Source organism: Gadus chalcogrammus, chromosome 16, assembly GCF_026213295.1.
Source record: "Gadus chalcogrammus isolate NIFS_2021 chromosome 16, NIFS_Gcha_1.0, whole genome shotgun sequence".
NCBI lineage: Eukaryota > Metazoa > Chordata > Actinopteri > Gadiformes > Gadidae > Gadus > Gadus chalcogrammus.
The window spans coordinates 18752966-18823182 of NC_079427.1; the positions used below are offsets into that span (position 1 = coordinate 18752966).

General features: G+C 43.6%; 5 protein-coding genes across 34 annotated transcripts in view; 2 read left to right on the forward strand and 3 right to left on the reverse strand.

Moving 5' to 3' along the window:
• Positions 1-9229: 9229 nt before the first annotated feature.
• Positions 9230-22239, reverse strand: igsf5b (immunoglobulin superfamily, member 5b). 2 transcript variants are annotated; one of them, XM_056611799.1, is made up of 10 exons: positions 22146-22233; positions 21480-21593; positions 19811-20125; positions 14686-14813; positions 14246-14411; positions 13670-13810; positions 11874-11898; positions 11199-11284; positions 10821-10873; positions 9230-9768 (listed from the first exon to the last, which is right to left on the reverse strand). In XM_056611799.1, exons 2-10 carry the CDS (start codon positions 21532-21534, stop codon positions 9514-9516), a joined length of 1224 nt encoding a protein of 407 aa, XP_056467774.1. In that variant the 5' UTR covers positions 21535-21593; positions 22146-22233; the 3' UTR covers positions 9230-9513. The 2 variants fall into 2 exon arrangements, with proteins under 2 accessions (XP_056467774.1, XP_056467775.1); XM_056611800.1 differs by having other exon boundaries at positions 9235-9761; positions 22146-22239.
• Positions 22240-22904: 665 nt separating this feature from the next.
• Positions 22905-34368, reverse strand: sh3bgr (SH3 domain binding glutamate-rich protein). Of its 29 annotated transcripts, XM_056610987.1 has the most exons (14): positions 34210-34365; positions 33427-33612; positions 33009-33089; positions 32492-32581; positions 31746-31916; positions 30983-31012; positions 30876-30896; positions 30093-30119; positions 29240-29263; positions 28705-28731; positions 27542-27568; positions 26406-26438; positions 25912-25967; positions 22905-23737 (listed from the first exon to the last, which is right to left on the reverse strand). In XM_056610987.1, the coding sequence occupies exons 1-13, from the start codon at positions 34252-34254 to the stop codon at positions 25956-25958; spliced, it is 774 nt and encodes a 257-aa protein (XP_056466962.1). In that variant the 5' UTR covers positions 34255-34365; the 3' UTR covers positions 22905-23737; positions 25912-25955. The 29 variants fall into 29 exon arrangements, with proteins under 29 accessions (XP_056466962.1, XP_056466963.1, XP_056466964.1 ...); XM_056610988.1 differs by lacking the exon at positions 29240-29263 and having other exon boundaries at positions 34210-34364; XM_056610989.1 differs by lacking the exon at positions 26406-26438 and having other exon boundaries at positions 34210-34364.
• Positions 34369-41772: 7404 nt separating this feature from the next.
• get1 (guided entry of tail-anchored proteins factor 1) lies at positions 41773-43748 on the reverse strand. The gene is made up of 3 exons (XM_056611015.1): positions 43632-43748; positions 43115-43280; positions 41773-41822 (listed from the first exon to the last, which is right to left on the reverse strand). Exons 1-3 carry the CDS (start codon positions 43719-43721, stop codon positions 41782-41784), a joined length of 297 nt encoding a protein of 98 aa, XP_056466990.1. The 5' UTR covers positions 43722-43748; the 3' UTR covers positions 41773-41781.
• A 334-nt stretch (positions 43749-44082) lies between these two features.
• hmgn1a (high mobility group nucleosome binding domain 1a) lies at positions 44083-46703 on the forward strand. Its single transcript, XM_056611016.1, has 6 exons — positions 44083-44349; positions 45585-45611; positions 45736-45762; positions 45875-45901; positions 45984-46151; positions 46236-46703. Exons 1-6 carry the CDS (start codon positions 44332-44334, stop codon positions 46311-46313), a joined length of 345 nt encoding a protein of 114 aa, XP_056466991.1. The 5' UTR covers positions 44083-44331; the 3' UTR covers positions 46314-46703.
• Positions 46704-50218: 3515 nt separating this feature from the next.
• brwd1 (bromodomain and WD repeat domain containing 1) overlaps positions 50219-70217 on the forward strand; it is a 23421-nt gene continuing 3422 nt past the window's right edge. Inside the window, 41 exon segments of the mRNA XM_056610819.1 lie at positions 50219-50496; positions 50701-50922; positions 51280-51305; positions 51307-51396; positions 51504-51556; positions 52436-52536; positions 52638-52678; positions 52797-52898; positions 53214-53367; positions 53852-53986; positions 54485-54613; positions 54994-55091; positions 55093-55137; positions 55496-55569; positions 55788-56045; positions 57613-57796; positions 58153-58188; positions 58190-58241; positions 58390-58542; positions 58706-58776; positions 60504-60735; positions 60917-61033; positions 61171-61278; positions 61502-61598; positions 61601-61625; positions 61819-61904; positions 62086-62156; positions 62158-62198; positions 62412-62473; positions 62961-63146; positions 63241-63341; positions 63343-63362; positions 65836-65961; positions 66274-66340; positions 66591-66641; positions 66905-67030; positions 67221-67373; positions 68651-68817; positions 69127-69275; positions 69493-69597; positions 70021-70212. Coding sequence (XP_056466794.1) covers positions 50275-50496; positions 50701-50922; positions 51280-51305; positions 51307-51396; positions 51504-51556; positions 52436-52536; positions 52638-52678; positions 52797-52898; positions 53214-53367; positions 53852-53986; positions 54485-54613; positions 54994-55091; positions 55093-55137; positions 55496-55569; positions 55788-56045; positions 57613-57796; positions 58153-58188; positions 58190-58241; positions 58390-58542; positions 58706-58776; positions 60504-60735; positions 60917-61033; positions 61171-61278; positions 61502-61598; positions 61601-61625; positions 61819-61904; positions 62086-62156; positions 62158-62198; positions 62412-62473; positions 62961-63146; positions 63241-63341; positions 63343-63362; positions 65836-65961; positions 66274-66340; positions 66591-66641; positions 66905-67030; positions 67221-67373; positions 68651-68817; positions 69127-69275; positions 69493-69597; positions 70021-70212 — 4528 coding nt within the window. The 5' untranslated portion in view covers positions 50219-50274.

Genomic DNA, 70217 nt, shown 5'->3' on the forward strand with positions numbered 1-70217 from the left:
AGGTACTGGTAGCTGCCAAACACTCACAGTTGAGCAGTTTAAACATTATAAATAAAGAATGTAGACAGACAGGAAAGGGAACAGAATACTGTTGTTTCTCAAGTTCCAAACACAAAGTTGAAATTCCAGTATATTCTTCTGTGAATGTCTGTGTGGTTTCCTTTAAATTTAGAGTATGTGACCTTGTTCTCTACATTTAATTATTGAATAGTGCCAAGAAGACGACTATAGAAAGTTGGTGGTCCATGGGGGGGGATTCTGCAAGGACAACCAGCCTAGTGGCAATTCATATTCGTTATATCAACAGATGAGTAATCTAGGGTAATAGGCACATCTGGCTACATAAAGTTAAGTCAATATTAATTATTTAACACCTTATCACAGTCCCAGTCCCATTGGGGCAAATTGAAATGAGTTTGATGGTATCCCCAACCATATGCAATCAAACTGTCAAGGAAAAAATCACACCAAAAGTCAAAATCCTCCAGCCCAAGGTCTCCCCTGCATACATGCATTTTGATGTTCCTCTTTATATTCTGAAAGGCGCTGCCGTTTTCTTTCTTATTCAAACGCCAGGCTCATGAATGGTTTCAATTATGTGTGGGGGTAAATGGCTTGTGTGTGTATGCCTCTGTTTCCCTCCCTACAGGGATAAGGTCAATATTGAGCATTGTTGCATTCATTTTCTACATTCTCTGTTTATCTTCTCATTGACAGGAGACAGAGTGACTTGTCCCAGTGAGGGTCTCCATCGAGAAGAAGCAAACTTACTTTTGAATGTAGATCAAGCGACAACGATTGCATTGTCCTCTGACTGACAACTCACACTGCATAAAGAGACGCTCAACTAATACAAGTACCCCGGGGGAGATTTGGGATGGGAGACATTCCATGGCCATCCCCAAACGCGACTCGTAAGACGGCAACCACATGCACACTTGAAGGAAGAAAAGAGGAGAACGCAAGGAGTTTCCCCATGTTATTTGTCACCAGATGGCCGTCACATATTTACTAAATCCCATCTTGCCTCAAGCCATGGTCAGAACGTGTCCTCTGTTCACTCCCTCTCTCTCCCCTGCTATGTGTTCATCATTGCTGCCGTCTGTTTTCATGCACCGAGCGTCTGGCGCCGAAGTGGCAGGCTATTAAATAAATTAAGCGCTCTCCAGCGGGCCTGACAACGACACGCGCGATATGAGAGAGCCCATTACGTGAGCCTCGCCGAGCGTTTTTGTTTTTTTCTAAGTCCAACCCTAACCCTCCCTGGGGCTTACTTAGGGTTCCCTGTAGGTTTCGGTTACACTGCACAAGTAGTCGGTATCACCGCGAGCTCGTACTGACGCCGGTACATCCCGCCAAGAGGCAGGCCGTGCCTTACTAACCCCTTTTTGTCGTCTTTTAGGGACGTCCACTCTCGTTGAAGTCACACGCCGGGGTGAATAGTGTAGTGGCTTGGGCATTTTGAATCCCAGCCAAAAAGGTACTGAGTCCTTATTTCTCAGTGCACCTGTAGGCGTCCTTGAGTAAGACGCCTGAGTCCTAGCCGCTATCTTGTGAATGACCGTAAGATGCAAGAAGGAAACCTCAAAGATTGAATTCTAAAGGCTTAATTATGGTTCCACGTTGACGCAACGTTAGGGGGTATACGGACCCAATACGTCCTTGCGGACCCTCCTTGCATCCACCGCAAGGGCCTGACATGCGCCTCCCAAAAATGGTAACCTCCTTTCGAGGCGACACAGCAGCAAGGGCTGTGATTGGTCTACTCACTTAATCCCGACGCAGAACCAAAACAGGTTCACAACTGCGTCGAAGCGTCTGCAAGGTCATTGCGTTGTGTCGACGTGGAACCTTAACTCAGCCTTAAGGCTCCGTCTTTGGTGGTCTTAAGAGCACTGTGCTACGGGGTAAGGTTAACACGTACACGTGCGACCGCCTGTTCTCCCCCGGTGCAACAGCCATGACTCACGGCCCCTGAGTACTTGAAGTAAACAAACAAAGCTCTTTACTTTCCAGGGGATCCCCCGAGGTGATGGCAGGTATCTCCCTTCCGCCCTGCATGGAACATTGTGCAGCGCACTTAATGAAACAGCGGTGACGCTCGCGGTCTGACAGGGGATTCGGCCCGGCTTCACCACCATGCAGTTTCTCTTGAGGGCTCGGAGGGATGTGGTGGACTCCTTTGGTTTAATATAGGACCGGAGAAATAAATAAAACACACTAATGGTTCCCTGGAGTTCAGGGGTACGTCTCCAGTGGCTTGTTAGTTCTCAGCACTTCCTTTTCTTCTTGGTTTCATTAGCAGCCTGGCATAGTGTAGCTTAGTGATAGGGCAGGAGAGAGCATGGTGCATCGACTTCAAAACAACACCGCCGATAATATCTCAGCAACCGCCTAGCTTCTGGGGAGCCTTGTTTACATCCGCCAGGCGGCCACAGTGTTTTTTAAACAAGGGTCTAATGAATTTACCTCCATTTTGCATCGTTGCCATAATGCAAAGGAGGTTTGTCTCGTTCGGCTGGCACTTTAGATCGAGAGGAGAGTTTTTCAAGTGAGTAAGCACAAAGGTGGCAACGCAATTATCTTTGATCATTGACCTCTGGATACAGGACTGAAATCTCTTCCATTACTCAACTTAATAATATGCTAATTGAATACAAACGCTGAGACCACTTCATCATAATATCTATAAATATTTATCCAAGCGCAACAGACACATTTGACACTTTAAAGCTTTTCCTCTTCAGACTACCGTATTTTCCGGACTATACGTCGCTCCCGAGTATTAGTCGCATCAGTCAAAAAATGCTCCATGACGAGGAAAAAAACATATATACGTCGCATCGGTGTATAAGTCGCATTTATTTTTAAACATTTAAACAAGAACGTTTAGTCTGGAGAGACTGAATAAAATTGCAATAGCAATAGGTGTGTCGGTCCCACTCGTAGTTCTGAGAGTATACCGAATTCAGTGACACCGGGATTCCACCGGACGCGTATGCGCCGCGGTCCTAAACCTGAGCGCACGATCGGGAGGTGGAAGTTGCACTTTAGATGCCTTCACAAGTCCAGCGGAGGGCTCCAGTTTTCGCCGGCCAAGTCATGCGCTGTGATATGTGTGACAGCTATGTTGCACAACATTGCAGCTAAGGCTGGGGTAGCTTTGGTTGAACCGGAGGACATTGAGGACGATGACGACGACGAGAATATAATTTATTCGGTGGTGCAGTAGGCTTGCAGCGTTCAGTTGTAGGCCTAATGAATGACGGTGCCATCTTGCGGCCGAAGATTATTCACGCACAATTTCGGCATATAAGTCGCTTCGAAATATAAGTCGCAGGGCAAGCCAAACTACAAAAAAACCGCGACTTATAGTCCGGAAAATACGGTACTAGCCCATGGATCTGATCGACTTCTATGTAATGGTAATGTAGGTAATTGTAATGTTAAGGCCAAATTGAACACGTTATGCTGCTTTTGGGCTCACAGGGGCTGGCGAAGGGGCCGCTGATGAATAACTTAGCATGTCCTCTCATTAAAGGAAGCCAATGTTCTTGAGAGCGTCCCAGCACTGGGCACCTACCAAATTGAAAGCCTGTCTGCAACTGTATTAGGTGTCGAGGGCCATTAGTGGCAATTTAAGCTACAATCCTCTACATAAACCCTGTTAACATAATGAAGGCACTCTTAGTTAGCTTATTAATTCAATTTAAAAAGCATTGCGGTAGGAGGACTATCACCAGAGAATAAATCTTCATATCTCTCATTGTGAGGATAGGAGACAAAGTCAGGCAGTCAGACAAACACTGTAAATAGAGAGAGAGAGAGAGAGAGAGAGAGAGAGAGAGAGAGAGAGAGAGAGAGAGAGAGAGAGAGAGAGAGAGAGAGAGAGAGAGAGAGAGAGAGAGAGAGAGAGAGAGAGAGGGCGGGGGGGGGGGGGGGGAGAGATAGTCTATAGATGGATGGATGGATGGATGGATGGATGGATGGATGGATGGATGGATGGATGGATGGATGGATGGATGGATGGATGGATGGATGGATGGATGGATGGATGGATGGATGGATGGATGGATGGATGGATGGATGGATGGATGGATGGATGGATGGATGGATGGATGGATGGATGGATGGATGGATGGATGGATGGATGGATGGATGGATGGATGGATGGATGGATGGATGGATGGATGGATGGATGGATGGATGGATGGATGGATGGATGGATGGATGGATGGATGGATGGATGGATGGATGGATGGATGGATGGATGGATGGATGGATGGATGGATGGATGGATGGATGGATGGATGGATGGATGGATGGATGGATGGATGGATGGATGGATGGATGGATGGATGGATGGATGGATGGATGGATGGATGGATAGATAGATAGATAGATAGATAGATAGATAGATAGATAGATAGATAGATAGATAGATAGTAAATATATAATGTTTGCTTATTGTGTGAATTGTGTGTTTGGCAGTGTCTATTTTTCCATCCAGGGGTTCATGAAGTTGATCCTATTGAGGGAAGCCTGATCAAATTTCTTGCCCTGTTTGCAGATTCTTTTGGGACCGCTCCTCTCTTTATCTCCTCTGGTCCAGCCCATCCTGCCCATCTGTCACTAGCGGGTCCAGCGCGGCGGGTCGTGCGCGTGCCAGTGCGAGTTCAAGCGGTTCAGCCCGTCAGTGCTTCTGCCGCCGCTGTCCCCTGATAGCACTTGTCCCGATAACTGATCTCCAGCTGTCACAGTAAAGGCAGCTCAAAAAGACAAACAGTACCTGCTTGCAACTCCCTGGCAATTGAAACCTCTGCTCGTAAAGAAAATAACTACAAAAAATCATGGCATTGACTGGTCGGGCAATACGGTCAAACTGCTGTGGCAAGGCAACACAAAAAAACAACACAAAACCAATTGTTAACAAATCTAATGATTTGATGGCACATAAAAATAAGGTTAGATTAATTGCGACACTGGTTTCAATTGAATGATGAAATAATGTTTATGTGTCTACCTATGCATGCATCTTTAAAAATGACCTGTACTTCTGAGGGTCTGTGTGTCTTCCCATTTCTGCGCTCCTCTTGTTCTTCAACCTATGTTTTTCAGAGGAGGGTACTGGTAGGGTTCTGGGGTGAGATGGGGTAAAGATGAAGGAAGGCTTTCAAGTGGAATCCGAGCGTGTGAAATAAGCTCACCTCTGTCCCTCTGGATGGCAGCTCGCCCACTCACCATCTGCCTGGAGTCCTGGAGACAACCTTTGCACACAATACCAAGAAAATCAATGCTGAGCAATGTTCACATGCAGGGAGGAAGGAAATGGAGAATTTTGAGAAATATTCTGTGTAGCCCTCCTTCAGAACTGCTATACTGCAATGTCAGGTTTAAACAATATAAAAAAAGATGAAAGGTTTAGTAAACGACGACAACAGAACAAAATAGCATTTGATTGACTCAACCAAGGTCAAGTAAGGACAGGGCACATCACTTCACATTTTAATCACAAGGCTCAATTGTTGGTCTGCATTCGAGGATGCTTAAGGCCAGTCCCTAGATATGCACATGCTTCACTGCTTTTCTTTCAGTTTAAACCAGTTTTACAAATGCTTTTGGGAGACATCGGGTCTTTCAAGACAAATATATCAAGAGAATTTGATAAGATTGGGGGTGTAAGGCAATTATGTGGTAGTGTCAATCAAAACTATTTTGTATGAGAAGAAAATGACCATATACATGATTATTTAAAAAAATAATTTCATTGGTGATGGCTGAGGGGAGTATTCCTGTTTTGATTGCATCTCCCTCCCCAATGAGTTGTTACAAGTGCAATAAGTTTTGAGGCGACATGATGACAGATTAGCAACATAAGGTGTACAAAAAGCTGTAGTTTTCATAGGGATTTTTGCCACACTTTCTTTTCACCTCCAAAACTGCTGAGTCAGTACTTACATTTCTTTTTTTTTAAATCAAAGCAAGCAAAGAGAAAGTCTTTGGTCCAAGAAATAGGCTGTTCACTTTATCACGACATGTTTGTACAGCTTAATTTGTTTTTCTGTCATTTTTTTTATCAAATGACACAGCTTTCACTCTGAAATCATCTGCCTGCTCTCCCAGGACATGTCTGCAGCGCTCACTGCAGCCTCAGTCAGCCCACAGATCAGGAGGCTCTGCGTTCACACTAAGAAGATGAGTGAGCTCTCACACTTTGAGGGAAGGGCCTTTTCCCTCTTCTGCACACAAGAATTCTGCCATTCACGCTATGCCATACATTGCCTTGATTTTAAGTCATGGTTCAATTTCTATTGACAAGAGTACATTGATCACGTGGCTGAACCCATTTCATTTCCACCACTAGCAGATTCATTTTCCGTCTGAAGACGAATTTCATGCTCACACCAAGGGCATGTGAATGATTGGCTGTTCATGGTTAAGATCTCATGAATAACGGTGCAGGGAAGCAGCGGCAAAGAGCATGAACACACTTCAACCCAATACAGCTTCAATGTATGGAGATATAGTGGAGCATATTTTCTATCAAAGTGCATTTGCTAATCGTGTATTTTGCAATTTCTAAAGCTGGGTATATTGACTGGTATGAGCTTTGGGCCATTAGAAAGCAGTAGAGCAGTGCCTCCTATTTAACTGAAACATACAAATCAATGACAGGAACATGACACATTTTTTCAGTGACTGCTGGCTGCGGGGTATTGCTATGGCAATATCCCATAGCCATATAATGTTTTCTTTTGTTTTTAGTCAGCAATTATTTTTGTTTGAATAATGTTTGACGCATTGAGTTCAAACGTTGGTGCCAAATTTTGTAGTGACATTTATGAACTAAATTCATTATGGCGACACATAATTCATTATGGCGACACTTTAATATTGTACAATATATACCTTCCCCTACATGAGCATGGCACAATGGAAGTCTACTGGTTTGTGGGGTCAGTTTGCTCTCTTTTCTTATTGCTACAATTACCACAATTCCCTTCTACCAATCAGAACAAACGTTTGTTATTCAAAAATTATTCATTATAATTTTGTCATTCATTATATATTTTGAGCTCATTCCAATTTCCAATTAGAAGGATCTTAAGCAGTGAAGTCCAGAATAATTTTTACACCCCAGCTGAATGACATTCCCCTATCATTGCCCAAAGAGACGGTAAGACAATGAGCAGGCAGGCAGTAATAGGACTTGTCAACCTTCTCCTCAGTAAGGAGATATGGGACAAATCATAGGGTCTGGAACCTCCCGTTATGAAAGAGTTAATTTGGTTTTTCATGTGTGTCTTTGAAATTAGGTCCAAATGAATCAAGCTTTCTTTGATTTGCCCAACTACAGTAAGATTAGCTACAGTAGGTAGATAGTCCCCACTAAGCTTGTTACAAAATGTACAGCACCCAAAAGGTAGTATGGGTAATCAATGTTACGTGAAGGGATTTTAGCTGAGTGCAGATCATGTCATGAAAATGACAATTCAGACAATAATTGTAGCACACAAGTATAGCAGGGGCGAACACAGCTGTATCTAATGACATCAATTATGGGCACTAGGATACTTACAGACCAATGATTATATTTGCCCTTACCGCACCGAGGGACAAAAGCCAAAATACATGAATAATATAAAAAATCAATCCCATGTTTAATTGTGGTGTGTCCTTTTATAATTGACCACTAACTCACCACCCACAGTTCCCAACCTGCAAGAGGAAAAGCTTAAAATTATTTAAAATAAAGTGAGTGAGTCATGGTTTAAAAGTGGTCAACACTGAACACAAAGTGTTGTCCCTGTTCCCCATGGCGGGTCCCAGCTCTGGGGTGAAGCTCTGACCCCAGGGCGGGTAAACTCAACTTCTTCCTGGTAAATAACACCCACCAGACTCTGGGTTGAAACGAAAGCCAGAAGGATAATCCCGCAGAAGCCTAGAGGGCAGGGAGGCAGCTCTGAGTTACCCCAGGTCCGTCCGCATCAGGTGAGTGTCATTTCATCGACCCCGCCCGACCAGGCCTGCAACAGAAACGCCACAGAAACACCAGCCACACAAGCCAGGGACGGGCTCCTCACAAGCAGCCACATCAACAGAGTTTGCATTCATCGAGGATGGCATCATTGCACAACGTGGAAAGTAACTCAGCATGGGCCCGAGTGAAAAAAATGCCTTCCGGAAAATACGTTTTGATTCGTGAGACAGCTAGATTTATATTGGAATTGTACGAGTATTATGTGTATGCTTCATCAATCCCCCCTCCCTGCAAGGTCTCCTACAGGCAAACACATACACACACACACACACACACACACACACACACACACACACACACACACACACACACACACACACACACACACACACACACACACACACACACACACACACACACACACACACCTAAACCCTCTTGCTATTTACGGCAATAAGATGCAAATGGTGCTGAGTTACAAATCCATTAAGTCGCTCACTGTGAGCCTAGCCACGTCTCATTTCCACTGCAATGTAAAGTCTTAGATTTACAAGATTGACATTGTGGCCTTTACTGCGAAGCCACAGAACCTTGTTAATTTCCTCTTTTATTATCGGGGAGTTCACGGAGTTTGAATCGCTGCTTCACAGCAATCCTAGGCGAGAGAGACAGTGGCCCAGCTGATTGGATTAGGGCGTACCTGCTAGAAGATTAGGTCTGAATGATGGAATTCGGTACTTTGGGTTGATGAGCTGGCGACAGTAATCTTTGGTCTGATTTTGTCTTTACAGAATAAACTGTCCCCCTTGGATTAAGTCATCATGACCCCATTCGCTCCTTATTTAATCTGTGAGGCAGACTCTGAAAGAAATGGCACGGTTTCCACGAGTCATGAGGCACATTTTCTCCATGATGTAACACATTTAGATCAGAAAAATGAGGCCTGGGGGTGTCACCCCTCTGATACATTCAGTATTTCCACTGTGACCGTGGGGCTCGCTGATAACTGGGTTCTGGTGGGAGCTCCTCTAACGCTGACGGTCAGAGAAGCTCTATGTGTCATGGTAATGCCCCCTTCTTACACAAAGGAAAGTGGATTCTATCTTCCAGTCGATTATGTTATGTGTTGCGCTTGCATGTCCTTCACCTGGTGACACAGTTCGACATGTACAACGCCAATGTCACGGGAGGTAAATGCATGCATTTGTGTGTGTGTGTGTGTGTGTGTGTGTGTTTGTTTGTTTGTTTGTGTGTGTGTGGATGTGTGTGTGTGTGCCTCCAGGAAGAGCACACACACACGTAACATGAGGGTACACACACAGTATAATATTCATATGAATCAATATTGTTACATATTAGAAAAACACTTTTAAGTACGTTTATTGATGGGCATTGATATAGTTGACTGTAAAGGTACAGAATCACAAATGAAATGAAGCAAATACCTTTGTATCATCTGGACCAACATTCCAAACATATACAGATATCGAATGTGATTCAGAACTTGATTGTGCCCTAACGTTACACAAACACTAACATAAAAAAAAAGATAAGTGCAGCCCAGCTCTGAGACGATCCCTCAAGCGAGCGATAAAAAATGGCGGAATAGAATATATAGTGATATAACCCCGACATGGAGCACAGGAGTCAGAAACCTCTTCCAGAGAGACTATACTGTGGTCGCCACGCGGACGTTCTTGGGGCCCACCTCGCTCAGGTCCACCTGGGCTCCACCTTCCTGGGGCAGAGACCGGCCTCTGGAGGACACCACATCCGGGACCTGGAGCCTCACACATAGTTCACATTCATTCCTATTGTCCAACTGTTCTTATAACACAGAATCCATAGATAGATCTGTAATCTACACACATGCCAAAATACTATGGTGGATAAATTTAGCTTCCTTTGTCCTAGGCCCACTTGTTTTAATATCCTCTAGTATTTGCTAACAAAAGGCCTCAAGTGTGGAGCTTGAAGAACATTCTGGAACATTCTGTCTGCTAGACTGTCAATAAAAAGGCTGCCGCAGGAGGGAGGTGCAGCTGCTCTAAATAGCAACATTAAAAACAAAACAAGGTATTGTATTGTTGTTGCCTTTGGGTTTGTCTTGAAGCCTCTCCTGAGCTGAACTCTAAAGAAGAAGCCACGTTCTTGTTTATTTTCTACTTTATGGCTTGCTCAATAGCTGAACTCTTGACCTTAACAGAAAGCCATTCACAAGGTCATTGGAAAAAGCATAACCTAATTCAGGACACTGTAGCTGTCCAACCTCCCTCCCATTTGATGTTTGTCACAAGGACACAGCCGGCGGTATTGACATGATTGCACTGGTCTATACGGCAATCATGTGATCAAATGTGGGCTAGAATTGATAGATGGACACATTTCACTGAATCCCTGGTGCTTTAGTCGTTAAAATAAATGGAACACAATGGAGGAAGGTCCTGTCGAGAATCGGACCTAGTCTGACCTACTGTATGTCCCAACATTATTATTAATGATAGATTCATTACAACCAATCAATCAAACCAATCTATTCATCAATTAAAAAAACGTGGGTCCCTTCTAGTCACATTTATTCAGAACTAAATCTTAAATATTATTCCGAAACATCACAAAACAACATAATCTTTGTAGCCTTCGCTCAGAACAATCCGTCAATGATAACACTGGGGGGATTTGTCAAAGTACGGGCAGCAAAAGGGAAGAGGGTTTCAGGAACTCAAGCCTCACAGAGAGAGACTGCCTGACAGACGGACTGCATAATTTAGTTACAGCTCCGCCTCCCCCCCCCCCCTCGCTTTCACTTCTCTTCTTTCCTTCTTTTGGTCTTTCTTACCATGCCGATGGTGACAGAGTCTGTCTGACCGTGGATTCCCTTTGTAGGGTCATCTGCAAAGTGAGAAAAAACAGTTGAGCCTGACCCTAACTGACCTCGAAGGGCCCCCAGTTCCTCCCTCTATGAGGGCCAACAGGAACATGTTTGATATACATTGGCGAATACCACAATAAATAGATGTTCTTTTAAAAGTTTTTATCAAATATATCTACCCCCATTTCAAAGCGTTAAAGCAAAGCTTTAGCTCAACACACGCCGACTGCTACTTAACGTCCCCTCGGGTGCGAGCGCATGATGTCACATTATATGTACATTGTTCACCGTGACAGCTGAAGCCAGTGCTTTGTCTTGATTAGGGAGTTAGTGTGTTCATCTCACCTGGGAGGCCCTCGGCAGCATATCCCGGGTTGACCTTCCCTGCTGCCTCAGCAACCGAGCTCAGGCCGCTCCCTGATTGGTTAAACCTGTGGAACCCATTGGCAATAGACCAATGGAAAGCATGAATCTCTGATATTGCACAGGGACATCTTCAGTGGATATGCAGCTGCGAATAGATCATTTTTTCCGCCCCACCTACATGATATTGTTTGGTATATGCTTTCACACTTAAGCTATTTTTATCACTATTGCTAGCAACTAAAACAACATCATTATTCATAGCATTTCATTAGACCCAACAAACCAATATAATTTAGCGCTTCTAATTTGGAATCATTTAAATTAAAAAGCTGGCAAATACGATGTAGCTTGCATCCACTCCCTAGTCTCAGCAGCCACAATTAAAATCTTAATAAAGTTCAATTCAAATACTAAAATGTCAGTTATTCTGAAAGCCTGCACTAAATCAAATTTTATAACGGGATACGGCAAAGCCTAGTCCTTCTCATAAATACATCATATGTATTAATTGACATTCACACATTAGGAATGGAATATTGCCTGATACTTTTAGGAAGTACTAATTAATGCTATGCTACACCAGCAAAATAAGTATCAAGCATTCATCATTCTGCACTGTCCGCAGTTCTAATTACAAAAGTGAAAATAGTTTACCTTATGGTCCCCTTCGTGTTTGACTCTGAAAGATTAGCATTGGCATAAATCACTCACAGTCCAAAACTAAAGAGAGCTGTAGCCTGTAAATACATTCACTCTTACTTAAGCTACGCCTCAATGCTTTTTCACTGCATCTATAGAAACTGTAAACATTTTGGTTCTGCATTAATAACACAGCCTTGAGCCTTTTCTTATAATAGAAAGATACAGATTTAAGGACTTTCAACATTTTTGTGTAATGGCTGCTGAGGCCCAAAGCCTTCCACCAAAATGCAGACTACATTTGCCCTCGGTAGGGTACAAACCATATCTATCTCACAGGGAATAGTCTCTGCCTTCCCATCCTTTAACCCCCACCAACTACTGTCCAAAGTCATTTAGGTGACTAACATTAAATCCCCCATTATGTCACCAATAATTGCAAAGCATGCAGGCATGCCCCTTGTGAAGTTTGATAATCCGTAGAAGAGCTGCAGAGATTTGAAAGTAAGCCTCTTTCTCTAAAACGTGGAACCCGCTGAGAAGATATTGATTTAACTTTCTTCCCAGACGTTACAGTATGGCCCTGTGACTGACTCACAATGTAGTCAAGGGCACTGCTAGGGGATGTATATCACACTCTGTTACAGGTAGGGAATCTCGGCATAATCCCTCATCTTCAAACCACCACCACGATTTGCTACGGGTCCGGAATCAGTTACAGGGATTACAGGGAAATTGTTAATGGAGTGACTCGGGGGCCGTTTTGTGTTATCACTCGCACACAGGCCTCTGCGGTTTTTTCAATGTTGGCCCGGAAGGATCTCCTTGGAGATGCTGCTCCATAGACTGCTCGAAAAATAATAAAATAGAAAACAGTAAAAAAACTTTAAAACGCAGCACCGTCTTACACGACAATCACTGGAACACGATGCGTACACACAGCACAGCCTACAATCCCGAGGGTCTAAGGAGCGTTACTGCTCATACCTTGGTGAAAAACCTTGGTAATGGTTGCTAACTCTGAACGGATTCCAATTAAGCTTAGCCCTTTTAAGGGCTTTGCTAAATCTATTCATGATTTAGCGAGTTGCCAGAGTTCAGTCTGGTCCAAGTAGGATGATATTTGGTGTTGGCACTGATTTATTCATGTTTACAGTTTTAGTGACAGTGTTTTTTGAGTACTGGTCCAGGTCCATGTGTGAAAAAAAATGCTAATTATTTGCGGTGTTGTTGTGCCATGGGAGGGAAAGAGAAAGGGGGGATTGGTCGAGCTACCTTTTTTAAAGACAGGCAGAGGGTAAAAGTATCTGAGCAACATGCAATACCACTGCACCTACCCAAAAGGACCCACTGACCCCAGGAGCCCCCTCTTAACCTCTCATGTTCAGACTTTTTAGGACACAGGACTCAAACTGTCAGCCTTGCAGCCACCAAACCCTCTAGCGCACTCTCTACTAGCAGTCTCCACTGAGCCACTCCAAATAAGCCGCTCAAAACTCAAACCCTTTTCTGCTGACAGCCAATGTTCTGTCTTACGCAGACGTAAAAAATAAAGCAAAACCAACGACCCCCCCCCCCCCCCCGCGTGCCCTTGCTCAAGGACAGTGGCGGAGCAGTGCCGAGTCAGTGTGCACCCATCGATGAGCTCCTTCATTATACTTTAATCATTGTTCCCGTGCGGGCCTGCCGTCAGAGGGGGCGGGGGTATATGAGGCACGGGGGGTTGGGGAGTTGGGAGGTAGGGGGTGTAATATTTTGTCACTTTGTCATAAAAACCAGAGAGAGAGCCAGAGGAAAGAAAAGGTGCCTACTTGTGCGTCTCCTTCGCCGGCAGCAGAGGACAATGCAGACGATGCAGACTGAGAGCAGCAGGAACAGGAGAAGCGAGGAGAGCACAGCCGTGGCCGTCAGCAGGACTGTGCAGTCGTCCTGCCCCTGAAGCACCTCGGCCACTGAGCACACACCACACACCACACAACGGGTCACTCGCTGTCGCGGATGAAGTCACTGCAACTTTATTCACAGGTTTGAATCGTCTATCGATTTGAATCGTGCATTCAGCTAGATCCCTTACACACGTCTTGCTGTTAAGTTGATTTACGTCCGAATAGGAATGTAATATGATATAGAAAATAGATTTGGGTTATTTTCAGGATCCAACGGCTGAAGAATGGCTGGCAAATTACTGTAGAAACTTGGATCAACCAAAAGAGGGGAAAACCTGTATGCATTAGATACCCATCCATACTTGGAGCAAGAGTGCAGCGTTTTGCTTGCTGGATTTGCACATGTCCTGCATTGCTTGCCCACACTCAGACTAGACTGTGACCATTTAGTTATTTCTGTGATTGCTGTGTGTGTGCGTGTGTGTGTGCGCAGCTCCTCACCCACGGTTATATGGACGTGGCTGCTCAGCGGTCGGGCGAGGGCCGTCACGGAGGCCAGGCATTCCACCAGGGAGCTCTCAGTGGCCCTCAGGCCCAGGTCGCTTGTCATAGTGACGAGGCCCCCAGAGGGCCCCACGCGGCTGACGTTGTAATCGCCCGGGGACACCTCCATGGGATCCATCCCGATACCATGCAGTTAAGGATTTTGTTATTCTGGGTTTGCAACTTTATGTTGATAACAGCATTTGCAATTTCAACGGATCCTGGCGCACAGTGAATATAAACCCTAGAGGTCATAAACCTCCAAAGTTATATACTATCGACATTGAAAACATTGTCCATGAGGCAATCCCACGCCTGGATGTGTAATGTTCTTTTCATGTATCACATGTATTTGCAGTGTATTGTTGATGAGTGAAAGTATTGGCTGCCGTTCTTACCTCCACGCCGTTCACCCGCCATCCAACCCAGGGTTCAGGGAACCAGTTTGCAGCGGCGCACTCCAACCTGACACTGTGACCCTGCAGAACGGTCCTGTTGCCCCCGGAGATGCCAACGCTACCTTTTTCTGAAATAAAAAGGAAAGCCGTGTCACGGATTGAAACCCCCGCCCCCCTCCCTCTCTTTCTTTTCGACTTGATACCCGCTCCGAGCGCTGAAGTGCGCCGTCATCAGACAACATTACCCTTCTTTGAAATGCAATGTATTTCCCCGCGGCGAGGTGTAAAAAAGAAAGGGCCCCAATCTTCCCTTCGGAGTCCTCTTCCCCCCTCGCAGAAGACAGACTTCATTCCCCCTGACTGATTGATGGTGTGTCTGACTGGTCTCCTGGGGGATGGTGGGGAGATGCTTCTCTTTCACACCCCTTCATCTCCCCTTACCTGCCAGCCAAATCCGCCACTCAGGGAGACTCGGCAGCCATGGCTCGTACCGGGCCTAAGAAGTCTCTTTGTCAGGCAGAAGAGAAAAAATCTCTTGACGCGCTGCAGACAATCACTATAGACAGAGAGATGATTACAGGGGCGGCGGGCCCCGTTTGTTTGAGCAAACGACGTGTCTGTGTTGATTTCGATCCGAAGCCGCGGAGGTTTGCGCGACTGTGCGTGCATCATGGGCTGTCGCCATCCCCCCGCGGTGATTTCATCAGACGGGCTGATTGGCCAAGGAGGTGTCGTATACAGTGGGGTGGGTTGGGCAGGGGGGGAATGGCTGCGGGACAAAGGATTGAACCTGAACCAGCGCTCTCCTGGACACCAGAAAGATGAATGCTATTAACGATTTGAGTCGGGGGGGGGGGGGGGGGGGGGGGGGGGTAAGATCCCGTCGAACCATCCTGGGAAAGTAAAGGATTGTTCAACACAGGTCAGATGCAGTAGAAAAGAAGAAGCCGTGATGGCTGGTTGGTGGGTGGCGGGTGGGCCTGAGGGTGGGGGGACGGCTGGTGCTGGGGCTAAGTGCCCGCACTAGCTGCTCTAATCCTGATCTTTCTGAGCAGGGGCCCTGGCAGGGGACACAGTGGTCGCTTTGAGGCCAGCGCTTAATCTTGAAGAAGTATGGCAGTTCTCTGCTAGGATGAGCCGGCATGTGTGGGCGCGGGCCTGTGTGAGGGCGTGCCTGTGTGCGTGTGTGTGTGCGTGTGTGTGTGTGTTTGTGTCATGTCTTGTACTGCGTGCAGCCTGGTCTGAGCAAGCGTGGGTGTATTTTCCTATTGCTTGTGTGTCTGTGCATGTGTATGGAATATGTGTGTGTGGGTGTAGGCATATGTGTGGGCATATGTGTGTGTGTGTGTGTGTGTGTGTGTGTGTGTGTGTGTGTGTGTGTGTGTGTGTGTGTGTAGGGGGGCATGTGGTTGTGTAGGCATGTGTGCGTGTGTGCATGTTTGTGGGTGAGTGCGTGTACATGTTTGTGTGTGCGTGTGTGCATGTTTGTGTGTGTGCGTGTGTGTGTGTGTGCACATGTGTGTGCATGTGTGTGTTCAGCCAGGCAGTTTCTCTTCTCAGCCCAGTCACCAAAGGCATGTTCCCTCCTCTCTGATTTATATAAAAGTGGCCCATTTCCCTCCCACTCTACCCCCATCCCAGAACCTTTACATACTCAACCGTCCATGCAAGAGAGAGTTAGGGACAGGAAGAGATAAGGAGAAAAAGAGAGCAAGAGAGAGAGAGAGACTGAGGAAAAGAGAGCAAGAGAGAGTTAGAGAGAGAGAGAGAGAGAGAGAGAGAGAGAGAGAGAGAGAGCGAGAGAGAGGGAGAGGGAGAGAGAGAGAGAGAGAGAGAGAGAGAGAGAGAGAGAGAGAGAGAGAGAGAGAGAGAGAGAAAGAGTGAGAGAGAGCGAGAGAGAGAGAGAAAGAGAGAGGGAGACCTAAATGAGCAAAAGAAAAAAAGAAAAAAAGAATGAGCATTCTCGCCTCATATTTATGCGGCTGCACAATAAACATGTCAGGGTGCGGGGCGGAAGGTGGGGTGTGAAAGAGGTGGTGGGCGTTATTCGGACAGCGTGTCCAACAGATTTGCGGCTCCCCTCCAACAGTATATTTGGGGCTGCAGTGCACAAATCACAGGCAGAGTTGCTGACTGTTGACTGGACATGCCAAGACACAGGATTCATTCAAGGGCCTGTGTCAGGTCATAGCGATCCTCTGCATCCAGACCTGAGGTGTGTGTGCGTGTGTGTGTGTGTGTGTGTGTGTGTGTGTGTGTGTGTGTGTGTGTGTGTGTGTGTGTGTGTGTGTGTGTGTGTGTGTGTGTGTGTGTGTGTGTGTGTGTGTGTGTGTGTGTGTGTGTGTGTGTTTGTGTGTGCGGGGCTAACCCTACACTTCTGTTAATGGCTGCATACGTCAATGCAGATTTGTGGCTCTGGCAGCTATAGGAGCCCTGCTCTTTATTTTATTGGAGGGACTGGGTCATTGCCTTTTGTTTCCTGTTGGTTCCTTTTTTTTGTATTATTATTCTGCAGTGAAGACTGTTTTTTCATTCAGATTTTTAGCTGAGCTCTCAGTTTGAGGGCGTGCAGAGAGGGAAATTGGCTGAATAATAAGGTCAGAATAGGCTCCAGGTCCAGGGATCTCGAGCTGAAACACAAACCATTAGGCATCCATTCATATGTCAATGGGGTCTGACCGGCCTGCCGATATGATGGCCCAACACCGCCGGGACTTTCTCAAAGTGTAGATAGTTTCATGGTTCCCCCGGCCATGCTAACAAATGTGTCATTTGTTTCTCATCAACTTTTAAAGTGATGGAGTCCTGGTTTGATTCAGAAGGCCTATGTATTCATATTAAGTCCTACTTTCAGTTTCATTGAACTGGTTAACACCGGTTCTTCTTTGTAATCTTCCCTGATCGAGGACTTGTCAAGTGACTTTCCAGTGAACACTGATGAGCTCTTTTTCAGTTTGCTAATTCAGTTGTTGTTTTTTTATCCTCTCTTCAGAATCACTTGGAGGACACTTCCAGTCACGCCACATTAAGGGCGGTGCTTCGACACTGCAGTGCTACAGGCAGGCGGTGGAGATGGGCCGTAACTCTGCCAGTGCTGCAATGGACCCGACCACGTGTTTGTCATGGCCTGACTTTTAAACTCTCCGGCAGAACAGTTCATCTCCTCTCTGCGTCTCCCCCTCCCTCTATGCGCAACATCTGCATAAAAATCCATCAATAGCGTCAACACACTAAAAGTTCAGTGAAGAGGCAACGCACTCTCTTCCATTCAGATGCTCAGGGAGGGAGCAGCAGGCATGCCAGACGCCCGTAAATCCTGCCCCGCCTGTTGTGCTGACTGGTATTAAGTCTGCCCAACACACAACCACACACAACCACACACACACACACACACACACACACACACACACACACACACACACACACACACACACACACACACACACACACACACACACAGGCATTCAGAATATCATGACGGCCATCAAACATACCCAGACCAGTGGGACGAGGCAGACAGGCCCAAATGAGCTCCACACACACTTGACAAAAAACCCGGATCGATCTGATGTGCACCTGATCTGTCAACCCCTTTGAAATGGAAAAAAATAATTAAATAAACACTGACACAGAACGCCCAAACACAACCTTGTAGCAAAGTGCCAACAAAGAGACAGCCAATTAGGAGTTAAATGTCAGAGGGTAGAGCAAAAGATGACACCTCTTCATCTTTTGTGTGTGTGTGTGTATGTGTATGTGTTTGTTTGTGTGTGTGTGTGTGTGTGTGTGTGTGTGTCTGTGTGTGTGTGTGTGTGTGTGTGTGTGTGTGTGTGTGTGTGTGTGTGTGTGTGTGTGTGTGTGTGTGTGTGTGTGTGTGTGTGTGTGTGTGTGTGTGTGTGTGTGTCTGTGTCTGTGTGTGTATGTGTTTGTGTGAGATGGGGTACTCGTGATGTTTGGCCGTGATGTGTGGGAGTAGAAACACTTATTTTTCCTTTTTCTCCGTTCATCACATATTTGACTTGATATTTTCTCTCTCAGAGAAAGTGTTTTCTGTGCCTGTGTGGTCGTGAATTTCTTTGCATGCTCTTGCCAAAATGAGTTACCATGAAGAAAAGTAGTTCTTTCACAAACAGCCTCTGAAATCCTCTACAATATAAACAGTTCCTCTCCATTAGCCTGCCAGTATGAATCAGCCATGAGACGGAGAGAAAACGGAGGAAAGAGATATTGGAAATGCCAAATCCATAAAAGGGCTTTAAACACATGCATGCACAGAAACAACACGCAATGTACAACCTACTTCTGCATAGTCTCTGATGCTTTCCCAGATAGAGCACAAACATTACCTCTGTACTGCTGTCTCTTATGGAAGCAAATCACACCCATAAAATTTAGAATTTTGCAAAAACAGCTAATTCATTTACATCAATGGGACCTGACACTGGACCTGGTAGATTGAATAATATTTAGACTAGTTATTACCCCCGCTGGGAAGAGCATTTATCACAGCTGTTATTTTGTGTTAAGATGGTTTGAACCCCTGTGCTTATTAAGCTCTGAGTTTGAATCGTCCTAAACTAAACAAAACAGACAACTTACCAGAGCCCAGTAGTTCTCCCTGTTTGCCATTGCTGGGTTTAATTCTGGACCTTTTTTTATTATTTCACGACGGGCAGACAGCCCTCTGATAGGCCAGCAGTCAGTTTCATTCCATTTAGTCTTGATTGCTTTGGCCTGATCTTGGAATAATCTGCTACTTCAGTTTGAATTTCTATCACTTCAATTTTCTGATCCGTATTTTGACATCTTCAATATGAGTATTTTTTGTATCTGTATTAATGAACAAAAAAATATATTTGACACGTTGTTTATGAAGTGGCATACCTTGAAATACCAAATTTGAATGAACAAAGAACTGAATTAATAAGGTATACGTTCAGATTACCTTGTAATGAAAATAATATTTGAATGCTGTGAATTTAAAGCGTTTTGCATTTCCACATCCAAAATTCTAACTCTTTCAAGATTCAAAACACGATGGCAGTGATGTTCCTCCAGTCTAAGATTCCTTCCCTCCTTCAAACAGTCAAACACACACGTGAACGATCCTATAACCACACCGCACCTTGCACAAACAGGCTGGCCGTCTTCTGGTCCTCTCCCTGGATGTCGCATGTCACCTGCCCACGGTGGCGTCTCGCGGCGGCCTGCAGCACCAGCACCCAGCTGGACCTCCCCGCGGCGCCGCGGCCCTTCACCGCCGTCACGTTAGGGTCCCCGGAGGGCAGCACGCCATGCTCCGAGGAGATGGTGAGCAGGGAGGCGCCGTTCAGCAGCCACACCATCACCGACCACGGCTCGCTGGTGGAGCAGGTCAGCCGCGCCTCCGAGCCCCGCAGCACCGTCAGGCTCTGCGGCTCCAACTGCATCTGGCAGCCGCCTGCACCCAGAGGAGGGGGGGTTGAGGCCCGCTTTGTCTGCTTTATGGTGGATTGTTTTAGGTAGGGTTCACTTTAGTTCATTTAATAATCTATCTATCTATATATACATATGTATACTATTAACAAAATGGAAAAAGCCAATAGGTTATCTTTGACACAGTGACCCATTCAATTGATTATTTGAGGTTGCACTGGTGAGTTCAGTAGTATCAATGTCTGAATAGTATCTTGAAGGTCAATAGTGATCAACAAGATACTATTGAGGAAAAAAAAGATGGCCACCTTTAAATACGCAAGAGGGCTGTCTATCACACTGAAGAGATTATTGAAGAAAGAACTGTGCTTTCTTTGATCGTCAGCTAGTGTACTTGTGGACGCTGCCTTTACATAAATGGACACCTTCCTGCTCCGATGTTCGGATGGAGCCTAAATAGATCCATGTTGCATAGCAAACCATTCAAAATGAGCGTCTAGCCGGCAACAGCAGGTCACAGTAGCAACCTGCCAGGATAAACATTTATAGATGCTTAATGTGTCTGCTTTTATGTTTAACTCGCAGGTTGGGGTAATTGATTAAGTCTTTTGACCCGAGGAGACGTCTGGACTGTTGTACGTTTCCTGCTACTGCTACGTCTATCACTTCTCCCACGCTCTATAAATATTAGCTGAGAAACATCGACATGAAGGTATACGTGCAAGAAGACCACAACTCACCCGCTCACTCTGTCCCTCACCCAGACACACACACATACACAAACACGCACGCTCCAGATTTCAGTGGGTTCTATGGCTTGCCCCCTTCCTAAGCACCGCAGACAAATGGCGCATAACAAGACTGAATATTAAAAAACTATGACGGGAAACTTTCGGAACATGAAATAATAGCTTTACAACACACAGGCTCAAGAATGATGCACTACTTGTTTATGGTTAGCCAAAATGTGTGTGGCTGCTGCATAAATTATGTATCCGGTTAGGAAATTAGGTCTGAGAATGATCTAGGCCAGCTCAGTCCTTCCAGTTTGCATTCGGAGAATAGCAGAGTAATGGAAATAATTTGCTCCCACTCCTATTGGGAACGTGAACCGGTGACTCCGAAGTCCCCCGGCCGCCGGCTATATCTTACTGCGCTAGAAAGACAGCCATTTTGACGAAAATTAATTATACCGTGCAGATAGATCATTAGGCCGTCTAATTAGACAGGTCTGTGGGTTTAGTATCAAGGGTGCTGCGATTAAGCACATCACGACGCAGGAAATGGCGGTCGAAACAGGCACATTAGGCTCCTGTCTGAACACGGCTCCCATCGTCACACGGAGCCTTCTCTCTGTGTTTGCACGGCTGTTAGCTTACCGTCGGTCAGGAAGGACAGGACCACCAGCGCAGCCAGGAAGACAATGTTGACCATGTTCAGTCCACACACACACACACACACTCTCTCACGCCATTGTTCAAAGAGAAGGTGACCTTAAGAAAGTAGGAAACAAGGCTAAATTAGGCAAGCCGTCTTGAGTGCTTGATGGCAAATCTATTGATCCCAAAAGAGAAAAAGCAATCAACCATATGCGTATCAATTATCTGCCAGGGCCTACTTTCTAGATGCTTTTTAAATAGGCCTGCCGGTTTATATACTGGAAAATAATGTTTAATGATTAAACAACCATTAGTAACCATCAGTAATTTGTAGTTGGATTTTTCAAACTAGGGTTTTGTATTGAAGAATATGTAATAGACTTATGATCATGGGTTGGCCCTTACAAATTCCTCGGCAGCAACACATCACTTGGACAATCACATCAATATCATACACTATAGTATGGACCTATATCATAACTTCACTAGTAAAATACAATTAGTGATTTGTCACCATCGGCACATCTCCAAGGTATGTGGTAAAAGTACAACTGCAGGTTTTTGCATTGTTTACGAATTGTGTACAGCACTCTCATAGCAGATATTTACAATTCCGACAGTTAACATCACAAAACATAGATAGTATTTGTCGTATGTAGTACTCACCTTGGCGTAGCTTCTGTGTGGCTACAATAGCAGGTGTTCAAGGTTTGTGGTGAAAATAAAGCTGCGTGTTGACTGATCTCCCAGTCACTGGGACTCTGCCATAAGCTGACCCCCGCTCCCCCCTTCCCAAATACCATGGCTGTTAAATATTACCAAAAAACAAGCAGGTGATGGGAACTTTTGCCCTGCAGCCCGTGCAGAGCATGAGTAAACACACCGTGACTCATAGTGGGGAATAATGTGCTTTTTAGTTCCCCTGACTTCCCTGTGCCCCCCCCCCCCCCCCAGATAAATGGATGAGGGCTGATATGTTCATGTGACCAACCCTTGAGAAACACCTGTAAGGTGTTGAGACCCGCCTTCACAAATAATTTTTTCGACTCCAGAGGGAATTCAACAACTTGCTCTGATTAAACAGGGAGTAAAGTCAAGTTGTAGATTGTAGTCCAATTCTAGAGAAATTTGTATAGAAAATCAAGCCAACAATATTGATAGCTGTTCCCGTTTGTGGCCCTGTGTTGTGGAACCACCACCTCTCCACATTCCCAGCAATAAGGCTATAGGGGGCACTTTGAATGAGAGCATTTAGGAATGGACGTTTACCCTCTGGAAGTCCATTAAACCCAGATGATGCAGCCTCTTTACTTCGACTAGCCCCAAGGACAAAACCTTTGTCCACATTCCCCTCGACTCCTGCCGGCACTGTACAAACATGACGATTGTGCGTCTATAAATATCCATCAACAGCGAACCATTTCAAAATGAAAACACAATTCGGTCACGTCGTTGTTTTTGTACCACTATTTTATTGATGTCATTCTTGTTTGTGTCTATGGCTTAGTCACCGACATGTGCTTTAAACTGCATGTCCACAAAGTGCAAGTCTTAAAAACAGCAATATTCATTCAGTGGAAGAAGCACAGAACCTCTGGCACAGGAGATAATACACACAGTCATACAGTGTATGTGTGTGTCTCGCACTCATGTGGGTGTAAGGGCTTCTTGGGTTACATTCATACATCTGGTACAAATAATTTCCGTTCGCAGTCATCGAGGCACATCATTTAAACAGCTATCGCTGCATGAAATTCTAAGACATCAGTACGTCATAATAGTGTATTGAAAATGGTGGAAAGTGTGATATTTCTCAAATCTGTTATTTTTGGTTCAGAAATTGCTTGCAATCAATGGTGTGTATAGTAACAACTATCATTTACTATTTGTGGTATAAAATTACCAATTTGAAACAGTAAGTTCAAAAATGGACCAGAAGTGTTTACACACACACACGCACAGACTGCCTTTTCACATTGACTGTACAAAACACGACTCCACTAGACGACATTGTTCAACCTACAAATGAAATATAAAAATTAGGTCAACGTTGCCGTCAATCGCCAAAAATGGGTAAATATGACGGTGGGCTTGGAGGACTTTTCTTGGGCCCCTGTGGAACAAGACGTTTCCAGTAAGGGTCCAGTGGTTGGGAAACAGAGACAGCCCCTCCGAGGAGGGTCCTGGTGGGCGGTGGTGTAGGGTGGGGCCGGGGGGCGCGGGGGGGGGGGGGATTCTGAGAGGGCTTTCAAAATGGGCTGGAACAAAAGAAGAAACAAATGAAAAATTAATGAGGTCATCCAACTCAGTCGGGGCACAAACTGACAAAACCCCGCCCCAAACCAAGTGTTAGGCAACCACCACCAACACTGCCCCTCGTCATCATCATCATCATCATCGTCGTCAACATCATCTTCATCCACCATGAGCCACCACTGGGTGTTGTTAAGGCTTTGCTGTAACGAGGCATGACAAGGGCTTATGGGGGGTGGATGCTACAGGGGAAACAGCCCAAAAAATGGCCATGGCAGAAAAAGCCTTCTACCAAGCGGCTCTATCCCCCCCGAATCCGGGAGGACTGCTGCAGAGAGAGACGCTCACACGTGACTGACAGAAGAGATCAACAGAGTCAGGCTTTGAAGATTATGATTATGATTATTATTATCATAATCATGGTGGTGGTGTTTGCTCCCTGCCTCAAGAGCCTAAAAAGAGCATCCAAAATGGATGAGATAAGAGATGTTCTGGGTTGTTCTGTGGCTCAGCCTCACCCTGCAGGACCTGTCAGCATGTGCGTGCGTGCGAGTGTGTTAGTTTAAGCCTTTTGACTAGGGAGAATCTGGTATCCACCACAAACATAACGTTTTGTTTATCCTTATACTGACTTTTCTTAAAATGTTAACGGAGGGGGACATGTGTGCGTCCCAAGGTGAAAGGTAATATAATTACTAGGGCTTACCTGAATACATCATTTAAAACTTTGAATATTCTTCAGGTTTTACAAACAAATATTTGAATATTTGGAGAGAGAACCTAAAAAATTAACAACACAGATCTTTCCATGCCTGATTCGGAGACGGCGGAGACCATAGCTGTTGAATCGCGTTTGTATCAACTGAGAACGTGTTCCTTCACATTTCTACAAAGTTGTAGAAAAAAAGCTAAACTACATATCACTTAAAGCCACCTGGACGTCGGTGGCTTTCGGATGAACTCATCGGTCAGAGTGCGACTCTGTAGCATCAGAGCTTCCGTGTTCTGAAGACACACTGCTTCCGTAATGTGAGAGTAGGTCTACTTCATATAACAATTTGATGGTTTGAACATGGGGCGAAGTTTAGATTCATTGATACGGCAGGTCTAGCGCTATTTACCTAGAGCAGGGATGGGCAACTGGCGCCCTAAAAGCAAATAATAATAATTGATCCAGTTACAGAAAACTCGGTCAAGAATGATGAGAAGAATTCATAGAATCCAAAGGCAAACCCATGTGTCTAGTTTGCTTAGAAACTATATCAGTCATTAAAGATATCCACTTAAGTCGCCACTACAACTACTACAACTGCAATGAATATCATGCTTGTTGGGTTTGAGTTCATTGAGTTGTTGCACCCAATGAAGGGCCCTCTTTATCATAAAAGTTGCCCATCCCTGACCTAGAGCGAATCGCACAGGTCGTCATAAAAAGGAAAACCGTTACCGTTTCTATTCAGGATTATTAAATAACCAACCCGTTATTATTAGTTGGTAGTGTATTTTGGTATATTTTGGAAAAAGTTCAAAATAGCTGCTTAATTAGATTTTTATTAAAACCCCTTCAAAAAACATTACCCCCTGCTCGCCACAACCTCTTATTTCTATGCCTTATGTTCCACGATCCTAGCCATCCATTCATCCATCCATCGATTTATATTATATTAATATTATCTATGGATATTTTATCCCTTACCCATCACTATTTGAAGGCTTCATGTATTTATTTTTTGAATGGCTATGCAAATTCAGAACCAATGGTTTACTGAATTGAGATTCAAATACCTATCTGAAGGATGCATATCCAATTATTCGGACTGAGCACTAATAATTAATATTAGCATGATTTTACTGGGAAATGAACAACACACAGATATATACATATACACACATACACAATACTTTTCTGGATGTTATTGCTCCCGCTTTATAAATAATGCAAAGGTTGTTTAATAATGTTGTAATTAGGTGGCCTTTAATTTGACATTGGGGTCAATGAGGCACATAATAGCAATTCCTTGCTTGGATGCCGGCTTATCTTTCCAATTAATCTGATTAGGTTACTGCCAAACATTAAAAGGGTTAACTATCTACTGATTCACATAATGTTCTACCGCCACCGAGTGGTGGAGTGGGGTACTGCGGAAGAGGCTGTAAGTAGACGATAAGTGTAGTTTACCTGTGTAAGCTTGGGTCTCATCATCCGACGCTCACCAGCTCCGACTACTCATCCTCCTGTTGGAAAGAGACACACCTGTAAGTGAACTATAGGTCCTGTTAGAACACTGCGCCATGGTTGAAACATTAGTCTGAAAAATCGTTTATACAATCAGTCATTTACGACCTCTTATTAGTATTGGACTAGAAACACAAGGGAAATTGTGGTCCCATTCACTAGGATATTGTTCAACCAAACATCCGCAGAGGAGAACGTTGACAAGATCAAGACACAAAAATCAACCCACACATAGTACTGGGCTAGGGGGCCTGATGCTCTTCAGCAAGAGTTAGGTCCGGTTGGAGAAGGGTATTGCTTACAGATTGAAGAAATCCTGTATGACCAGACTATGTATCTTTGAACTAAACTCGTGAGTGGGAGGTTGGTTGTTGGCTTGTGCAGGGGCTTTTGGGAGAACGACAATCAAATGTTTGTTTGGATTGTTGTATTACTACCTTTGTTTCATCCACATCGTCCTCCTCCTCCTCCTAAGGTAAATTCATAGCAAAGAAAGAGAAAGAAGGACGGGAAGGTTTCCATGAAGCCAGAGCCAATGGATTGGAGGATATTAATTTAATGGATGAAGTTAAGAAGGCTTAGGGATGGAGGCGACAAAATGGAACCCAATAGCATCACAAGAACAAATTCTTGTTAAAAGTTAGTAGAAGTAGGGAAATTCCAAATCCAGCTCACACTAAAGCTGTTCAAAAATTGATTAAATAAATAGATGAAATGGTGTTAAGGTCCAACACACTTTTAAAGGTCAGGTCTGGTGTGAAATAAGAGAGGTCTACAAGAACAGGGGTCCCGACGGTCTTTCCATAAAGTGAAGGTGCAAAGCAAACTTGCTCAACAGGACCACTGAAGCTGCCACGCATCATCGCTTGTGAAAAGATTGGATCACACATTTCCCCTGGGCTCCAACATGAGGATAAAATAAACACATTAATACGTTTTTCATTATACTGCTTTGCCAGTGGTAGCTCCTTCCTTTACACTCAGTTTGCCATAATATCATAATTCCAATAGATTTAGCTAGAATAAGGATAATCCCAATCTAAGATGTAGACGGGAGGCATATCCTCAGTACTGGGAGCGGAAAGTAAACTTCCCCATAACCCATTTGTTCAGCGTTTCTCAGGTCCATCAGCCCATTCAAAAACAGGCCCTACTTATTCCCTGTGGCTCAACTTTGGGAAACCATAAAAATCTTATCATATGAAATGCCTTTTGAATGCAGTCACAAGATAAAAGCTACAAAATAAAACATCCTGCAGGCGCAGAGAAACAGTCTCTGGATGCACTATGAGGACACTGAGCGAAGGCACTACACAGAGACAACACTACATGGGTACAATGCAGTGTTATGTTCAATGACAACCTCAAAAACAAACTGGTTAAAGACCCAAATGGAGGATTAGAAACCATGACTGACGGCTTCCTTTACAAGAGAAGAAAGAAAGTGAATGTTCACATGAACCCATTTCGTCCATTATGTGCAGACACATGCAGGTAGATGCCCATTTATTTCACTGTCAGAACATCCACACCATGCCAAGTGGAAACAGGGAATCGAACATCTGAAAAGTACCTCTACGGCTTCCGCCTCATCTTCTTCCTATTGGAAATGGATATTAAGGGAAGCAGGGATTAAGCATTTAAAAAAAAGTATATATATATATATATATATATATATATATATATAAAGAAATCTATCAAATGTGTTGGTCCATTGAACCACAAAAGGGGAGAATTGGCAAGTGCTGAATGTTGGAATGTTGTTCACTGTAATCACACAGAGTGAACCTGAGGCTTCAGTTCAATCTCCCATGCACCACACGGAGAGCTCCAGATGGAAAAGTAATATGAATGCAGTCCATGCAGCACAATTATAGACGGCTGGGGTAAGGGCAGGTGGTGGGCATACTGGGCAGAGGGCGAGGGAGAAATATGCAAACTTAAACATCTACTGCCTTCTTGGAAGAAGAAGAAGAAAAGAAACACGATGCCAAAATAACAATGAAAACCACTGCGATGTGACTGCCTCATCGTGCTCCTGCAATGAAAGGTGAAGACAGCAAAGGAAATTGAAAAAGGGAGGGAGAGGACGAGAGGATTGAAGGCAATATAGGAGGAGGACGTGGGATGGAAGAGGTGAAGACAGTGATTGTTTGGAGGAAAGGGGGTTATTTTGTAATCTTTTCACTCTGCAGTACAGCAGCACAAAAGTGGCCTTTCTCCTCCCGTGTGTGTTTGTATTTCACTCAGGTAGGGTTTCAGGAGATGGCATCCTGTGAATAGGGAGGATACTGAATTACCTTCAGTCTCCCTACACAGTCTACCCCCGTATTGATGTTCATTTCAAGTGAGTCAATGACCAGTGTGAAATAAAACAAGTGTGTATACCCGTGTTTGCATACAGGCCGCTTTGTGTGTGCGTGCTTGTTGTGTGTTTTACAGAGCGAAGGTGAGGAAAGTTATGGATATATCTTTATAACAAATAAATGTAATACAGATGTATTCAATTGCACCATCACTCGACTAAATAAGTCTGTTTTCACCAGGATCAGTCTGTAATGCTATAAGATACCATGGTGTGAGGAGGCCTGTCAAATCTAAAAGATCAACAGGGAGAAAGAGGAGACAGGAAATCAGTGGTGAAATTGAGGAGTAATCGGATGACAAGACAAGGAGAGAAAAAAAAAAAAGACACAAGGAAAAGCGGTTATAGGAAGAAATGTCACATCAATCTACCTCAAGCTGTCGCAGCTCTTCTTCTTCCTAGAGGGGGTAACAGAGAGCGGGTTAGAAGGAGAGAGAGTGTGGTGGGGAGGGAACTTTAGACAAAACATGCTATGGAGGGGGACAGGGAGGGTGAGAATGGTAACAACAGGGACGATTTCAGGCTGTCAGGACACAGCAACGAGACTGGGGAATAAATGAGAAACAGGACGTTAAGCACATGAGAGAGAGCAACAGAGAGGGAGATGGATTACAGAAACCATCCGGTAAAAAGGTGAACACAAAGAAAAGTTAAATAGGAAGGAGAGAGAAAGAAGGGAAACAATAAATGATAGAAGGAACGGTGGAAGAGACAATGACACAATCTTAAGGATATAATGATGATGGTGGACAGCAAGGGCACTAAAACTACGACGTCCCAACCTCCCAAACTAATAAAGACATGAAATTATTGCGCAAAGAATGAGTAGAAAAGAATCCTGCTCTTGGCCACAACAAACCCACAAGACTGGTGACTATAGGGAGAGATGGCCGCCGACAAAGTTACCTCTGAATGCAAATCCTGTTCCTCCTGTGGGAAGCAAACCGAGAGGTGGACAAAACGGCCAGAAGTTATTCAAAGCTGTGGTGTATATCTGTTAAAACAGCATGCAACTTAAAAAAAAGGTGTGAGGCGGTGGTTATATTTAAACTAATGCAATATTAACCGTGGAGGTAATAAATATATATAAATTCACAATTAAGAAATGGGCTTGTGGGTGATCGGTGCGTTTGTAGTTGTTGATTGAATTAGTTTAAAACCAACTAAGTGATATAATGTCAATTTATGACATGAAGTTGTACATTGTGAGGCACACACACACACACACACACACACACACACACACACACACACACACACACACACACACACACACACACACACACACACACACACACACACACACACACACACACACACACAAGTATAATGTGAAGTATGTTCTACTGTCATCTAAAATCATGCATAATTGCTCTAATTTTTTTGAGGTGTGACACACATGCAAGAGGAAAAGGAATGTGGTTTGTTTGGCACAAAATTCACCCACTCCACAGGAGACCTGCAGGAGGGGAGAAAAAGGAAAGACGAGGTAGAACTAAAAGGGCTAGGTTTTAAGTGGTCATAAAGAGAAAGAGGAAGAGAGATGGTTTTCCAGGCACTGAAATCACACAATGTTTACAAGCAGCTACAACGGAGAGGAATGAAGGTTAATCGTTACAGTTAAACAAAGAAGAGTTAAAAGATGCAGAAAATAACCACACACAAGGGAGCCCCCTATGGGCCCAGAATAATAAGAGACTAAAGAAAAGCTACAACTACTACAGTGTTTAACAACCCATGCTCAGAGAAGAGTGTATACCTCAGACACTGGCTGGTCATCTTCTTCCTACAAATTGTTAACGGAATTACCTTGTTAATTGACTCCCATTTGCTTGGGAGGGGCGGGGGTTTGTTTACTTGAACATGTTTAAAATAGGATGTAGGTCAAGATAAATCATAATATAGCGTTTCGTCAATGTTAAATACAAAACCATTTTCTAAAAGATGAGATAGGGTCAAACTAATTAAAAAGTAAACTGCAAGGCACACAGTATTTGATTGCAATAAAGCCCATAGCTCAACAAAATCCATATAGACAATTTGCTGCATCAGATAAGATTCAAGGAGCCTGATGAAATAGAACAGATTGGTCCCTCATAGACCAATACGTGACATTATAAAGGCTAAACATTTACTTTGAAAATATCTACCACTTGAAACTGCTGTTGTATATCATCCACTGTCAGTAAACATTTTGGCATTTAGCAGTAACAAGCAGTAAGAATAAAATTAATTCATTGTTTGTTTAATAAAGTGAGTCACTTTAGTCACGCCTTGTTTCCTTTACTCACAAGCCAGAAAAGAGAGGCGTTTCATCAAAATTCACTGACTATGACCCAAAAAGCAACATAGCAAGTAGATTGCTATTGAATTTTTTTAAGACAACATGAATAGTTTATACAAAACATGCATTTAATGATGCGGCGACCAAGTTTACTACAATGAAACCTATTTAAGGTCCTAAATAGGCCGTAAGAATGTCCTTTAAAGTTACAGTGCATTTCTGCCAGTTTTGGTCAATCACTGAAAAATTTATGTTTACCTTATCTTCGTCAGCTTCTTCCTGCAGAAGACAAGGGGGGGAGGAAATTATTAAAATATAGTTTAATATACATTTTATTGAAGTATACAAAATTATGTGAAACTCACCTCCTCTTCATACTCCCCTGCACGAGCCTCCTGGAGAAAGAACAAATGTATGTTCATAACGTATACTTTGAGAATAAGACATTATCTAATACATTTTATACAAATTCCGATTTCAACAGAAACCTTCCCTCTAATCCTACGATGCATGACCACACAGATTTGACCCACACACACAGGAAGGCCTCGGTGAACACAAAGTCAGGTACATGGAAGTGCACAGTATGCATATGTTTACATACACACCATGACACAAGTACACAACCTATGGTGAAGGGGACAAGAAGTACAATGGTAGTCACTGCCATGGAGAACAGAATGTAAACAAAGAGAGAGAGAGGGAAAAGATGGACGACAAACAGATCAACCCAAAGAAGAAAGGAACAGTCACAAGGAATGTGGGTAAACGTCCCATGCTACAGAAGGGAAAAACAGGTGTGTGTGTGTGTGTGTGTGTATGTGCGCGCGTGTGTGTGCGTGTGTCCAGGTACAAACTTGTATAGGTGTGAGGGGGACGACAACAGGAACTGGTAAAGGAGACAAACTCTTGGAATGAAAGGAAAATGGGCGGCATTGACAAGGAGAGAGCACAGGCATGGAAGGGAGCAAAGGAGAACACAGAGGATGATGAATATGGTGGTACTGAGGGAGTAGGAGAGCAATCCAAATATTAAGAGGGAGGCGGATAGGGTCATGCTATACGGAAGGACGGAGGAGGTAGGAGGTGGGGGACCACAGCACAGGATTGAAGGTAGGGGGCATTTACAGCGTCCTCCGTTTCTTCCACCGCCTCCTCTTCCTCCCCCTCTGCAAGGGCCTCCTCCAACCCCACGGCCCGATCCTCCGTCGCCTCCCCTTCCACTTCTTCTATTGTGTCTTGCTCCTCTCCCTCCCTGTGTGCTTTCCCGTTACGTTCCTCCACAGGAACCTCCTCACTCTGGGTTGAAAATAACATCACAACTTGCCATCAAGGAGGACGCGGGGGTAAAGTAAATGGATGTTGGGAGGAGGGGATTTGTGGGAGGGATGAAACAAGATTAAAGGCTGTAAGGGAATACTTTAGTTTGGAATGTTTTCAGGAAAGTTTCTTGCATGGAAGCATATGGTGCCATTCAAATGTATAAACAATCTAAAATAAAACGATTCAAAAAAATGGAAGAGGGAAAACATTTGGAAAAACAACAAGCTATATATTGTTAAGACATTATATTATGAACTGCTAGGTTTTACATAGGTCAAGTAAATTCAAATGCAATCATGGATTATCAAAAACTATATATTTAAAAAGGGATACATTATTCTAAATGAAACTAATGTCACACATGCATGCAACGCAGAGATTAGCTGCATTCCAATCACTGTGAGCAGATTAGCCTATGGGAATTAAAGGATGGATTACAAGACAACCAGAGGAAAAGTGAAGAGATGGGGGGGGGGGGGGTAAAGAGAAAAAGGAGGAATGGAGAACGGACATCAAAAAGGAAGGATGATTAGAAGCAAGGAAGGCATTACTATTGATTTATCAAGGTTCTCCTCTGTACTGGTTTCTTCGACGTGTGTGCCATTCTCCTTTACAGCGCTTTTTTCTGCCTGTAGCGCTTCCTGCATCAGGGAAATGCAGGGTTATATCTACGCACCATCACCCTGACGTAGGCGAGTCCCAATATACAAGCGGAGCGGTTGTGAGATCCTTCAGCTTTACAAATATGACCTTACACAGTTCATCCATCACCCATGAAGTGCAAAATTTGGTATTTATCTAGACTTAATCCAAGTCGGCAGAGGTTGTATTTAACTAGTGTTTATCTTCAAGTTAAACACTGTCATGACTCATGAATGACCTTAAGGACATTTGGCTGAGCTATTCCGTTACACAAGCATTTACACTAATTCCCTAAGTAGGTAACCAAGAACACACAAAAACGTATTTAAGTTATGCAATCCCACTTATTCACGGTTAGGCCATGTTATTTTCCAATATTAAAATCGACTCAATAGATAGGTGCATGGGTGTAATAGGAGTTCCCACCTTGGATCCTGGGGGTGGATCCAGCCCTAGGAAGGAATAGACCAGGTTGTCCTCCTTGGCATTGAAAAAGGTTTCATAGTCCTGTGTGGAAGGAGAGGACATCCTTTAACCTTCTGTATCTGGAACATCTTGCGATACATATAAATAATATAGCTAATCACTAGATGGCCAGTAATTGAAAGTGTGTGTTTTAGCAACATCATTTTGCATCTATGAAGCTCATGTGTCCGGTTAGACTGTCGGTCAGAGCAGAGGGAATTTATCAAGTTAAATGTTCAAACATTTATCAAGTTGGTTAGCTTGCTCACTCTGAAGGGTTTTTAGACCATTAATTTTAGACCATTGGTTTTTAAAAGCATGGGTTTGAATTGATTTGCAACGCAATATATGATGTGCCATCTATTTAGGAATATCTCACCCCACAGTAGCCCTCTTCGTTAAAAATCTGAGGGGGCAGAGGGATGCCATTGGAGGGCTTTTTTTCTGAAGGGACGTTCTCCCTCATCCACATTCGGTTGTCCTCATTGCAGGCGATGTCTAGTGGAGTGTACTCCACCTTCAGAGCCTCGAGGAACCCGACCACATCCTGCTGCTTCTTCTTGATCTGGGGGGACACAACACAAGTTGTGGTGTCTTCCAAACAGGGGAAACGCCCAAAACAATAATATAGCTGGTCCCTGGAATAAGTTTACAATTGTATTTAGGGTAGGCCAAGGTAAAAATAAATAAATAAATGAACACACTGTTGTAAATATATGTAGACCCATTTGTGTTTGAAGAAAAATAGCAAACCTTGTGTTTACGCTCAGGGACATGACATGATACCTTTGCTGAGCGACAAGTGAGGAGCCGTGTAACTTAAACCTGTTCAAGCAAGTTTGCAGACTACACAAATATGTTCCAAAGACTGCTGGTCAATGGTGGGGTCTTTTTTAAGAGGTTGCCCTTATCGGTATGGTATGTGATCACAGCGAAATAACAAAACACCAGCGCACAAAGTAACTCTAACACAAACAATTGTAGCTCACATACAGCCACCCAGTAAAGTGCATAGGCCAATGAAGTTAACGCACGACGAATGGGACTCCTAAAATCTGTGGCTCTTTTTTGAAAGCGATCTGCTTCAGAACCAATTCCCCAGTGCAAATAATGCGTAAAGTTTATTTCGTAACACAATTCAATCGCACAGACACATGCTTACCGCAGTCGACCCGGACGAAGAGGCAAGAAATACTTTGATCACCATTTTTGTCACAATATAAGATGTAGAATGCAACAAGTAGGTTCTTAAAGGAGCAGGCGTCCCCCTCTAATATTAGTTCCCAGGGTGAAGGACTGATCCGCCGCACCGCGGAGGCTATTTTTGTCCTCGGACTCCATCACTGCGGGATTGGTGGGCTGGCTTCCAGGCAGCAGCACCGACCGAGTGATTGGCAACTTCAGCTGTCCGTCGGCACGGAGGCCGTTAAGTTAGTTTGCAGTGACGTGCAAAGTGCATATATGGACAGAAATAGACCCTGACAAGTACTGGTGGCTGACTAACGTTAACCCAAAGACCTGACGTGTACCTGCCAATGAAGGCTGAGAGCACTGATCTCATTGAAAGGGTACACGCGGAGTGTGTTGAATTGCCATTAGGCTGGAATGACCGCCTTCCATCGCTTATATGCACATTTGGAAGGCTTTGTTCATTTCCAAACTTCCTAAACAACCCCTTCGCACTACTTTTCCCGTCATCCTTCGGGCAGCGCCCCAGTAGTCACCATTGTAACAAGATCATTCACAAAATTCCTTGAAGCATCCTAGAACCGACTGAGAGTGCGTTCAACTTGTGCACACCTCGCTTATTAATTTAAAAAAAGAGAGTAAATTATAAAACTGTTCATCTAAAGTCCCTGCTCTGTTCACCTGTAGACTACGGCAACCTTGGACAATGTAACTCACTTTAAAAATTCGAACGTGTTTTTTCATGTTTTAGCGTGTTTCACACAAATGTGACAGTTTTATTTTTTTACGGATTTAATAGGCCTGCTTGTCACTAGCGATTTGTGTTACCATTGTTGTCTAAAGTATTCCCTTCGTACAAGTACAACATTCATTGTAACTTGTGTAGGATTTGATCCTGTAACAGAGAAACCCATGCCCTATAGACATGCTATCTAGACATGCTGCAGAGGCTGGAGGTGATGCTGGAGCATTATCACCTCCAGCCTCGGCACCATGTCTAGATAGCATGGTGCAGAGGCTGTTGGTGATGCTGTTGGCCGTGTGATTGACGACCATGATAGCTCTTTCTCAAGCCATCCCACGCCTGCTAGTTACTCAGAGTAGGAGGACTTCATGGGAGCGGAGGATTTGGACTGTTCAAATAGCCTCCCAAGACTTTGAAGACCTTGAATTCAAAAGAAAACCCAAACAATCCTTGTATTTAGTGATTACCAGACTGGGACCGAGCACATACAAAGAAAGGAGAGGTAAAAATATCTGTCTGTTTTATAATCACACTGAATATTCCAAATGGGGATTCAAGGTTCAGAAACAGACCACATAAGGTCTACGTTAGATATGTACCTACAACCAAAATGTGTTTTTTTCTTTCCTTACGCGAAAAGGTGCACAGAGGCCATGCTGCCCGTCGACACCGCACCAAGGAGCTAAGCAGCCAGCTATGGGGACCTCAACAGCAGCTGAACCCCCACTGAAAAAAATCAGACTCCTGTAACTGCAGCAACATGGCCACACGGTGGCACTACAGCGCCATGAAGACTCTCACTGGTTCTTTATTTTGCTTGTTCAAAACACCTCACCCGATTCTCGAATCAGAAATTAAGCAATAACTTTTGTTGTTGTTGTTGTTGTTACGCAAACAGGGCAATTAAATGATCATGAATCACCTTGCTAAAATGCTCTCCAGCCATTTCCATTATTTGAGCTTATAGGACGACTACACATATTAATTGGATCGTTTGGAAGGAAATATAGAAAAAAAGTATTTGGAGCAACTTTAAGCCCGTTAATAAACAAATATGCTCATAATTGTGCCTGAATGACTTCCACTGAAAATACATTTTCTAATAATATTTTTTCCCCCCAGCACAGCAACGAGCTGTGTGGACTACACAGGATGAGTAGCGCATTAAGGACAGTCTGGGGCAGCTGCAGCACCAACAGGACCGCAGCTCACCAGAGAGAGAGGAGCTTATGCACCCTCGAAGAACAAGAGGTGGCAGATACAACACCGGCTGAGGCTTTCAGCTCCGGCTCTCTGAGCTCTGTCGGTCTTCGTTCAGTCAGCAGATAGCGGCTGGAAGCACAGAGACCATTCCAACGAGTCGAAATGCAGGCTCTCTCCCTTTCTTGAAGAGAACATTAATAAGCTGAGTCACAAAATATGTATAACCAAAGTATGTTGACTATGTTTATTTTAAAGCACCATGTTGCTACAGCACTGCTTGGGGTTATGATCTGGCAATGCTTTCTTTGAGTCATCGGGATTCAGGGGCTATTGTAATCATTAAAAAAAATCATCTTCAGTCACAGAATGCCGTTTTGGATTAGTTATGTGACGTCTAAGGTCATAATATGTGTACAAATATGGCAGTAGGCTACTCATGAATGTTAGTTGTGCTGATATTAACACATTTTGTGATGCAATTTACCCAAAGGAGAGAGACAGAGAACTGGGCTTCATCAACATTTATTCCCATCGATTTCCAAAAGAGAGAAGAGGAAGACCCACTCTTAAGTGGCTCCTTTTAATTAATTTGGACCCCTCCTCAGTTAGCGAATTGGTTAACTTGGTAATTTCCTGTCTCCTCTTCTTCCCATTGCGGCTGCCGGTATTCTGCCCATTTCTGCTACCCATCAAATCCTGCTAGCTAGTGGTTCGAAAATTCACGATCCTGCGTGCGCATTCATTCATTTCTGCTACCTTTTTGGCTGATGGTTAGTATTTTATTTAAAGCATGTTTTGAACTGCGCAATTATCTTAAAAATAGGCTTTAACATTGCGCCTTTTGACCTGTAAGCATGTAAATATGTGCATGTACACACTGGCTTTGCTACCTTATCCAGTGGCAAACTTAGGCCTTTGAGGGCTCCAGGCGAACAGTAATTTCGGGGCCCCTGCATCTACCGGTCTAATTTACCTAATATGGCATAATGAGATACTCCATACAAGGGATGAGCAAAAGTCACTATCTTGCAACTGTTAATTATTTATTTACCTTAGGTTTCCAGTAGCTCACAGGGGGTTAGACAGGGCATTGTTGCTAATTGTGTCAACTGCAAAAGTTGAAATATAAAACAAAACAAAAACGATTAGTTATGGGACACATATTACACTGACTGTTAAAATAATTCATTCATCATTCATTCATTTACCTCTTCAGTCTCAGGTTCATTGCCTCTCTGTCTCCTCGCTTGTGTTTTTTTTTCCTCTTCTCTCGTTGTTTGTCCTCACTCTCAGGTTGTTATCAGTTTGTCCACGCTGTGCTATCTCTCTCTCTCTCTATCTCTCTCTCTCTCTCTCTCTTCTCTCTCTCTCTCTCTCTTCTCTCACTCTCTCTATCTCTGTCTCCTCTCTCTCTCTCTCTCTCTCTCTCTCTCTCACCGCTATTTACTGTTTTGAATTTTACATCATTTCCACATACACGGGATGAGCACGATGCGCTTAACATGGAATAGTCCATGTAGTGCAGACTGAAGGGGGGTTTACAACGAAAGACCGTCAAAACATGAGTAATTAGACATCCCGATGCTACTATTGTGAATAGATTTTTATAAAACAATAATATGGGGAAAAATATAGAGAGGGCATTTTGGGGGCCCCAAAAGGCCTTCTATGGGGCCCGTGGCTCTTTGCAGATGCCTGATTTGCCAAATAGTACGGCCCGCCTCTGGTCTCATCTTTACGGCACTGGGTCTTGGAGCGGAGAAAGTTTTCGTCGTTGGTGGGGAGGCGGGCGACGACATCATGTTATAACAAGATATCTTGTTACATCAATTTTAAATACTTGTGTTTGTAATGCTATGGAGTAAAGGTGGAAAGAATCATTTGGGGAGCATATTTTGATGCTCTTTATAACGTCTTTATGGAAAGATTGCAGGGGTAGCCTATGTGGATCGACAATTGCCCTCTATCAAATACTGCTTCCACTGCAGAATCCACGTTATTTTACTTCACTACTCCACCCTATGTAGGCTACAACTGTAAGAATATGGGGATTCATATTTTGATGCTTGTTTATAAAGTCTATATTGAAGATTTCAGGGGGTACAGTATGTGGATGGATTTATTTACTTAGTTTACAATGAAGTGATTAGAGTTTGGCCACAGTTTAAAACATTATTGAAAAACATTGATTCTAGCGGGAATGTAGAGGACTACTGTTTGTATTGCTCCTTTGCTGGAAAAAGGAATGCCAGACGAAGCATGTTGAAATTGTAAAGTATAACATAAAATATGTGCTTTGTATTAATTAATTGACTCAAAATGAGTGGGCATATTTAACCCTACAATGTACCTCATTGCAAATTGTCATGCCCTTTAATTGTTTTTCCTTCACAATTGATGGTGCAGTGTGAATTGTTCAGTCGGTGGGCACATTTTAAGTGTGCCCAAAATGGCCATGACAATAGCGCTGCAAGAAATGCCTCAAAATAAAATAACGATTTAAGATCTTTGGTTGTTTATATTATTGGATCTTTTGAATAATTATTATCTATTGTGTATATAAACCCACATATACAGAATCCCATTCAAAAACATAAAGGCCTACAAGTTTTAACAATAGTTTGCTACACTTTCTTGTTGACGTTATTTAGTTGAATTGATTATTGATGTTTTTTCTTTACATTACATACATTGCACATACTGTACCCCTGAAATCTTCAATATATACCTTATAAAACAGCATCAACAGTGTACATGGGGTGAGTAGTGTAAAATAACATGATTCTGCAGTGGGAGCATTATTTGATAGAGGCGATTGGTCTACAGATCAAATACGCTATTGAGTCGCACTACGGTAGCAAAATCTGACAATGGAGCAGAAATTGGTAGAACACCGGCCACCTGCATTCCTCTCAGTATTTCTAAGGGCTTTTGAAGTGGTAACTTTACTTTGCGCTGAACATTATGTAGCTGTTCAAATTTGTATTTAGGAAAGTAGGCCTCCCAGGTTAGGAAATTACTGCATACATGTCGTAGCTATGAAGAAAGTGTTTTGTTATCACATTTTCTTTAGGGCAGCCTTTATTGTATAAAAGCCCTTTGTTTTATATGTATTAGCAATAATATACCAGGAATAATTTGCTAACCAGAATCAGTAGGTTGATAAGGCCCAAGAGGATGCAGCCCAACCCTCCCATGAACAATGTGCTGGTAAGCAATTGATTAAAAACCACAAATGTAGATTGCCTATGATTAATTTTAAGACCAACGTTACAAAAGGGTTATGTTTAAAGGTCCCATGGCATGAAACGAACACTAGATATCCTGCTCTGCCTGAGAAAAATGAAAAAGCTCAGACGCTCCAATTTTGAATTTGGCCCCATATGTCGTCATAAGGGGCCAGGTTACCTCCTTCTCTGCTTTGCCAGCCCAGAGAATTTGGCCCACCAATGAGACAACGAGCTACAACTGTTGTACACTTCTTAGTTATTTGGATAACCGTTCTGCTGTTGGTGTTATGGCCCATAACACGTCGGGATCTCTGACGTCTCTGGTATTTCCACAACAAGAATCGTGGGGGTTATCTCAGCCATGGCTGAGAAGGAATTAGGGGCGGTGGCCCCTCGGCGCTGCCTGCTTCCGAGATGGTGGCGCTCGGCAGCGGGGCTCTGGCGGGAGACAATCACGGTCAACAATCCCTTTCTCCTCCATGTCGTGGTTCAGTCTACTTCAGATTGATGTGTAAGTGGAAGAACAAGAGACGTCTGAGGACCCGATGCAGTCGTTCAGGATTCATAATATCGTCTGGAGGCACACACAGCTTTTGGCCGTGATATATATTATATGATATAAATATCTATGGATAAATATTATTTAGATATAGAGCTCCAGGACTCCCGGCGGAGCACCCGGAGTGTTCTACAATATTTATGGAACACGGCCAAAAGCTGTTTGCGCCTCGCCATTGCGATACATCCACTGTAAACACGAGCGCAAGGTACAGTAATTCTGCACCAAGGCTGAATTTCTTGAATGTCTTCAAACTGTATTAAGGGCCCATTAACACCTATATAAGCATGCATAAAGTAGCATACCATGAGTCCTTTAAGGTAGCAAATATTTTGGTTTAGTAGAGCAGTACCAGGAGTCTGTTTACAGAGGGACAATTTTCAAACAGCTATTAAGTATAGAAAAGATGAAGACCTTGACCAATGATATACACTGCAATAAGCCCTACATTTTCCCCATTAATCTTTAAAATTTCCTTTTACAATTTCTTTGGTACATTACAGCCCGTCTTTAGACTCAAACGGGATTGAGTTTTCAGACCCGGAAATCCCATAGCCGCTGACTCTGTCTGCTGATAATGAAAATAGCTGGGCAGCCAACCCCCTCCTGGATTAGAAAGAGAGCACACACACAGATGCACAGGAAAGTCAGCTCAAAGACCCCTAGGCAGCCCTCCGAAATAGCCCCTAACCTAAAGGCACACCATACAAATCCCCCAGTATCGAATGCCGCTATACTTTCGAACAAACCATCAAGAACCTCCACTCTGGGAAGTCAGCTTACAGCCGCCTAAACCTGAGCACCCTAGATGGATTTGGAGAGGTGCAGCTAGAGCTCTTCAGCACGATGGTTCAGAAGCCCTCATCCAACAGCCTGCTGCATGGTAACAGCCCCCGTCCTGAAACTACTACGGAACCTCAGAGTAAGGAAAGTAAGAAAAGGACAGGAAGAGGAACCCTATGAGGGTTGTGTACAATCGGATTGATAATTCAGTGGGTGGCCAGACCATGGACCTATTAAGGGCAAGACAGTGAGAAAGACCCAAGGCTGGATAAACACTGCCATTGTTGACACTAGGGTACCCTGTCTGTGTACCCTCCCCGAAGGCATTTACTTTGTGTTCACGTTAGGTGATTTGGTTTTTGTTGGAGGCAGCTAAGAGTATCCACTTCCCAGCAAAGCATTAATTTATATAATAAATAAAAAAAATTCACATTGTTTACATACAACTCAAATCATTTAAAAAATTTTTTTACAACAGCATAATTGAGCAATAAAATTATGCAAAAATAAACATGGACTGTCCATCAAAGGGTAAATCCATATAGCTTTAACATTTCATATCCTTCTTACTTGGTCCACCAAATGCGACAGTTTTTAGAAAGCACAATTGGGAGCTACGCCCTCAAAAAAAGTCAGGTTACATTGGAAGAACCCTCTGATGACCTAGCTGACAGCATGGAGACCAAGACTGACAACCTTGTTGCAGACAACCAGCCAGCATGTGATTCCCACGCCACCTGAAAATAACGAAAAGGTTCATCCAAATGTGACTAAGGGAAAAGCTACTGATTCCAACATATCAATTCATTTTGATCGCCCTATAGGTGAAGGGATTCTAGTAACAATTCATATATAAAGACATTTTGTTTACTGCCATGTACCATTGTTGTCTTTGCATGAATGTATCGTGTTGGAATTTAAATTGAGATGCAGTGCTGTGTTAATATTACCTGTTACTCCAGTTGGGAAAGCACCAGGGGTGTTCCACAGGAGCAATCCATTTACTGGGGAATCACTGTCACAGGATCAGAGTAGTACTTCCAAATCAGAGAGATCATGAGGGCCGCCTGCAAATAAGAACACAAAGATTAAAAAGACAGACATGTTTACATTAGGTTGCAATGTATTTGAAATGCATTCAAAAAGTTAACAATTTCAGTTTGGATACAATTATGACCACCTACCTGTAAAATATAAAACAGTATGTTCACAACCCCCATTTCATTTTAGCCTGTTGTGCAGTTCTTGATTCACTGAAAAAATAAGAGTGCACCAAAGTAAGCAAGTATTGTTATAGGATTATAAACAGTTTAATTTACCTTAAAATGTAACACTGAAGCAAATGGCATTCAATTCAAAATTAGATATTAAATATATGCTTACATTTGTTTAAAATATGTGTACGTTACATTTAATAAAATAAACAATATATTAACCACATCTCAGACCTGGAATGCTTCATATTATTCTGTAAGTCTATCTGTGCCCACAGTGGATGGTCACCTTGTAGAGTTATAAGAAGCAATAAGTAGGTAATCATGACAAATACAGTACTAAATCCTGCAAAGATCATCATCACATTAAAGAGGAATGCCAAGTCGAAATAATAGCTTCTCCCGACCGCAATGCTAAACAGTGTGTTTACTTTCAGATGTGCGTGGGGAACGTTTGTGGTTGTCCCATGCCTGTGTGTTCAGATTCCTATTCTCAGTTGTACCCAGTGTTGCCGGATGTGAAACCACTCAGCACACAAAAAACAGTGTGCTGAAAGCCATGGAACAAGCAAAAAGAAACCACTGTATCAACCAGATTGTACCCGACCTATAAAGGCTTGTCCTCTTTTGAAACCGAAACTAAACTATGACAGAGCGTGCTCAAATACAGGCAAATCCTGTAGTTGACTCATGAGCCGTTTTATAATTTTCAAACAATCAATAAATTGCTAACGTATGCACAGCTCATGAACGTACACTGTACGATTTGTCGTTGGTCATTGTCAAAATGGAATAATGTCGCTTGCCTAAAGATATTATAATGTTTTTTCTCGGCTGTCTGAATTGCACTGGTGTTCGTAAAGTGTCCTAAACCTGGCAACCGGCGTGAGCCTCGAGGCTGGGGGGACGGAAGACAACTGTCCAATATTTTGAATTTTCGACTGCCAGTACCCATTTATAACGCTCAGTGTCATGTTACATAATATTAATGTACCTTTAAACCAAAGTGTCTATTCAAAGAGGGATGGTGTTTTTGAATGTGCAAGTCACGTGGATGTTAGAGATACGCAGGTGAGGAAAGTATGTCCCTGGCATTTAGCCCACCACGACTGGTGGCCCGAATGCTGTGGACGGTCTCCTCTTACCATGCGTCTTCAATTTGTCCGTCGTTTTGTTGATTTTACGCTCCAATCTAGCATATCTAGCAAACTCGTCCATCATGCTAATAGAGGAGTGTTCCTTCTTCATCTCCTGGATCTCTGTCCTCATCTCGCTCTCCTGCTCCGCATCTTTCTGGACCACTCTGGACAGCTGCAAAATAACAGCACGTTTAAGATCTTACAATGCGATCTGATAAGGACACAGTCGAAGTCATACGTGTTTTACAATAGATAACGTTAATACAATTACAAAAACGAGTGCCTGATGTTTTTGGTGTAAGAAATATATGCAACAAAGCGAGCTAGCATTAACTGGGCTTGAGACTAATAAACCAGGAGTACTAATGTTATGTAATATATTGGTCATGTTATTATTTTCGTGGCTTTTTCTGACTAAGCTTTGTGTACAGTGGGGTGGCGAAGGTACGTCTCGCTTAGAGAATAGTCGCAGCTCAGCTAAAATGTAAGCGACACATTGAAAGACAACGTCTTGAATACTTACAAAGGACGACACTGTTGGGAGAAGTATTTTCATGAAATTGCAAATGAAAACCGACACCAGCACCAGGAACCACGCACACCCAGACGCCATGTTTATTCTTCTTCTTCTTCCTCCAGCCTCAGCGCGCGCCTGCAGTGCTTTACCCGGCTCACTACACTTTCACACAGGGCATGAAGGAAACGAGCAATTCTTGGTTTAATGTAGTTTTATTTCAAATGGAATATGTATGAACAAATATCTGTGGTGTTGTAATGTGAACCCATTTAAGAAAACCAAACATTTTATATAACTAGGCCAACATATCAACGATATATTTTTTATCCTTTCCCTCCATATACTTTCCCATTATTATAAAAATGGGAGTGAGGTCAGCTGATTGGCACATGGACCTAACCATACAGGTAACTTGCTTTGGTTTAAAAACGTGTTGCCTGTGTACCAAAGCCAATGAATGAGACCAGGGGGCGGAGAGATCACCCTCTTGTCCCTAAGGTTGGTATATACCAGAGGATCCAATCCGGTTTAAGCTGGTTTCTTGTGCCGAAGGAACATTTATGTTCGGAAGTTACAGCGTGTTCTCACGAAACATATGCAGTGAAGGAAATTGTGCACACTCAGTAGGATAGCTCACTGTTACTGAATTTATAGTTACTTAAGGCTACATTGTTCTTGATCTGTAGACTTTACGCGCAAAGCCATCATGGGAAAAAGGAGCAAAGTAAGTTGAAATGAATACATTGTGTGCCGATATTTAAAAATACATTTTGCAATCGATAATTTCGAACAGCATGCTGTTTTATTCATGCTACAATATTGCAGTGTGCACGCTTTAAGAAGAAGTACGGTGTGCGCTCAGGTCTTTGGTGTGTGCCCTGTTGATATGGAAGTGGCGCCTTTTTACTTAGTGCAGTATAAGGTTCGCGTCGCTAGTAGTTGCGTATTGCGATATTTTCGTCCATGTTGTTTATTTATGTCTTTGGATGGTGGGCAAATAACATTGTACGGCCTCTAAAACCCATTCGTCTTCTCGATAAAGAGATTAGACAATGGAGTTTGTAGTCACCAGCAATGTCCGTGTGGCCCTTGTAAACATTGTGTGCGTAATTGGGTATCTGGGACGATTTGGTTCGTTGCTATTACTCGACTATATCTTGCCTAACCACCGATTAGGTGACCATTTACACGCATATATTTGATATATATATATATATATACATATCGTCACTTATGACCTACGTGCTCGTAGGCGTAACCTTAGCCTATAGTCAGATTGTTCGCGAAACCCTATGGACACCGGGAACAGTCTTTTCTCTCAGCGTCATGGCAGTCGAGCGCCATTCTTAAAGCAAATGGTCATAAACAGATTTAAAGGACCACTGAGAAAACAGTATTTGCACAGTTCCATTGCAATCATTTAGTTATTGTGGTTATGTAAAAGCTGTACGGTCGGTTGCAAATATCGCGTTTAAACGTTTTGGTGTCGATTCGACCTGGCTTTTGAAAATGCATGTCCGGTTGTAGATAATGGGACAAGTCTCGTTAATGGCGCGAGAAACTACTGTCGACATTGGCCAGCGGTGTGCCTTCGTGTAGCAAACCTAATAAAAGTCCACGTGGGGGCGGAGCAGCCGTCCCGCATCTTACTCGATAAGTACAGTTTGGCTTCACAAACTTATAAACATTATTTTTTTGGTGTTGGATCATTTTACCAACCACGTTGATGAATGGACTCCGCTGCATTTCATTTTGGTGTTTTTAAAAGGGTATACATAAGAACAATGCATCTCCAGTAAGCTATTTACATATTGTAATGCAGACTATGTAACCTGCTACTGTGGGGGATAAGGCAGCGGGAACAGCATGTGATGCGCCCATCCCCCTGACATTACACGCCCACATTTGTTCGCTTGTGAGTTACTGTCTTTAAGGTTTTTTTCTTCTTCTTTTTCACAGCAAGCTGTTAGCGATGCTGAAAACGAGGTTAGTATGGCTCTATGACTAATATAACATCATATTTACTTAGTTTGGTTTGCAACCACACATTCTGATTAGAATTGTATACAATCAGTTGTAAGAAAAGTTGTTGTTTTTCTTTTTGTTTTAGCCAAGGAGACGATCTGCAAGATTGACTGTAAGTAACTCCTCCAATTTTTTTGTCAATCTCAATGAATTATATCCATGCACTATATCCATGCACTATTTCATGCAGCTGTTATTTAATACTAATTACAATTTGTTTTTAGAAGCCAGAGCCAGAGCCTAAAGAAAAGGTAACAAGTCAAGATCACTTCTAAACGTATACTCAGCTAGTATTTTTGTGTAAGCTAAATGCATATCTGTTTGCTCCTTTAGCCACAGAAGGCATCTGCCAAGAAGGCAAAAGCAGTAACTAAGGCCAAGCCAGAGGTGGCGAAGGAGAAGGAGGAGAAGAAGAAGAAGAAGGAGGTTGAGGTGGAGGAGGATGTAGCTGAAGCAGAAGAGGCTTCGCCCGAGAATGGGGAGGACAAAGCGGACGCAGAGGTACCAAGAGTTTGACATATCCCCACATTTCCCGTCTGGCAGAACAGCAGTGGTCTAAAAGGCATCTTCTCTCTCATCCTCTAGGAGGCTCCAGCAGAGGAAACGGAAGAAGCAGCAGAAGATGCAGAGGCTGAGGATAAAGAAGAAGAAGAAGCAGAATAACGCTAAACTCATTCATAAGCTCTCCTGAAGCTCCTGAACCTCCTTTCTTAAATAACACAGAGAATTTTATATCAACTTTTTTTATGAAATGGCAGTAAGGGTTTTAGTGGTAACATTGTAGATTTTCTTTTCAATGTTAAAATGTGTACCTTCAATTTTTACCTCTGTGGTTTTGGGAAAGGATAATATTGTGTTCATTGAGGAGTGTGTTTTTTTTTTTTTTTTTTTGAACATGTATGTTCTTTTGTATCTTCTGTTGGGGAAAAATAAACCAGTTATATTAATCTGCATGAAATGCATTCTTTTAGCAATACATATTTTGATGTCAGGAGAGTTTGGCTAAAACATTCCAAAGGCTACATGAGGGACCCGTTTGTAACTTGGATATTTTGGGGGATTTATAAAAAAAGAAAAAGGTTTGTCTTGACTGGGGAAAGTGGAGGTTGTAACTTCAAACTGTTTATCCATTAATCTTCCATACATTGGTTAGATTAACTGTTCATTCTTCCTTATAATAACTTGTTACTGGAAATATTCAGGCAATGGTTCTGTGAAATTACATTTTCTGTTTTGCAATGACCGGTTATATCATTTGTATAGCTATTGTAAAAGTGTTATTTTGAATTACAATTTAATTATTTTTCAATTGCAGTATAATGGTACACGAATGAGTGTTTCAATGAATGTCATATGCCATGGTGAAACCAACATAAAATCCAGTATTACTCATGCTTGAGTAAACGTATACTTTTTTAACTATTGAATATCAAATTTCACTTCATTGCGCAATTATATATCCCATGAGAAGTTGCACCTTGGTTTTGGTTTAAGAATTAGTTTTGTACCTTCTGTTTTTTGTAGCTATGTCTGTTTTGATTGGAATGAAGACAATAAAAAAAAAAGTGTCAATACCACGTGTAAATCCCAATAAATTGTATGTGAGAAATATAAAATGTCCGAACCAGACACTAAAAAAGACCGAGCTATTATCTACAATACATAAATCACATACATATATACCGGCCGTGAGGGTTTAATTTGGTCGTTGCTTTAATAATAAAATGACATCAAAACAAAGAATGGCGTAGTCTCCAAAACAGACCGAATAACAAAACGGCCACAATCACATTACGTCATATCCATAACTCGACCTTGGCGAATTCGCGGGGCTCGCGAAGAATAAACCTATATACTGGTGACGAACAGGATCTGTTTGTGGCCAAACGTAAAGTATATTTCGGTTGATACGTTTTAAAAACAATGAAACCGTGCTCCGATATACGGGCTTGTGTGGGTCTTTGTTGTAGGACAGAGGAGAAACCCGTCTTCCCCACCCCCCTATTTCCTCCGCTGTGACGGAAGTAACGCGTCTCGCTGAGCCTCATCATCCTCCAATGGCGACTGAAAACAGGCTGAATAGAAAGCGGGAGCAACTGTGGAGGGGTTCGGAGCTCTGTAGCCGAATTAAATAAATATTTATACTCGTTGTGAACAAATTAGTCTAAATTCTTTCACCTATAAAATCCCGACGGATTCAATGGCCAAAACGGAATATTTCGCTCCTTGAGTCGGGTAACCGCTGTACCTAATTGATCTCTCATCGCAAGAATATCATCGGGTTAATTGATGCTGTTCTCACGATGTTCCTTCATTCGTTCCCAGAGCTGTATTTTCTGATTTCTCGTTTTCTAACAACGGGTCCTTGTCGAAGAACGGCCGAGGTGAGCTGGCTGTTTTGACTTGCGACCACGTAGTCTTGTACTTGAAATCACTTTACTCCCTGTGTTATTAATAGATCCATCTCTTCCTAACTCGTATTCATCTATTACAGATTCTAGCCAGCGAAATTCAATACCAGGTGTGTATGCGGTACGCCTGTCTACTGCCACCGCTGCATAGATCGGCAAGCGATCTCTGGTCGCACCGTCTGGGCATGAAACTTGTACCGCTGGCGACTTTTAATGTCCCTCTGAACGTCTCACTCGTTTGACATCACACGTTTTACTAACTTAATTTGTCGCAGCCCTTTTTTTCCTCCTCCTCGTTAAAGCGTCAGTTAACACTATGTTCTTGTTTCACAGCTTTTACCCAGATTAGACTGGCAAGGAAAGACACCCCAGAACATACGAAGATTTGTAATGTTTTTAATTGTATTTCAAAGTTGAAAATCGTTGTTGTGTTATTGTCTTGTGACAGTGAATCGAGCCCATGCTCCAGCTTGTTTACTGTCTTTGTTCGTTCTTTTTTGGCCGTTTGTTGATCTACGGTCTGCAAACGAGCTTTGTGTTACAGCACAGACTCATCGAGTGTAAATTATTTTTGAACATTGAATGCAGTTACTATTCCAGGCGAGGGGGGATTTTTGGATAGAGCTTTTATAAATTTTCGGTGTTGTACTGCAGATAGGGTGGATAGCTTTGCTTTGCACTACGTCAAGATGGCTCCGCCAACCAATGGAAAGCCTTCATACGCTGTCTCTGCGTTGTATTGCATGTGACCTGTGTTGTGATTGGTCCATACAAGGGCTGTGTTTTGCATGATGGCCCTGCCCTCCAGGAATACTGTATTCTGGTCAATGGGTTCAAACGCAGACGAAGCTATCATAACTATCATATCGCAGTTGTACTGTTGCAATTTCTTGCAAAAAAAAAAAGCAAAAATATTCACACATTTCTATAATGCAACCATTACCTGAGCCAGATCAGCCCTGTCACAGCCTTTCATTTTTCCTTTGTTTCTCTCAAAAAGGTTGCAGCCCACAGACATATTGCACCAGATCATTGCTTCAGATATGCAAGCAGCTAGGACCCCCTTGACAAAGACGTACCGTCATGTGTCCCTGGTGTGCATTCTCTTCTGGGGTCCGGAAAGCAGTCAATGCTTCGAAAAGCAAAAGGTACAGCCTCTTAAAGCTGTCATAAGAGATTATTACCTTGCATGCAGTGTACAGTTGTGTATCAATCACTATTAATGCTAGGAACAATTAAGTCATCCCTTAAAGTTGGTATGCATATGCATACTGTCCTCACCTAAACATAAACCCATGGTTACGGGTTATTGAAAAATCCATGGTGTTTTGATCACTTGCTAGTTCACTAGCTAGTGGCATTGGTTAACATCTGATAAATGTAATGTAAATGAAAGGTCCTGCAATATTCAACCCTTCTCTCTCTCTCAAACACTCTCCCTCTCCCTTTCTATCTCTCTCAGACTGCGACAGTGTCTGGCTGAAAGCCTCGTCATATGCAGCCCTTCACAGGGGCAGACCACCGGAGAGGCCTTTGAACTCCAAGAAACCCCCACACCTAGTAGGGCCTGCCTTCCCTCTAAACCTATGATTGGGGTAGGAGTCAGACTACTGCCCCTCACTCTGAATCAGGCCTGTCAGTCTTCCTCACCACATGTTAGTCAAGAATAACAACCTGGCAGGAATGAATCTTGCCAGTGGGCGTTGCATTTTAGGACTATTTTTATAATTTAAAAATAACTTGATCATTAATAGGATTTCTGCCGTTCATTTTTCTTATGCCTGCTTTACAAAATACAAATAACGTTTGGTAACGGCTTAAAACGGGGGTTTGTCAAATATAAATCATGTAGGTTAAACAAGTATTAAAAAAAATAAGTCCCCACATCTGAATGTGGTTTGTCGCTTTTTAGTCTTGATTTACAATGTGCCTCGGAATCGTTCCCTCCCTACTAATATTTTTTGTGATTGCATGATTTGCATCCGATCATTGAAAATACCTATTCATTCCATGCATTTAATTGCCCTCTGCTAAAAGGGGGTTCTTTGTACAAAGAAAAAACAGATTTTTGTCCATGCTATCTCTTCTGGTTTTTCTCCAACTGCTGGGTTTTTTCTTTTTCATTGGACTAGTTCAATTATTGGTTACTTATGCACTCACTTTGCACACACTATTAACTACACACCGCGTGCCACTATGGTACTCCTAATCTCATGCATCTTTATTCATTTATGGAGATCCTCATGGTGTTGGTGGTTTCTCTTGTTCACACAGTGGAGGTGTGCAGGGGAAGAGAACTAACAGGATGTCAGAGATTCAGCTCCATCAACCCTGTCAGCAACTATCAGCACATGAGGCTGCACAGGCGCATTCTGGGACATCTATCTGCAGTGTACTGTATTGCATTCGACCGTGCCGGCCTCAGGATCTTCACTGTGAGTCTAAACAACTATGTTTTTGAAATTTGGCAATTTTATGAATGGACTGGTTTAAATGAAGCTGGTTCTCAATGTTTATATTGTAGACAAGACGCAGTTCTCCTTGGTCATTGTTAACGTGAACATTGTAATGTCTTCAAAGGTCTCACCAGTATATGTAACATGAACTCCATCTGGCCTGTCTTTGTGTCTATGCATCAGGGCTCAGACGACTGCCTGGTCAAAATCTGGTCGTCCTTCGACGGGAGTCTCCACTCCACGCTGCGCGGACACTCTGCAGAGATCACAGACCTGGCGGTCAGCTACGAGAACACACTGATCGCAGCGGGCAGCTGTGACAAGACCATCCGCGTATGGTGCCTTCGTACCTGTGCCCCTGTGGCCGTGCTCCAGGGGCACAGTGGATCAATTACCTCCCTACAGGTGAATAGTCCACCCTGCCGGTGCACGGTTAGGATGATTTTAGGGTATTCATCATCTCCTTGGTCACTTGGGAGGCTTCTCTTGCCCAGGGAGATGTCAAGAATTCTCTGTGAATCTGTCAATACTTTTCTTCAGGATCAAACAAACGTATGGCAGATCTTAGGCACAAACTTAATCACTTGCGTATGCGTTTTAAAACTATAAATTCCATCCTGCTTTATGGAGTTAACTGCCTTGATCCGTAGCCAGGTTATGATGACTGTGAACAATGTTTAAAATGGTTCCAAAGAACCTATAGTCCTCACTGTACCTTTTCAATAATGGGCAAAGGGTTAAGGTCTTCTTTTCTTTTTCCAGTTCTCACCATATGCCAAGGGCTCAAAATTACATGCTTTCTACTGGAACTGATGCTACTGTCTGTTTCTGGCAGTGGGATGTCAATAATATCAACTTTAGGTAAGTGCCTTGAGCATAGTATTCTACTAATTAGCTGGTGTGTTTGATAACTCCAGAGTATTACACAATTAAGGGGTTTGTAATTAACATGCATCTTGGTTCCTTTCAAGTGTCGGCCGCACAAGTTTATAGAGACCAAGGCCGGGAGTACAGACCGTGTGCTCCTCATTCAGTCCAGGTAATTACTAAGAGGGACCAAGCCTATTGCCTTTCACGTGGCATTCATTCCATGACATTCTGCATGTTCCCTGCATGGATGTGGTTACCAAGCAGAAATTATTGTGAGGCAGAAATCTGATTGGTCTTGATGGAAAGACTGCGAAGGAGGGGATGAGGTCGGGATTAGGGGAATGTGCAAGCCAATGAAGCAATGACGACTCTGCATCATGTTCCTCTTGAACATCTCTTGGAATCATTCGGTGGTGATGTGTGAATTGTGACATGAGGCAGTATCCTGCTGGAGTCTTATTAGTCATTGAGGCAGACTCTGAATGGCCATGGCGTTTTTAGGATTCACGGCCTGAACACATTGCACACCATCACACTGCTGCAGGCTAATAGGAACCAAGTTCTGGTGCTCCTGGGCACACAGACTGTGTCATGCTTTGTCATTCTCCACTGACGTCAGCCACACAGTCGCTGGCTGTTGTAGATGCGACGGACTGATAAGTGGGGCATGCCGAGACGACCTTCTTCATTAAACAGCTTTCACTGGCAATATTCACCATTGTTGGTAAACCTTGAGATGCTGTTGGTTGAAGTACAAGTAGAGGTCTCCTGAGGTGCTAGGAGTGGCATATCGACCGTCAACTTCCATTCAGCATGAGAAGCCACCTTCATCAGTCTTGTTCCACAGGACGGGGTTTAATTGAACACAGAGTTATACTAGATGCTAAAAATGAATGCACATTAGCAGATATAGAGAAGGCTTTAGTGAAGCTTTGTTTGATTCTGTTGTTATAATTATTGCAGTGTTTGGATGCATCGTAAATTCCTGAGAGATGTATGCCTAATGTTTTAACCATTTTATTCATTAATCTTCTCCCCATTTTTATAGGTGGTATGTTCTTGGCAACGGGCAGTACAGACGATGTCATCAGAATATACTTTTTGGGATGTGGGAATCCCGAGAAAGTGTCGGAGCTCCACGAGCACACCGTAAGCATTCTAAGCCACACGTCATCACCCCCCTCCGACTTTTACCGACAATGTTGGATGATGACACATGTTGTTAATCCATATTTTCTACTCCTCCTTAGGACAAAGTGGACAGCATCCAGTTCTGCCACTCGTCAGAAAGGTTTGACAAATGATTCCAAACGTCTGAAAACACTTTGCTGGCTGCAGTGACCGGCTTTAACATGCGGCGGCTGGAAGTCTGACTGTATAATTCATGTGTTCCCGGGCTGATCTCTCAGGTTCGTGAGCGGGAGTCGGGATGGAACGGCGCGGGTCTGGAGGCTCCACCACCGGCAGCAGTGGAGATGCATTCTGCTGAACATGTCAGACACTCTTCCAGGGTACGTTCATTGGTCTGTAAAGGAGGGATGACCCATGTGTCCATCCCTGAGTGTATGCTTTATCAGTATTATGTTAATCTATCTTACGCAATTTGAGAGTGACTGTCAAAGTTAATGGTGTGTACGTAAAGAGCACTTGTAGCTGTAAATCACTTTTTCCACTGTCAATATTTTAGGTTTTCCCTGTTTAAAAGATATTGTGTCCTCATCGTTTAATAATTTTTACCTTTCTGAAAAATGACAATAGACATGCAATGCAATGGACAAAAAGTTTTTTTGCAATTCATAATGTGCTCGTTCTCCCTGTTCCCTCAGTGCTGATGCGACCACCGGAGAGGACATGTACTTCAAGCCCAAGGTCACCATGGTGGCTTGGGATCGCCATGACAACACGGTCATCACGGCCGTCAACAACCACATCCTCAAAGTGTGGAACTCCTACACGGGGCAGCTGCTACACATCTTAAAGGTAACGTCAAGCTAGGGCCATTATTATTTTCATGTGCTTGTATAACAGTGCGTACCGTGGCTGCAGTGACTCATTCTGTCTATGTGAGGCTCTTCTTTGGAGTATTATCTAGTTTATTTTCAATTCATTCCATTTCCAATTTACACTCTTCAAGCACTTCTGTGCTTGAAGAGTACACAAGTGCGACACATCATATACAAGTTGTGTCGTCTTATGCTTAGGCTCTCAGATGGACGAGGAAAGACCATGATGGAATCAACATAACCTCACAATGTTTGTAGTATATTTAGCACTTCTGTATACCTGCTGTAGGGCAAATGCATATTTGCTCATACCTGATCGTATGCATTCTGAAGGACTTGAGACTTATGAGTATTATGAAACTGAATGCGTTATCTTTGTCGGCTGACGACATGGTGGAGTAGCTGGATATCAAATAAAGACTATCCAGTATTCTGAGCACCGCACACTGGTTTTGCTGCAGGGCCACGAGGCGGAGGTGTTTGTCCTGGAGCCCCATCCCTTTGACCCCCGGATCATCCTCTCCGCCGGCCACGACGGCAGTGTCTTCATCTGGGACCTGCAACGAGGAGTCAAGACGCAGCATTACTTCAACATGGTAAAACAGCAGCATTCAAGCTCACAGAACAACTCTGTTAGCTGTAACTCTATTGATCCCACTATAATGGTCCTTGAACTTTGAATCAAGCTAGTAACCACAGAATCTGCTGGCAAAGCGTGTGTCATGGATACAGCTGTGCAGTTCTCCTACTTTTACTCTTCTCCTGCTGGTGTGTGCGTGCTTTCGCCAATGCCGGGGGATAATGATTCTCAAAAAAAAAGTACATTTCAGGAAGCTAAAAAAGGGAAATGTCTTCTGGTGTTGACTCATGGCTTTCTTTTGTTAATTATTCCAGTTTCTATGTTGCACTCAATAGAGGAGAAAAATATAATAGTCACCTTCTTTTGTCCGTCTGTTTATGGTTTGTTTGCAAATTCTCTATCAAAGGGATCATATGGATAAAGGTCTTGAACTGTGTAACTTTTGTCATGCGTTTGCCCCCCGTTGACCTGTACTCCTGTACACCTTGTGTCTGTTGTTCACCCACCCGTCCAGATTGAGGGCCAGGGTCATGGAGCTGTGTTCGACTGTAAGTTCACCCCCGACGGCCAGCGTTTCGCCTGCACAGACTCCCACGGCCACCTGCTCATCTTCGGCTTTGGTAGTTCCAAGCCCTACGAGAAGGCAAGACGCGTGGAGTCATATGTACACCCGTCGCACATCTCTGTTGCTGTGCCAAATGCTCCATTTCTCTTTCTTCATACTGATCATTTACAAAAAAACATTGCTTGAAAACCTTTCGGATGAGGCAAAACATCTAGAAAAACATTACATTTCACACGTATTTGGTACATCAGCCTTGCTCATGAATTCCCTTTAAAACGTCATAGGTAACATTGTGTTTGCTTGGATAGGTCTGTACCTGCAGTGCTTCATTAGCCCATTTCCGTAATGTGGAACTAAACCGGAATCGCAGCTACACTGAAATGTTTTTGCAACAAAAGCATGTTAGATAAACATTGCTTCCGTATTAACATCACTACCGTAATTACCGCCACCCACAGCTTCCAGAGCAGGTGTTCTTCCACACGGACTACCGGCCGCTGATCAGAGACGCCAACGGCTTTGTGCTGGACGAGCAGACCCAGCAGGCGCCCCAGATGCCCGCCCTTCTTGGTGGACGTCGATGGGAATCCGCACCCGCCCAGGTGTGTGTGTGTGTGTGTGTGTGTGTGTGTGTGTGTGTGTGTGTGTGTGTGTGTGTGTGTGTGTGTGTGTGTGTGTGTGTGTGTGTGTGTGTGTGTGTGTGTGTGTGTGTGTGTGCAAAGAATGCAATCATTTCTATAGTCAATTAGTAGTATCTGGATCAGACTTATCTGGGCTAGCATGGTCTAGTAACTAGAACATGCTAGCCCAATTGGGTCTGATCGAGAGTATTATTTCGGCCTTACTTTCATCTACATTCAACTTAAATCATATGCACCACAGCTAACATATTAACCCTGAGTGAAAGCTATCGTTGTCCATGGAGTAACATCTGTCCTTCTCCATCAACTCAACACCCAGGTTCCAGCGGCTTGTCCCAGGGAGAGAGAACATCTCGGCCGATCTGGTGCCCCAGTTGGGCTACGTCGCCACCAGTAAGAACCTACTAAAGCATGTTGTGACTCTAATATCTCTAGCCGCCGATTCTATTTTCAGTACGAGATTATCACTCCTGGATGGAAAGAAAAGTTTGCTATAAAATCCTCCAAATCCCATAGTTTGACCACCATCTTCCCAAGCGGCGTCAATGAAGGGCAGCGTCTACTCTGTACTGTTATTATGATCCGGGATTGAACAGCTACCCGTCCCACAGGTGACGGCGAGGTGGTGGAGCAGGTCATCAGCCAGCAGACCTCGGATCACGAGGAGACAGCGGCGCGACGCAGCGCCCTCGATGAGGCCATCCGCCAGCTGCAGCAGCAGCAGGACCAGGCCGGGGGCACGGGGGGTACGGGTGGCGCTGGTGGTGGAGCCCAGGTGGTGGGACCGGCGGCGGCGGTGAGGCAGGCCGCAGTATCTGATGACCAGGCTCTGATGCCTGCCCCGGCTGCCCCGAACACGCCACGCAGAGGTACAGTGTAACTATAGCAGGGCTCCCTAACCCCCCCGAAACAATGTCATGAAAACATGCTCCTTTCTAGCGCCAGCTAGACCGTTACGTTGTAAAATAGGGCTGGCGCGAGTGACGCAGACATTTACTTGACACTTGATTATTTGAATGATGCTTCATGAAGCAAAACAACAATATCACAAGCTGTTTGGAAGGAGTCTGTGTTTAACGAATCCCCTTTTGGTCCGAGTCGAACTCTCTTATGTCAGAGCTTCGATGTAAAGCAGGTCACATGCCAGACAAGCCACTGAGCGTTGGGAAGCGTTGCTTTGTGTAAAGGACACAAGTCAGGAGATCTGATATTAGGTATTGTTCTGTGTTTTAATATATGGGTGGCAATGGATTGCACTGCCATGCGTGCCAAGGTTTTAAGCAGCGCTCGAAGAGCAATCAGACCAGCTGTATTACGGCTCCACTGGGAGTGGTCTCATTGGAAACGACAACAGATTAAGTTCCAGTTTAGACACATGGGTTTTGACTCTATGATATTACTACAAATCAAAAAACTAAAAAGGGTGTTTGTATATTGGGCAGTTTCAATGAAAAAGCACTGCATCATTAGCAATATTCAAGAGCACGCAAAAAGGCACACACTGTTCTGGATGATTGCCAGAAAAGGGGGAAAAAAACGACATTGTAACTGGAGTCCATTAACTTATTACTATCCTGTTATTGTTAGTTGGTCGATCTGGATTTATTTTGCCTTCTAAAGGCCTACAAGAGTGACTCTTGCAGGCCCTGTACTATACAGATCCCTGTATAGTACAGGGTTCTGTATAGTACAGGGTGTACTATATGGTAGTACAGTGTGTACTTTATGGTAGTACAGGGTGTAATATACAGAACTCGGAATAGTACATGGTGTACTAATAGTACAACCTTCCCTATACAGAACCCTGTATAGTATTCCCTGTATATTCTTTCCATCTCCACCATGTACAATTTCCTAATAGTACTGTCGCAACACATACATTTAATTGACAGTCTTTTATTTTATTTTAGGAAATGTGTCAACATTAGTTAAAATTACAATACCTTGAGTAACTGCTGGAGGACTTCCACAAAGCTCACCAGTTGGTACATTGACCACAACTTGGACACGATTTTGAAATGTTCCAAATCAAACTAATACTATTACTGGAGCAGAAGGAAGCTACAAGTGAGAGTTTGCGGGCTTCAGTAATCATTAGAGTCATCACATAACGACCAGAAAACATATTTCTGAAGTAACTTTTGGTGCCTTTTTAGGATTTAGTGCGAACATCCAATTAGATTATTTTACGAATTTCTGCATACAATTTTCTATATTTGAATTATAAATAGTACCGATGCTCAGTGTGTATATCAATCACTTCCTAAGGTGTGTGTGTGTGTGTGTGTGTGTGTGTGTGTGTGTGTGTGTGTGTGTGTGTGTGTGTGTGTGTGTGTGTGTGTGTGTGTGTGTGTGTGTGTGTGTGTGTGTGTGTGTATTTGACCTTGTTTTTCCAGAACTGTACATCTAAGTGGTGTTTTACTTTTCTCCCTGCAGCGTCGGTGAACGACCGTGCCGATGTGCAGTCGCCGCCCAACGTGGGCCTGCGTCGCAGCGGGCAGGTGGAGGGCGTCCGCCAGATGCACCAGAACGCCCCGCGCAGCCAGATGGCCACGGAGAGGGACCTGCAGGCCTGGAGGCACCGCGTGGTGGTGCCTGAGCTCCAGCCCAGTGGCTACAGGTAAGGCCCCCCCGCCTGGAGCCCCATGGTTCATTGGGTTGTCTTGTGTATTTCCTTTTCCAAATCCCATTTATTTTTTTGCGTACATTTTCCCAAGAAGGAGAAAAGCTAAAAAATGTACTTGATAGTGCATCTCAAATCCGTACAATGATGGAACAGAACATTACCATAAACATTCAGTATGTCTTGCCTGTTTATTTTTTGGTGTGTGAAGTTGTACGCGTCATAGACGCCTAGGCTTTGTATAAATATGTATAGATCGTTTTTGTAGGCATAATCCTATTTATTTGTTTATTTATTTATTTGTCACGTTTTTTTTGGTAATTCTTTGACATTAATGCGTAAACCATTTCCAGGGAACAGGACGACTTCAGGACAGCCAAAGGAGAAGAAGATTGGCTTGTACAACGCCAGGAAGAGAAGGGTGGCCTACGGCAGCTTTCGGGTGAGCTTATGACTAGGCAATGCAAAGAAATGCACCTTTTGAATGCAATTATCCATTTACCTTCCAATGATCCAATACCGCTCCCTACTTGCCTTCAATGGTTGGTCTTCACTGTTTCTGATCAACCATTTCTTCTTCCCTTGCCCAGGACGACTCTGAGGAAGAGCTGCCCTCTGTGAAGCGAGCGCAGGCCCGCAAGAAGCAGAGGCACCAGGCAATCTTCGGCTCTGACAGTCCCGACCGAGTGGAGGCCTTCCTGGACCTGTCCTGCGAGGAAGGAGAGGAGACCGCCAGCTCAGAGGTAGACCCCAGTTTTTCGAATATATTTAGTGAAAAATTAAGGGCCAAAGCATACTTTTTTTTATTTTCTTCTTTGCAAGTTATTGCCAAGATGTACTTTTTAAATATTAAGTGGATCATAAAGCCTATTGGATCTTAAATATGCGCTTTGATCATCTCTCCAGGAAAATGAATTTGATGGCAGTGCACTGGATACATCAAATGACGAGGAGGAATGGCACAGCGAGAGCCCAAGGTATGAAATATCCTCCCATTTCCACAAAACTGGAATTACTGCTCAGCCGTATATATATGTTGGTTTGTATTCCAGAAATCCAACATGTAGCTCTATATACAGAGATTGAGACACCAGATGAATATGAGAATGACTATCTCTTCAAGGCCCAGTTCCCTGAATCTAACCCCAAAGGTCATTTTATACCAGAGGTGTAATGACTAAAGATGTGAAATAAACACAGAAGTTGTTTCGTCAACTATGTACATTAACCGGGAATATACAGCATTTTCCAATAATATCGCCAGTGAAAATAAAAACAGATGGGTTACTCAACCTTTATAGCCTAGTGAGGACAAGCTTATAGAATAGAAAGCTTTATTGTCATTATACAAAGTACAACGAAATGCAATGAGCAGCTCCTTAAAAGTGCACACACAAAAATTTTGTTTAACTTAAATACACAGTAAAGACCACGAACAAACGGCAAATACGATAAGACAGATACATCAGTGCAGATCTGAGTTCAGTATGGTGACAGCTTTGGGAAAGAAGCTGTTCCTGAGTCTATTTGTTCTGGCATATATGGACCTGAAGCGCCTGCCAGAGGGCAACAGGTTGAAGAGATGGTAGCCGGGGTGGGTGGTGTCCTTCAGGATGCCTCTGGCCCTGCTGAGACAGCGGGAGCCGTAGATGGTGCTTAAGGAAGGCAGAGGGCAGCCAATGATTTGCGCAACATTTGCCACCCTCTGCAGTTACCCTTATGCTCTGTCCTTTCACCAAAATCTCCTGTATTTAGAGGATTTAATTGTACTGGAGCTTCACTTTATAATCCAAGTGTAAACTAGTACTAGTATTTGCAGGTTGAGGTTGAGGGGGTTTGTGATAAGTGGGTGTGCAGTCTTTATCCTTCATATCTTTATGAAGTAAGAGGACTGTGTTGAGAACCACAAATAGGCTGTTTCCTTCTCAATGTCCTACAACTTGTACAGTGACTATGACAAAGATAATGGATTGGATACACTGACATATTTGCTGGCAAGAGTCATAGAGAATGGACCTAGGTGTGAATAGCTATTGTTGATTTTTCAATAAACTGAATTTGTATGTTATGTGTATAGTCCCGTTCAGCTCCATGTTTGGAAATTGTTTTGTTGCCGTTTTTATAATCGTTGTACTGTAATGTACTTAATATTTTGGAATTTCTAAAACAATTTTCTTCCAGTTTTTCATTGCCATTGTCTACCATGACAACATTCTTAAACCATACATTTCAATCATGGATTTTAACTTGCATAGTTGTACATGCTTTACACATAATAAAGCATGCACCACTTACATTATGTCTTTATTGCACTTAATTGTTAACCTTCAACTTTAATTTGGATTTTCAAAGATATCTGCCATTACTTAATTGACTTACAATCCCTTGCCTGGCCGTAGTAAATTATGTTGAGCATGGCTTCTCTCTGTTGCAATCCAAAATCCATCTCTACCGCGTGATTGATTAGGGCTTTTAAAGCTTGCGCTTTCCTGAGAGACTCAAGAGTTTCATAATTTCCTGATTTCACTAACTCTCAGAGTCCATGTTTCCATGTCCTGCTTCTTGGAACAGACGCCATGTCTCTTACCTAATAAACACTATAAATCAAGTTAAAGTAAGTCTATATGGTAAGGAACAATTTTCTGCTTATGTCATTGTCTTGTGTAGCAATTGCATTGAAACCTCCATTTCTCCGTCGGCACAGCCACACGTCCAGCGACTACTCTGACTGGACGGCAGACGCCGGGATCAACCTGCAGCCCTCGACTCCCTTGTCGTCACGGAAACGGGCACGCCGGCCGCTGAGCAGCTCGGAGGAGGAGGAGGACGCAGCAGCGGCGGAGGACGAGGAGGAGAAACGGCAGAGCGATGAGGAGTCATCTGGAGTGAAGAAGAGCAAACAGAAGGCCAGGAAGCCCAAAAGCAAGGCGCCAAGGGTAGGATCGCTCACTTCTTCCGTTGGTGGCATGCAGTCTAGTTTTGTTTTTTCCCCCATATTATTAAGTCAATATCACGGTTGCCGGTGTAAGTGATTGGGTGGCCAATGGTGGTTTTGGAAAAAAAAAACCCATGGGGCTTTTCAAGAGGCTAACCTGTAACAGTTGACATGTTGTGCAGCGCCCTAAACCCAGGCCATCGATTAACCGAGAGGTGTCCAACGAGTTCAGACCCTCCCTGTGGATCACTGACGTCATTCCCCGGAAGTCTCCCTTTGTCCCCCAAATGGGAGACGAGGTTAGTAGTCATGTGTAACTCTGGAACTATGTTAAGATAACTTAAGGGATGCACCGTTTGGGTTGCATTTGTACATCATTTTGTTACTGTTTCTGAGCCGGTCTCTGGATGTCCCCCTTTATCTCTCTCTCTTTCAGGTGATCTACTTCCGACAGGGCCACGAGGCTTATGTGGAAGCGGTGAGCCGCAACGCATTGTACCCTATTAACCTGGAGAAGCAGCCCTGGAAGAAGATGGTGCTCCGGGTAAGACCCAAGCCCCAAGGATGGCCATGACGGTGTCCCAAGTTATACAAGCGGACCATGGGACATCATTTTGCAACGCATTCATTGATAGCATAGGATGGACAGTGTATTTTTTAAATATTGGGCAATATGTATTTTTTTTATGATGGCAGTAACGCATACCACGTACATGTTGTCTGGTTCATGATGCATGGTGTATAAATGTGTGGACTTTTACTTCTAGGACCAAGAGTTTGTGAAGATCACAGGGATCAAATATGAAGTGTGTCCTCCGACGCTCTGCTGTTTAAAGCTCACTCTGATTGACCACGGCACAGGAAAATCACAGACAAGTCCTTCTCTGGCAAGTAAGTCCAATCTCGTCTGGGTTTTGTTCTTACCTTGATGGCACATCAAATTAAATACAGACGATATCTGGCATGCGGCAGATTATCATCTGTATTTAATTTGACAATAATAGCCCGCTATAACAAAAGGGAACATTCTGCAGATTTGATGCAGCCATAAACACCATACAAACACATGGTTGTGGTCCTCTAGGTATCATGACAGGCCGGATGTGATCGATTTCCTTGTGCTGAGGCAGAACTATGACGAAGCCCGGAGAACCACTGGAAACCAGGTGAGTCTATATTCAATCTCCCCAGCAGGGGGAGTTAACTGTACATCTACGTAGATGCATGCATAGACCATCATCAGCGTAACGAGCCATGTCTAGTCAGAACACCGGAACACACTTCGCGTGTGTTCTGTGTGTCTTGCTTTGCCTTCTCTCCTCACCCGTGCGTTGTCCCCGCCCCCGCCCAGGTGACCGCTTCCGCTCTGTGATTGATGACGCCTGGTGGTTCGGGTCCATAGTGTGTCAGGAGCCTTATCAGGCCCCCTAACCCAGACAGCCACTTCCAGTGCTTTAAAAGTAAGTAAGGCAAGAGACCTGAGACCGATATTGATTGTATTGTTTTTAATATTTTGAAAAATGACATCCCAAAAAAAAAATGTTATGTCCAGTGTACCAAACACTGTGGAAAAAGAAGTGTCGTCAAAAATGAGTCTGGCACAGGTCTTGCTTCTCTGGCCATCTTGTAGTTGTTCCCCAAAAGGACGCACCACTAATGGGTCTCTTTTTCCTCCAGATGGGACAATGGAGATACGGAGAAGCTGAGCCCTTGGGATATCGAGCGGATCTCTGACATTGGTAAAATCTTTCAACTGCACCACACCATCGTCCCCTTATCCACTTATCTGCTGGCAAATCAAAAGAGTAGAGCTTTTAACACGCTATAGCACTATAATCAGTCATTTAATATTCATATATTTTTTTCACACCATGCTTGTTCTTTGTTGAGTGAAACAACCTCCGCACAAACGTGTAGAATTCAGAACATCATTAAACCGATTACAGCAATCGCCCAGGGTTGTGGTTTTCACTGTGGCCTCAAGTCTGGGCTGAGTAGGACCCTAGGTTTGAGGCCGCTGTATGCAGTGGGACCAGCGGGGTGGCACCCGGAAGGTCTCACTAGTGCCCATAGACCTGCATGTTCCTGGATCTCGGGGTTTAAAGATGTCAGCCCCCATATTGCGAGCTTCTGTTGCACCACTGAGCAAATCTACGAACGGTCCACCATTTTGTCCCGTGTGCTGTCTGCTGAGTTAACTCTATGCTTGCTCCAGGTGATGCTAAGCTATCCTTTCTTTTGGTTTCCATCGTATAGACCAGCGGCCAGAGACGGACGGCGGGGGCATCCCCGTGACGGCAGAGGAGATGAGCGAGCTCATGTACAAGCCCCTCGATGGGGAGTGGGGCGACCGCTGCAGGGATGAAGAGTGCGAGCGCATCATCGCCGCCATTGACCAGCTCATCACTGTCGGTGTGTTAACTACACACTAACACATACAGACACACGCACACACAGAGGATGCTTTCTGTAGCAAACATGGCTTTTTTTTCTATGTGTACAACAGAGATCGCCGCTCCCTTCTCGGGCCCGGTGGACATCGTTCAGTACCCCACCTACTGCACTGTGATCGCCTACCCCACCGACCTGGGCACCATCCGGCTGCGGGCTCATCAACAGGTTCTACAGGTCCGTCCCACAAATGTTTCCCCTTTTTAAGAAGCCTGTGTTTAATAGATCCACTCCATTCTTCAGACAAAATATTCCAACCCGTTGTCAACTGCAGACATCATATCTGGTCTAATTATGTTTTGTTCCTTGGCGACACCTATGGCGATGAGCAGGTCATTTTTCTGATACATAAACAGTCAGTTCTAAAACATTCCATTCTTAATACTGCAAATGCAGTCAGTGGGCCATAGGCTCAATCCCCATGTTTCCATAAAGATCTTCCAGATCGCCACCATGAAGCTAGGAAGGTATACCAGCTTACAATACATCACGTGGTTCTCCTAGCGGACTTAAATAAACGTATTCTTTCCAGTCTCGCAGTTCAACCATATTTTATTTTGTTTAGTATAACAATATACTGTATATTCAAAATACATAAAAGATCAAATCCGATCAAAATAAATGAACAATTGTAGGGGTGTCACAACGAGACGAGACGAGACACGATATTGGGTTCACGAGAACGAGACGAGACGAGATTTTAAGAAAACTACAATGACAAATTATATGACTGGACCAACAGACTTTTATTTAACCAAGTCGTGCATGCATTTTGAAATGTTTTATTATAACTCTTAACATGCAAGAAATTGAAACTAAAACTAAAATTTATAAAAGTTCAATTAAATTAAATATTCTCTTTTTTTCAATTGCAAACATATTATGTGCAAAACCAAATCAAGTACCAAAATGTCCTTTATTGATTAAAGGTATTCGTTTCGCCGTTATTCAGCCTCTTCTTCTCCTCCGGAAAAACACGACCGCATTGCATTGGGTATACGGGAGTAACATGTAAGCTACATCGTATGTACACTCAAATTTTGGGTATTTTAAGTGCACTATATAGTGCATGAAATTAACCACTGAGAATTCGAAAAACCACTACAAAATGGCGAGCCCCCTAAATAGTACACTATATCCGTGATAGGGAACGATTTCGAACACGGCTTATGGCTGCTTTCGATGCTTCCCCTGCTTCCCCTCCTTCTCCTCTTCAGGTTCTGGCAGGCTAGATGTAGCAAAGGCGCATTACTGCCCCCACAGGCGACAAATAGAGGTTTGGATAAATCACAAATCTCGCAAGATTTTAACGCGACGGGTAATATCGTCGAGTTTAATCTCGCGAGATCTCGTGGCACGAGATCTCGTCACACCCCTAAACAATTGCATCAAGAACATGGAAACAATGTACAGAACCATGAGCCATAAGATGCTCATGGCTAACTAAACATGTCCACTCTCCTATGAATGCTAAACTGCAATATTGTTGCGCAAAACCGACCAACATTTTCTCAATATGCAGTAGGCCTATAAGATTACAATATTTCATGGATCCAAGCAATCAGTCTATAGCCTACATGACAACACACAAACAAAAAGGCTTCGATATGCTATAGAAGCCTCTTCGTAATGCAACACTTTGGCCAATGCAGCCTCCTATGTCAGTAGGCCTACTGACTTGGGAGGCTGCATTGGCTAGATGGCAAGGTGTTTGGATGCACGTTGTTTTATAACAAGGAGAGGTAAAGTTGTGCATTACAATGCAAACACAACAATAATTGGCACCAATATGGCGCACTTAGAAGCGCACTCAACAACTGAATAAATGCCAGGTATAGCCTATTGGAGACTGGCACGCAATCAGTGCACTTGCACATGAAAGCCTGCAGTATGACCGATCGTATGAACATTATTTAACCTTCCATCTACAGCAAATACGATCAGACAGATGCATCATTGAACACATACACAAAGCACATTCGTCCAACCATGGCGGTTGCTGACAACATTTTACACAACAAGCCAAACATCACCACGGCAGGTGGCGCTCTCTCTCGCGCGCTCTCCCTCTCGCTCTCGCACGCACATAAACAATCCCTCCAACTCCAAAGCTAGGCTGCTTCACTAAGACCACAACCAACCACAAGGCCTTCATAAGCAGCATGCCGAAGCCGGAAAGGACATACACGCGCACAGTCACACACACTCATCTTATGCACAACAATCAGTTCTATCATCACAATTCAGTCACTGCAAAGATTTAAAAAGATAGCCTCATATCTTAAGTAAGAATAGACCCAAAGTGTGTGAGTGATACACTCTGGTTTAGCATTCGCTTGCTAGCGGTTTTTAGTATGACTTGTAAACATTGCGTCTTTCTTCTGCTCTGAACATGGCTGAATTGCATACGCACGTAGGACTGGCGGGCTCCGCTTGGCAGAAAATAACATATTTGTGAATAAATGTTTTGAATTCTGATACTGGACATGGTGAGCTTAAAAACATTAGTGACAATTTTTTTGGACAAAATTTGAGACAGCCTTCAAATTTTGCTTTTGAGGCCTTCAGGGGTCTCATGGGAAAACCTGGTGGGGGTCGAGCCCCCCCGGACTCCCCCATATTTCGCACTCTCTAAACTCCAACTCCACAGACGGCTCTCGGCGTTGATTTGGGATGCACGGTACATCGCACACAACGCCCGCACCTTCAACGAGCCGCGAAGCAAGATCGCCCATTCGCTAAAACTCATCACCAATGTCCTCCAAAAGTTTGTCAAGTGAGTGAGGGTCACATGCTGCTTTTGGCTCTGGTCTGGTTCCATAGAGGTTTGCAGGAACAGTTCGGTGGTAGCACTTTGCCTAATTGATCAATGTACTCTCATGACTCCTGCAATTTCCGGGTTGTTTCTTCTTCATGGTTGAATGCACTTATTGTTTAGTCGCTTTTTATGAGTTTTGTCAAAATAAATGCAATGTAAACATGAAATCCCATGAACTGATTTAGTGTAAATGGATTCATTATATTCAGAGTTGATTATAGATTGTTTTCTGCACTTGATAATACATTTTTCTCATCCTGATCCCCTCAGTGACCAAAGTTGCACAGATATCATGGAGATTTACAATGCAGTGGAGGAAATGGATGATGACGATGAGGTAAACCTTGAATAAACCTTGATGGCCCTTTGTAGACGAGCCATTTTTGGGGAAAAAATGTTTCAAATTCATAATATAAACTAAAAAGATGCTCCATATTGGAGAATGCAAATGGGTTTGCTGGCTTGCAAACCGACTCGTTTGGGTTTCCAGAAAACACTGAAGGATCAGTCTTTCAAATTCCTGGCAGCTGTGAATTCAATGATGTATTGGGTTACGAACCCTAACTATAAAGCTTTTCTCTCTCCAGGATGATGAAGCAGAGGCACCAGGCACTTCGACCGGTCATAGGTTGCGTCAGGTAAAGGGAACATTTTCTAGATGAATGATAAACCCTGATCCAGGTTTGAACATTTAAACTGGAGTGTTGTTACTATAAATATACCTTGGAGAAATCACAATCAAATATTAAGATATTTTAAAGGGAACTTGTTTCAACTGATTTGGATTAAAAACATTAACACAGACTGAAATATTAAATCAAGGTTTAAATTGGTTGTCCTGAAATGTAGTCAGCGTTTAGTGGCTCTGGCTCTGACACTCCCCCACTCCTCTCTTACCCAGCGCTCGGAGGAGGTGCTGCCGGACCGAGATGCCTGGAAGGGACAGTGCAAGAGTCTGATCAACTACATCTTCGACTGTGAGGACTCTGAGCCCTTCAGACAGCCCGTCAACCCCAACAACTATCCAGTAAGTATTCTCAACAAATAAATAAATGAAGCTATCACAACCAAGTCATCGAACAAAAACATAAACCTACGGCTGAATTGAAGTTGGTTGAGAAAAACGTAATAATTAACTAGATATAAAGTCACTACTATAAAATGGTGGCTAAATATGAAGCCGTGCCTGACTAACATCCCAATGTCTTCCCGTTCAGGACTACCTGGATATCATCCATGCCCCCATGGACTTCGGCACAGTAAAGAGGGTCCTTGAGGACGACCGCTACGACAACCCCATCGAGCTCTGCAAGGACACGCGGCTCATCTTTGCCAACGCCAGAGCCTACACGCCGAACAAGCGATCCAAGGTATGGAGGGACGCTTCGTCTTAGGGCCGGGCGATGGAACTTAATTTCATGATAATCACTGGTAACTAGGGATGTCCCGATACCACTTTTTCACTTCTGATACCGATACCGCAGCTTATTTGCAGCCGATACCGATATCAGTACAATACTTTGTTTTTTATTCTTGAACAAATAATAATAAATATATGGAAGCACTTTGCTTGTGATTGTCAATAAGCCAAAACACATTGAAACATCTCACTAAAGGAAAGTTGAATGGCTTAAATCAAATGAAAAGATTTGAACTGAGTTCCAATGTAAACATGCACACATTAAAAAAAATAATTAAATGGTTGGAAACAGTTAAACAAATAGTGAAATAAGATTGAAACGGCCGATATATAATAATCATATTTCCAATCGATTAATCATTTTAATAGATTGGAAGTCTGCAACGTTTGAAATGGTTCGCTTTTGCAATCGCCAAGCTTGTGCTTGGCGGTCACAACAGCTGTGATCCGCTCTTGCCCAAGCTAGAGCGTCTGACGTGACCGCATGATCGCGCTCGGCAACAGCCGAGTTGAGTCGTGCAATAGCCAGGCGATTTCTTCTTTACGGATGAATTACTGCTGACATGTCTGTTCAACTGGTAGCTCTCATGCGTTAGCTCTCATGCGCATGCGCCTAATTGGCAACTATTGTTGTTATCACGTGGAAAGCTGCGCGGATTGGATCCTATTTATGTCTCCAATTTCCGATCCAGTTTAATGGGCCAATATCGGACTGATACCGTTGATCGGATCGGGACATCCCTACTGGTAACTTTACACACTAGAACTTGTACATTGCAACGTCGCCTTGCAACGATTGCTTCCATTTGGAAATCAAAATAGCATTTTTTCGTTTAGTGAATATGTTGGTAGTTGTGTTTTTTTGGTCATTGTTTAGTAATAAGTCGTGAAGTGATTTGTCATTATTGGTATAAGTATACCATATGATATCAAATATATCATATCAAACTAGTTTTCCCTTCTCTGGCGTTTTCAATCTTCCTACTTGGAGTCTTCATTAGTATACACTATAAAACGGGGTTCCAAGATAATTCCATATCCTCTTTCCATGACAATACTATTCAAAGAAAATAAGAAAACTATTTAATCATCACCCAGCCCTACTCCATCATTTCTGGGAACGTCGGAACCACTCTAGGAATACCATCTTTCCGGTATTTTCTATATTAACGATGCGATTCTTGGTTGGTACACGCGTGATGGTGGACTGATCTCTTCCGCCTCCAGATCTACAGCATGACCCTGCGTCTGTCGGCCTTCTTCGAGGAGCGCATCAGGAGGATCCTTTCGGAGTACAAGACGGCGGTGAAGAGCAGCGAGAGGCTGCGCCGCAGCCAGCGCTTCAGGAAGAAGATGCAGCAGGGAGAGCCATCGGGCGTCGGCGCCTCAAGCAGGTCTGTAGCAGCGGACCACTTCGATTCACAATTCAGGCCGTGCACTAGGCCAGGCCCTGCTGTCCTAGCGCACGGCCTTCTATAGATAAGGCTGGCGTTGATGAAGCTGAGCCTCAACATCACTGTTCTTTAATCAGACACGCCAAGTAACGGACCATTTCCTTGTCCGTTATTAATGGCAGAAAAGCCAACGTTGACGACGCAAAGGCATAAATACGGCATAGCAGGCTCTGAAGTCTATTGATTTACATATGCTGCTTTTGTTCGAGTCCATGTGCCGCAATTAAAAGTCCTCTAATCTCTTTGCAGTCAGAAGAGGGCTGCCGTGAAAACTCAGGAAAAAGTGGAGTCGATGTCTGTGACCAAACCTACCTCAACCAAAGTGTCGGCTCCGGAGAGAGCAAGGAGGCGGAGCCGCAACTCGTCCTCGGACTCCAAAGCAGCGTCTTCGTCACCAGGTGGGAACCAAGCCCGCGTCACATAACAGACCATGCGACGAACATACGTGGACCTGTGTACATCCTAGACCTGTGGTGTAGCAACGACACAGGAGAGACTTTTCTTCAATATTTTTTTCTTTGAATGTGCTACTATAATAACAATAATAATGTATATAATAATATGGAATCGTTTTATTTTGTACTTGCATCTTCATGTAATATGTTTCTGCCTCAGCCTCTGAAAGTGAGTCAGAGGAGGAGAAGCGACCTGGGTCGGCCAGACGCCAGAGAGAGACCAGGGGGAAGGCGCGCGACAGAAGGATACCCACCAGGAAAAGAGGTACAAATGATAGTCAATTCAATATACTAGGCCGTAGGGCTGCTCGATTATGAAAAAAAAAATCATAATCACGATTTTTTTGGTCAATATTGAAATCACGATTATTCAAACGATTATTTTTTGAGTTTGAAAAGATTATGTATTTATTCAGCATGTCTCTCTCAAAACACTTTGTAACTGAGAACTAACCCTACAAAAAATGGTCCAAAAGAAAATGTTAAAATCTAAAATTATGTACAGATATGTACTGCTGTTCTGCACTCTCTATAAAGCATAAAAAAAAAATCAAAATTCGGTTAATCGCCCCCCTACTAGGCCGCCTATAGGAGGTGAACTGCTTCACTTTGCTCAATATCATAGTGTCTTGCTGATTGTCCCTAAACAACCACATTGATAAACGTATACGGTTTCATTCATGGTCAGTTGCAGATAGCGAGAGTGAGGAGGAGGAGGAGGAGGAGGAAGCCGCCTTCTCCAGTGAACCCGAGGAGAGTGAAGATGGCGACAGGGTGGCTTCGTCCAACTCCTCCCGTCGCCGCTATCCCAGCAGGTCGAAGACCAGCAAGAGTACACGTTTGACCAGGACCAGCACTGCCCCCGACCGAAGAAGACCAGGTAAA

Coding starts and splice junctions, on each gene's coding strand:
- sh3bgr (XM_056610984.1), bottom strand. CDS start 34,254: ATGGTGATCAAAGTATTTCTTGCCTCTTCGTCCGGGTCGACTGCG. Junction 32,582..33,008: donor ATCCACCCCCAGGATCCAAG/GTGGGAACTCCT, acceptor TCCCTGATGCAG/GAAGCGCTACAGGCAGAAAA. Junction 30,897..30,982: donor CAGGGGAGTATGAAGAGGAG/GTGAGTTTCACA, acceptor TGTCTTCTGCAG/GAAGAAGCTGACGAAGATAA.
- get1 (XM_056611015.1), bottom strand. CDS start 43,721: ATGGCGTCTGGGTGTGCGTGGTTCCTGGTGCTGGTGTCGGTTTTCATT. Junction 43,281..43,631: donor TCCCAACAGTGTCGTCCTTT/GTAAGTATTCAA, acceptor GTTATTTTGCAG/CTGTCCAGAGTGGTCCAGAA. Junction 41,823..43,114: donor GGACAAATTGAAGACGCATG/GTAAGAGGAGAC, acceptor TCTTATTTGCAG/GCGGCCCTCATGATCTCTCT.
- hmgn1a (XM_056611016.1), top strand. Junction 45,902..45,983: donor AGCCAGAGCCTAAAGAAAAG/GTAACAAGTCAA, acceptor TTGCTCCTTTAG/CCACAGAAGGCATCTGCCAA. Junction 46,152..46,235: donor AGGACAAAGCGGACGCAGAG/GTACCAAGAGTT, acceptor CTCATCCTCTAG/GAGGCTCCAGCAGAGGAAAC.
- igsf5b (XM_056611799.1), bottom strand. CDS start 21,534: ATGGTCAACATTGTCTTCCTGGCTGCGCTGGTGGTCCTGTCCTTCCTG. Junction 14,814..19,810: donor GGCCAGCCTGTTTGTGCAAG/GTGCGGTGTGGT, acceptor TTTTTATTTCAG/AAAAAGGTAGCGTTGGCATC. Junction 11,285..11,873: donor AACACGAAGGGGACCATAAG/GTAAACTATTTT, acceptor TGGGTTCCACAG/GTTTAACCAATCAGGGAGCG.